The 72,089-nt window shown below is 36.6% G+C and overlaps 2 protein-coding genes across 2 annotated transcripts; both read left to right on the top strand.

Moving 5' to 3' along the window:
• Nucleotides 1-42,068: 42,068 nt before the first annotated feature.
• Nucleotides 42,069-43,316, top strand: LOC145660830 (uncharacterized). The gene has a single exon (XM_081726250.1). It carries the CDS (start codon nucleotides 42,069-42,071, stop codon nucleotides 43,314-43,316), a length of 1,248 nt encoding a protein of 415 aa, XP_081582376.1.
• A 2,235-nt stretch (nucleotides 43,317-45,551) lies between these two features.
• Nucleotides 45,552-68,467, top strand: LOC145660829 (uncharacterized). Its single transcript, XM_081726249.1, has 3 exons — nucleotides 45,552-45,599; nucleotides 61,163-61,279; nucleotides 67,973-68,467. The coding sequence occupies exons 1-3, from the start codon at nucleotides 45,552-45,554 to the stop codon at nucleotides 68,465-68,467; spliced, it is 660 nt and encodes a 219-aa protein (XP_081582375.1).
• The last annotated feature ends 3,622 nt before the right edge of the window (nucleotides 68,468-72,089 follow it).

Genomic DNA, 72,089 nt, shown 5'->3' with positions numbered 1-72,089 from the left:
GAATAAGTTAATGCTGTTCCGTCACCATCGAATGTCGAGGTCGTTTCCTTCACATTTTTTGTGCATGATTCGTGTTGTTTTGCGCGTCAATGGAAGCGGGTCAAAATGAGCCTAGAAAGTGGGATGAAAATGTGTTTTTCTGCCATGTTTATAGGTCCTCTTTGAGCCACCTCCGGTGGTGCACAAAATGTGATTAAAAGTGCAAGAAAGGTGCAAAACAAGCACTAAAGGATGCGAAAGAAACGACCTGGAAATTTGATAGTAGCGCAAGAGTGGGTCATTTTCGTGCCATCTTGGAGGCCCATTTTGAATCTCTTCCAGTGACGCACGAAACGTTGAAATAGGCGCAAAAAACGACACAAACAAGCATTAAACGATGTGAAATTAACGACTTCGAAATTCGATAGTGGCGGAACATTGGGTCATTTAACTCCCACTTTGAAGACGCGTTTAACTCACTTCCGGTGACGCACAAGACGAGGAAATAGGCGCAGAAAACCTAAAAAAATGGACACTAAACGATGAGAAAGAAACGACCTAGAAATTCGATAGTGGTGGAACACTGGATGCTTTACATCAAACTTTGGAGACCTATTTTCACCCACTTCCGGTGACGCACAAAACGTGGAAATACAAACACAAAAACGGCACAAAACAGGCACTAAATGATGTGAAAGAAAGACTTCAGAATTTGATAGTGGCGGAACAGTGGGTAATTTTCGCCTCATTTTGGAGGCCCATATTTACCCTCCTCCGGTGACTAACAAAACGTTGACATACGCGCACAAAACAGTGCAAAACAGGTGCTAAACGATGTTAAAATAACAATCTCGAAATTCGATAGTGGCGGAACAGTGGTTTTGTTGCTCAATCTTGGAGCCCATTTTGACCCACTTCCGGTGGCGCACAAAACGGCACGAAACAGGCACTAGGCGATGCGAAAGAATTGACCTTAATATTCGATAATGGTGGAACAGTGGGCCATTTGCATCACGCCTTGGAGGACCATTTTGACCCACTTCCTGTGACGTACGAAACGTAGAAATAGACGCACAAAACCGCACAAAACAGGCACTATGAAATCTGAAGGAAACAACCTCGAAACTCATTGGTGCCGGAGCAGCATTAACTTGTTCTACCATATTTGTAGGCCCGTTTTGACCCACTTCTGGTGACGCATAAAACGAGGGAGTAGGCGCACAAAACAGCACAAAGCACCCACAAAACAACAAAAAAATTCACCTTGAGATTCGTTGGTGGCGGAACAGTGGGTCATTTTCGTCCCTCCTTGGAAGCCCATCTTGACCCACTTCCGATGACTCACAAAACGTGGAAATAGGCGAACAAAATGGCACAAAACAATGTGAAAGAAACGACCTCGAAATTCGTTTGTGCCGGAAAAGCCTTAACTTGTTACGCCATATTTGTAGGTCCATTTTGGCCCACTTGCGGTGCGGTGAGAGTAGGCGTACAAAACGGCAAAAAAAAAAAAAAACGCACAAAACGATGCAAAAGAAATCATGTCGAAATTCGTTGATGACTTAACAAGTTAATGATGCCGGTGCTCACGGTATTTGACGATGTCTTGTTATAAAAATCTATCGTTATCTCGCTATCGAGACGAGACGAGATGCACTAAAAATACCTCTCGAGATGCACTCCTGTCGTGAGCACCATTAAAAGTATTCCACAGTACTGCTTACATTTCTCATGGCTTTCGCTTTCCAGTATAATGAGATCATTATTTCAAAACGAGTTAAAACTAGCTGAACGAGGGAGCTATTTATCAAACTCTGCTCGACACGAAACTCGACTTCAATTTAGGAAGCTAAAAATAAACAGAACGTTTCCTAGCATTTTTTAAAATCTCTTTTATGGGGGGGGGGGGGATTGTCTACATATTAGAAATTGGTAGTGGGTTAATTTGTAAAAATAATCAAAAACGATCGATATTAATTGGGAAATTAGTGGTTGTAACACTGATTATGTGTTCACTAATCACACATAACGAATACCATGAGTATGTCACCTACATAAAATATAATTACATTTGCTTAATAGTATTTTAGTTCATTATTTATTTATTTTAGGTAAAAATTCAATTCTCTTTAATTATTTATTTCTCTTCATTTTGTTCGTGGGGTCCTTGACTCGATCCAAGCTCGTATGAAGTAAACTTTATGGTGGACAAACAACGTGTAAGTGGATTTTCTCGGGGTTTTCCCGTTTCGTCCCACGTTCTTCATTCCACCATTACCTTCTTTTCTCATCATCATCTCCTTTAGCTCAGCTGACAAAACCGTGGAACGTAAAACGTAAAGATTCCGTTTCATTTCATTTCCATTTCATTCGTAGACTTTCATTACATTAAATGACGTAATTATTTCCATTTTATTTATTTATTTATTTATTTATTTCACATCGTTTACTTAGATGTAATAATTATAGATTTCGTAGGTTTGCTTTATTTATGTAATGATATCTTGTAGGTAGAATCATAATGAACCGAGAATTCAGCCCTTCACCTACTTTATTATAAAATACAAAATAATATTTGTGCTTTAACAAAGTCTCTATTATGACTAAGGTTGAAGAATATATCGTTTCGTACGGGAACCCCTTCACTCAAGACAGCCACCGGGCCGTCTTATGGTGACCCCAAGTTATGGTGCTATGAAACGTCATCTCAAAGCAGCCTTGCGAGGTTAGATTGTGTTGAGGAATCCCCTTGGCTTCATAGCAGCCTCCAGCGATGTTAGGATAGGTATAGCCCCTTAGTCCAAAGCAACTTCCAGAGCCGAGGTGAGTTGGCGATCACTGGTCAACAGATACCTTCCTACGTCTGTGGTTCCTCTTTTATGGGCTCTCTTCGGGTGGTTCGTCTTCTTTCGATTCCCTTCGTCTTCTTCCTGTTCGGTGTATCGTCTGCTTATATATAAACGTTACTACGTGTCGTTCATGAACATGTGCTCATGTTGTGGTGTGAGGATCCTTACAATATATACAAACGCTCATGGCTTAATTCCTTGCAAATCCTTTGTGAATCAAAATCTAAGTTACTAGGTGTTTAAGTAGATATTTTGTCTTGCACAAAAATATGTAACGTGAAGCTGTAAACTAGCTGTTTTTATTTATAACAGTGCCTATTATTTAAACTTTAAAGATAGCATTATACCCTGACTCAGCAAAATTCATGGGATACCCACTTAATATCAGGTCAGGCCCTCTTTGGCCCTGTGCAGCGCAACGATACACGTCCATATGCAGTTCACATCACGCAGTCTGCAGAGCGGCAGTCAATTGTGGCATGTTCATGTTGTGGATCCAATGCCCGGAGCCTGAGTTCAAGGGCATCACAGATATGTTCAATAGGATGGGGAGAAAGAAAACCTTTTTGGAATTTCAATTGGCCGGTTTGCGGAAAAGTTGGCTCGTGTTAGTAGTAGTCTACACAGAAAATTAGGATTTTTTTGGTCAACTCCTTCCTTTGCCTCATCGGACTTCAATATCTTTTCAGCTGGTGCTATGCAACCCGCACGACTCTACGAAGTTAATTGTGCTGCACAGCTGTAACATTCTTTTTCACACTGAAGCACTCTGAGGCTGAATATAAAACCTAAGTGATATGCAATATTGTTCCTATGTGGTTAAAAATTATAATCAATTAGACGAAAAATTGTATTTTTATGTTTCAATTCATGTTCTTCGTATACAGCGTGAAAAATATGTTGTCAACCTTACATTGCAGCTCTTTTTTACGTATATCATGAACAATTTCTTTTAGACTTGTTTATATTATAAAGAAAATTTTAACCAAGTAATCTGATATCAAGTAATATTGAAATGGGCTGTGCTATAATAGAATATATATTACCTACAAAGTTGTACATGATGATAAAAATGCGTAAAGCATTGTTTTATAGTAAGTCGGAAACATTATAGTTTTATACGCTGTCCAGCGGCCTGTGTGTTTAGGGGCTGGCCTGACCTGACAAAATGGTGTTAAAAGATTTGAGTAATGGTCAGCAATACCTTTTGGACATTTGTCGAGCCGTTTCAGAAGGTTTATGTCCGCTAGACCTTCTGAAGGAAAAGCCTGGACCAATTGTCATGTCCCGATGGTTGATGACATCTCGCATTCTCCAATTATATATTTGCACCGAAGATCTCGAAGAAGCATTTCGTTGCTTTGCACAGTATGTCAGCAAAGTATTTACACAAGTTTGGTTTGAAATAAAGCGAATTTCTTCTCTCCCACACCAACAGGACCCGCCACTCGCTAGCGGTGGAGAGGATGATAAAACTAGTTTCAGAAGCGTCAGCGTTAGTGTGTGGAGCGGATCGAAGGGTAGGCTTTATTATGGCAAAATTAGAGTCTCGAAGAAAAATGCAAAAATTGACCTCCCAGCAGGAGTATCAAATGTAAATGAGCAAAAAAGAAAAAAACGGAATCAAGTGGGTGGGTGGGTTGAACTCAATTTGCAGCCACCTCCTCGTGGTAGATTCTGGGGAGTTTCGGAGTGTATGTGCCAAAACGAGTTAAGAGTACAAACGAAGGTTTATCAACAATTTTTCATGACCTACGTATATTAATAATGTGTTATGAAAGAATCAATACAATTTCTTCGTCTAATTGATTATAATTTTTAACCACATAGGAATAATATTGCATCTCACTTTTATCTTGCGTTTTATATTCAGCCTCAGAATGCTTCAATGTGATAAAGAACCAAAGGTTGTAGCTGTGCAGCACAATTTTCTTCGTAGTGTCGTGCGGGTTGCATAGTTGCAACTATGAAATATTCAAATCCGATGAGGCAAAGGAAGGAGATGGCCTAAGAATCCAAATTTTCTGTGTAGACTACCACTAACACGAGGCAACTTTTCCCCAACCCGGCCAATCAAAATTCAAAATAAAAATAGCTGTGGATAATAATTTTTCTTCGTAGGTCGTCCGTGCTTCATAGCCGCAGCTATAAAAATATTCAAGTCCGAAAAGCCAAAGGAAGGGATTGACCAAAAAAAAAATTCTGTGTGTTGTCAACCACTAACACGAGGAAACGTTTTCACAACCCGGCCAATAGAAATTTCAAAAGACTTTTTTTCGGCTCACCCTAATGCTCAATGAGGTTCATATTAGGACTTCTAGGTGGACAGTTGAATCGTTAGATCTCACCTGCATGCTCTTCGAACTAGTCACGGACCATAATGGCTCGATGTGGCCCCGCATTGTCATGTTGAAAGACCGCAATTTCGTCAGGACGATGTCGACCGGTTAGTATGTCTTCCAGGGGGCTAGGGGTCAATGTGTGTGACAGGGGGACCATTACAAACCAGGAAAATGCACCCCACGCCATGACTGATATCTCACAGGCCTGGACTACGTCCTCTTGGCATGTGGGATCCATCGCTTCATGTGGTCTGCGACACACAAGGTGCCTCCCATCGGCATGGTGTAGTTTATAACGTGACTCGTCGGACCATATGACATTACGCCACTGTTGCAGTGTCCATCCATGATGATTGGTGCAAATGCACGCCTGATTGTCCGATGACGTTGGATTACCAGTGGCAGACGTGTAGGGCGACGGTTCCAATACCCGAGGACAATCATGTTCCTTCGGATTATCCGCTGGGAGTAGAGATGCAAGGGCTCGGAAAAAAACAGGCTTTTTTGGAAAAAACTCGGTTTTTTCTTCTTTGCTTTTTTGCTTCGGAAATTTTGGGCTTTTTTCAAAATACTGCTTTAAATTGATAAAACAGACTTTGTGTCGCTTCTCTATAACACAAAAAATCATTTAATTAGTGGTTGATGCTGATAATATAAAAAATCGACAATAAACTATGAATTTCGAAAAAATATTTCAAACAATTTTTCTTCAACATATTTACATTATGAATTCCTTAGGATTAACCAATGTATATAATAAGAATTTTTTAACCTCCTATATACAAAAGTAAGCAGAGTTGGCAAGAACCATGGTTGTTTTTGAAAATGCCAAAAACCCGTTTTTTGGGGGATGTTTAAACCAGGCTTTTTTGGTTTAAACCAGGCTTTTTTGACTTAGATTTTTTGCTGTATGTATTTATATTACATATTCACAGAAATAGCCTAAGTTTGTTTCACCTTGATGTTATTATGCATCAGCGGGGTTATGCCGGAAGAACTCCCATAAGCTTAAAGAAGTGCGGTCAGTAAATTTCTTAAGTTGAGAATCTCCCGCACTAGCCATTGGGAAAATCCCGTCATTACTTGAAATGTAAGACAATAACGGGAAAATCCTGTTATTGCTTTGCATGTAAAATTTAAAGGTCAACGTACCATAATCAGTACGCTAAAACTGAGGTATTAAATTACAAATTTAGTACCGGTACGTAGATATCATTGAAAGTCCAATCCAAGCTAATGTTGGAAGCTACGTAGGCAATCGATAAATTTTGCCAATTTCTATCAATATATTTAAGCAATATTGGCTTCTTTATAAAACAACACGCATTTAGGCATGTAGAAATATACAATTTGGTTTGTTTCGTATATTTAGGCTTAACATTCTTACGAAATACCGAGGTTATCAAGGAGAAGACTTTCGCTTAAACTGACATCCGAACCGCTACTTGGGTTACGCATGAAAGGTTTGTGGTTCGACCGAGAATTGAACATGGGACACCTTGATTAAAAGGTGAAAGGGAAATAAAACTATTGTAGGTGGTTTGATATCTGGAAACGTTACCATGAAGTTCACACGATTCGCATTTTTCATTCTTTTTATTTTTGTGGTTTAAACCAGTTATTAAAAAAAAAGTTGGTGTAAACCAGCCAACCCTAAAAGTAAACACTTCTTTTTAAAGAATATACAAATAACTAGCAAAATAGTATTAGTATTTTTACTTCAAAATATTCCATACCCTCTTTTTGAAACAAAATAAAATTAAAATAAAACATAAGAGTAAGAGTAAAATTAAATAATACTTAGAATTATATGATACACTTAAAGGCTGCACATCTAGAGCTTTTGGTTCTGTATATTCTTGAAATTCTACAGTTAAGTTTTATAGAACCACCATCACAGTTTACCCAATCCTCAAGATTTCTGAATTTTTAACAAGAGGGATTCAACCCCCCCCCCCCAAAAAAAAACGACTACGGAATATATTTAAGTTAAGCTAAATACAACTGCACAACAAACATGACTGAGTGATTAGCTTTTGCGCTTCTATCGGGAAGTCCGGGATTCAACCAGCATTCGACCATTCTGACAAAGCTTTTCTTCATTCCATCTGTGAATGTAGAAATAGTGCGTGTACTGTGAGTTGGGCGACTTCCTTTTTTATTGTTTTTAAATCGTTATTATTACTAATTACCAGCAGTGACGGTTTTGCGAAGGTTAGGGGGCGGTCTTTCGGACTGAAGCCCGTTCCCCAAAGTTACGGAATGTCTGCAACAAACGAAATATCTATTATTTATTCCTTTACTCATAAACTTTAAGCTCCCGTCAAATAAAAATTACGAATGTTTAAAAAAACTAAACATTAGTAAGAAACCCTTCCCAAAATACTTTTCTAAATCCGCCACTGATTCTCAGTATAAAATGATTTTTAAAGTTGTATCCGGAATCTTATTGCTAAACATATAAACGAAACGAAATATTAGTTATGCCTGTACTCATAAACTTCAAGCACTTCCCAAATAAAATTAGGACTTTTTAGGAAACGAAACAATCAGAAAAACCCTCCTAAAGTACTTTTCTAAATCCGCTACTGATTATTTGTATAAATTGGTATTCAAGGTTGTGTCCGGAAAATTATTGCTAAATCACTTCACAGCTACAGTATAACAGAAATGTGGAAGTACGGTTTGACGGATATATTGAAAAACGTACGCTTTGACGGATAAATAGAAAAACGGGCAAGTTTAACTTTTGCGCTAGAAGCTAGAGTACTAAAAGCTCTTAGAAATCAAACACGGATGACAAACTAGAGAAGAAAAAAGATGTCGATAACTCAAAAGTTAAAATAAAGTTAAATAGCCTCTAAAATTACCCTCAAATACTACATTCTTCATGTTAGCTTTAATTCGTAAAACATGTGATCCATCCATCTTGATGGTGAATTTCAGAGCGAAGTATCACATTCAGGTCATGAAATTCTTATCTAACTATAGAATATACTATAAGAAAGCTATTTAGATAGAAAAATCATGAAGTTGAAAAAAGCCAAAATTTCCAAAATTCTCGTTTTTTTTTCAAAAAGCCGGCTTTTTATGTGAAAAAAACCATCGATTCAAAAAAGCCGGCTTTTTTGCATCTCTAACTGGGAGACGTTTCTAGCACGACCAGTGTTGAATAGGGCCGTGATTTGTTGCACAGTTGCTCTCCAGTCTCTGTTGATCATTCGTTCCAAGTGTCGCCTGTCTCGGTCATTGGCGGCCTCTGGATCCCGTACGGTGTCTGTTGTGGACTGTGACATCTTCATTTATTAATTCTCGGCACTCCCTTGACACTGTGGAACGTGGGTCGATTCCTGCACCACATCCGAAATCGACTGTCCCATGCGTCTGGCACCCACCACCATGCTACATTCGAATGCCATTAACTCAGGATGACATTGCATTTTACTGGATCACTCATACGGCTAGTTCCCACAACGTCTTACACGCAACTGAAGCCATCGCCGGGCCCTACAGGTGGCGTTGAGTACACGTGGTGTCCATCCGCGAATCAGTGATGTGCTATCCTATGAGTTTTGCTCAGTCAGTGTATAAGCTATTATTAATTTGTGGTGCTTCTGACTTATCAGATGCTATGATGACTTGCAGACGCTGTCATTGGCGCAAATACAAATTGTTACCAACATATATTTGAGTTTGAATATTAACTGAGCAGCGAACGAGTGCGGGCAGCCGATTTTGGAACTTAAATACGAACAACAGTGTTTCTAACCGGATTACTTGTAATTAATCTATCACAGTTATTTTTCTCATGTTCGTATTAAACCATTTCATGTATATGTTCAAGTTAAGACAAACACAGTTTCAAAAGTTACGGAAGTTATTTGCAGAACATTTTAAGGGACTGCGAAAAAAGTACATAGTCCTTCTATATTAATTTGGCAATAACTTGCGAATACACTAACCTCAGTGTTGTACAAAGAAATACTAAGAACTTCGTAGCATTCGAATGTAAAGAATTCCCACTTCTCCTATTAACAAAGCTTCGAAGTTAATCTTTGTGAATCAAAGTTATACTTTCACAACTGCGCTTTCATTGTTTAAAGTAAGTTCTGTTGAGTAGTTTTGAGATATAACGTCTTCGAAATTGCGACCAAGTTGAACCATGTGATCTCCGATCGATTGTCTCAGCAGTGTTTTGAGTGACAAAATTCTTTTTCATTGAGATGATTTTCGGATGTTTCTTCACCGCCGCACTATAGACCGCCTTCGAAGGGGACTTGGATCCGCCCCTAATTGAGATGGTAGATAAAGATAACTTTCTCTGTTGTCTAACCTGTCATTATTTAGCATGGTTTGGTAATTTTAAAAATCCAATATTTCTGCAATATTTTGAAAACTTTATTTAAATGGAATATACTGCTCATTGGGGGCCGTAGGGGAGCGATTGAAGTTAAAAGTGGGGTGCATGATAACTGAATGTTCCTTATAACTTCAGTGAAATTCAGAAGAAAATGAATTACGTTTAAAAAAAGAAATACAAAATACATTTTCAGGGTAACTCTTACAGACATTATGTTATTATAAAGTTAATGCTACTTCTGAAACTGATTATTGTTTCGTTCTTCTCAAACTTGATACTTTGAACAACTTAAGTTTGTCTTCCACTGTTATGTCATTGCTCAAAGATACTGGTGCTGAAACAATTGGCCAGAAATCACGCGGCCGCTTCTTACATGAATTTATGAAGACGAAGATTAGTGCCAGTGTTAGGTACCTAAGTTCAGTATTAACAAAACAAAAACCTACCTCTTGCAACCATACGTAGCGCATTTTAATATTTAGACATGAAAAAGATGCAGCTGTTTAAAGATGATGGCCTTTGTCTTTGAGTTTCATATGTGGATAACAATACAGGGCTTTTCAGATAGAGAAGGGAAGAAGCAAAATTTATTAAGCAAGACCGTACATCTGATATGTTTGAACAATATGCAACTTGTGCTTACGGACTAAACTCAGTCCTCTGAAGTCAATCGATAAATGATTATGTTTTACAGACAGAAATAACAATAGGCTCCGAAGTTTCAAAATTATATTGTGTATGAAACCAGATAGTAAAATTAATTCTTTATCACTTGGGACCTAGAGTCTGGAAGAAATTCAAGGGGAATTCTGTACTCACAAATAAAAGTTCTGAATTTAAGATGTGTTGAAGTAATGATACGCTTACATTATCCATACGCTGATGTTTCATCAATACTTTTATTTTACACTTACCAAAAGGCTGGATTACGATAGAAAGATGCACTGCAATCAGATTTTACATGCCAATCCCGAAAGGCAAGCTATCCAATCCCATAGCCGTTTAAAAAGTATAGAAGAAAATTTTCTGTTTACCTTGTTTTTCCCCAAAGGGTTCACATTCATCCAAAAATGTAATGAAATTTCTTTAGTTTAACGTCCCATGATTATGTTCTTTATGCTCGAGGAGCTAGATCATCAATGAAAGTGAAGGATTGTAAAATTAATATTTCGGCTCACACTGGGATTCAACCCAGAACCACATACAACAAAGACACATGCACCAGCCATTAGACAAACGGAAATGACTTCGACGGTTCTCGAGTGTAAACGTATCGGAATTCTTTCTTGGCTCAAAACTCTTGAAAATAATTTATTTATCAACAGATAAACGTACATTTAAAACAAACAAGCATCGCGAACCTTAACTTGATTTCAAACTACAGTTACAAGGTATTGCGCAACTCTTTAAGCTGTCAACTCTTGTTTAAACTTTTAGTCATTGACATCTCATTCCTGCGTTTTACAGGTTGCACATGTTTTATAATGAAATCGAATAAAACGTAATCATTTTTTTATACAATCTGCTTAATACAGGGTAGAAACTCACATGCGTGCTATGTTGTTCTTAAATTGTTAATTTCCATGCATATGTCATTATCCACAATACATCTGCATTACTGCAGGAATAACTATTCCTGTATTCAATGACAACTATATAATTTATTGCGTTTCTTATTAAGCGAAACAGATTAGGTTACTTATAACATGTAAACTGCAAATTTTGAAAATCGTTGGATACTCTGCAGAGTGACACTCTGCGCTCCCCTGTCTCGCCGCGCTTACCAAGAAACTGATAAAAACACAACAGCAGCTCCCTCCGAGAGAAAACGCACTAATATCCTCGTCAGGTAATAACCATAATTTTGTTTTCGTTTGAAATTTTAGTTAATTTAAAGTGCAGTACATTTTGGAGCTAAATTTGTTACAAGAAATCATCCCATGAGTATGTTGATTCAGAACTTCATTCTTACAGTATGTAATAGCTTCCCAAATTTTCAATTTAAAATTTAAATTAAACTTGTGTATATCATTTAAATACAGACAGCAATATTTTATAGCAATATTTTCTGGATTATTTCTAGCAGAATTCGTGTTCTAATACATTAGAATAACGATTATTAATAACGTTTTTAGAAAGCTTCCTCCAAAGGACAACAACAATAAAGAAGAGAGTCTCCAAATACAGGGATTTCGTTGTTTGAAAAGAAAAAACAGAATTTCGAAATACAAAATTTTTGTTGTTTTTCTGTTTTAGAATTATTTCAAAATCTTTACGGTTGATAAAATGCTAAATAGTCTTACATGTATTATGGACCGAATTGAGATAGGATGACAAAGTGCAAAATTATTTGCATTAAAGGTTATATTGCTTAAGTCGATACAACTTATAAAATCTAGATGGAGGTAAGACTCTAAAGAAGAACATGTTAATTATTCTGCTTTCATTAATGTTTGTGAATTAATGACTTTGTGTTTAACAAGCTTATTCTTCAGGAAACTTATATAGGCTCATATTTTTCTGCGTACCAAAAGAAAATATTTCACAATTCATCTGATAACATTAATAGCAAACTGTAGTAAGAATTATGTTTTGTTGTTTTTACCTCTCTGTTATCTTGCAGTTATCTTCAATAATGAGTAATGCATAATATGCTAAAGAATACATATTGTATATCAGTCTTCAATACATATTTTCGTTATTAGAGTTCGTGAATAAGACATAACTAACTATATCATTACCAAATGGAAAATATCATTTCTCAGGTGTCTTTTGCTTATTTCCGATGTTACCTATTTATATAAGTTATTCATGAAATATGTTTGCGAAGAAGTTTCACAGTTGTTCTGCAAATACATCAGCGTTCAATTATGCTCGTCGGTTTGAGGTAAGTATGATTATTTGATAAATGTATGTAATTATACGAATTGTTTTGTATTTTGTTTCCATCTTATCATACATACGTCTCTAATTACGAGTCATATGGAAAATACACAAAACAGTGTCCGTTACTTATTTTTCCAACTTGTCTTCACATTCGAATTAATTTGGTGAAGTACTGATGTTCTAAGAAATTGTTTTCTCTTCGTACATACGGTTCTTATATACAGCAAAAATGGTGTGAGTACAGAAGTGAAGGGTTTTCTTGTTCTGCTCTACTATTTTGCGATATTTAGACATTTCTAACTATACAATAAAAACTCTCGTATCGGTAATTTGCATATTTATGAGTCTTCATATATCCGGAATTCAATCATACACTACTATAACTCTCGAGCACAAAATTACATTTAGTTTCAATAGATGTAACTAGACAATGATGTGGGCATATACAAAATAAAATGGATCAAGTGCTGCTTTTCTGACACATGATACCTACCCCGCGGAGAATACATATTGGGTCGCGGAGAACTTTGCATTTGAATTACTTTTACTCGAATGGCGGAGGAACACTTCGTGAATGTACTTTGTCAGATCTACCCAACTATTTGCTATAGTAAACATTCAGTGCTTAGTATGCATCCCTTGGTAGTCATATCTGACGTTTTGTTGCCAAGGGTTCGACGTCTCTTTACCAAGGGTTCGACGTCCGATAATTTCATATTAATTAAAGTTAATCTAAATTGCTAGGAAATATAAAATGTTAAGCGGTAAACCCATTATGTTTTCTTAAATCACATGCCATCATTCGGCGCGTTCAATGTATAAAGGGATACAGTTCAATTTTTGTTCATTTTGACATACTTTGTCTTGAAGATCTCTATCTGGTGCTGGTTTCGGCGCTCAGAAGATTCAAGTCCAGACATTGTAAATACAATTTATGGGCATATATGTGAAAAAAACACAGGGAACTTTTCCATTTATTTAAGGGCAAAATACAGTGAAATTTGTAATCAGACTTGATTACCTTGTGCCCTGTTTTCCATATGTTAATAAAAGTAGTATGTTATACAATATTATAAAGCGTACCATATATATATACACCATACATATACACCATATACCACACACACACACACACACACACACACATATATATATATATATATATATATATATATATATATATATAGACGTGGCGTAAACAAAAACATCTAAAAACACTTCATAGAGGACACGTAAGTTTGGCTCCACACTGTACAACGTGTGTTCGGTTGCCGATCGTTTTTGGTTTTCAATATGTCATGTGGACCTTCCTCTTCTAACTCGTTCACCTGTGAGTTTCGTGGTGTGAAAGGGGTGCGGTAAAATGGGCAACCTGACAGACTTCCAAAGAGGCATAATCGTTGGTGTCCGTCCGGTTGGAGCTTCAGTTGCAACAGTGGCGAACATTGTGAAGGTATCGAAAGGCACTGTGTCCAATGTCACGAGGAAATACACAATTCATGGGCAAACGACGTCTGCAAAACACAACAATGGTCGAAAGACAATTGTGTCAGATAGAGACCGGAGGGCATTAAAACGGATTGTAGCACCTAGAAAGAAGACCACTGCAATGAAAATTACGTCTGAACTCAATTCCGGCCTACAGAACCCGGTTTCATCAAAAACAGTGCGACGGGAACTTCATAAAATGAAAATTCATGGCAGGGCTTCTATCGCCAAACCCCTGGTCACAGCCGTAAATGCGAAGAGGTGTATCCAGTGGTGCAAGGACCACAAATCGTGGACTCATGAGCAGTAGAAATACGTAATGTGATCCGATGAATCGACCTTCACCTTGTTTCCAACAACCGGTCGTGTTTACGTATGGAGAACACCGTCGCAGGCCTATGATACAGACTGTCTGCTCCCAGCTGTAAAACATGGGGGTGGTTCTATTAAGTATGGGTGGTGACATCGTGGTTTTCTGCAGGTCCCGTCATAGCCTTGCATGGAATGATGAATGCTAAGGCGTATGAAGCCATTTTGGGGGACCAGGTTCCACCTATGGCCCAAATATTGTTCCCTGATGGTGATGGCATCTACCAAAATGATTTGGCACCCTCTCACGCTGCACAAACGGTGAAATCATTATTTGAGGAACATGACCAGGTGCTATCACACCTCCCCTGTGTCCCACAATCGCCAGATTTGAACATCATTGAGCCATTGTGGTCTGAGTTAGAAAGGCGTGTTCGGTCTCATTACCCTCCACTAGCATCCTTTAAGGAACTGGAGCATGTTTCGGAGGAACAATGGTACAAAATTCCACACACCATCATTCACGAGCTGTATACGTCCATTCCACGTCGGATCCAAAAGAAGGCCCCACACCATACTAGGTATGATTTTCACAGTTTTGTAAACGTTTTAGATTTTTTGTCTAACCCTTGTATATATATATATATATATATATATATATATATATATATATATATATATATATATATATATATATATATAGGGTGGATCAAAATAAGTGTTACAAGCCAATATCTTGCGCACTGTACATAATATAATAAAATGTTAAGAGTCAATGTACAATAAAGAGGGGCCTAAAATGAGTCAAACACGAGGTTCCCCTCGCCCCCATTTTGAAAGGGGGCGTGCCTAAAATTTTCAAATGGGAACATAGGTCGAGTGATACCTCGTTCGAAAAAGCTTGGAAAATTCAACAATTTTTGATATGGGCCACTGTTTTCAAGATGACCCCAAAAAATTGTCCTTACCAGAAAAAAATCCAGTACTTATAGATCAGAAACCGCTGAGTAGAAAATTGTGAAACAAAAAATGAAAAAGGTAAACGTCATAGGCAAGGTGGAATGATATTGTTGCGGTGTCCCCAGGGCCCCCGTCATGTGGTGCCGGGACTAACTTGAAACTTTAAAATGGGAATAGAGGCTGAGTGACACCTTGTTTGAATGACCGTGTAAAGCCAAACAGCTTAGTACAAAATTTGTTTCGATTTCGGGCAAGACTGCTTCAAAATGGCCGCCGAAAATGATTCCATACTCAGATACTAAGCGCAGTGTTCAAATTGGGTGTTAAACGCCAATATCAAGCGAACTATGCATCAAATAAGAAAAGTGTTAAAAATCAATGTGCAATACAGACGGCCTAAAATATGGATTAAACACGAGGTTCCTCCGCCCCCTTATTGGAGGATGGGTGTACGTGGAATTTTCCCATGTTTTTTACATATTTTTTGTGAAAAAAACAATGAACAATAGAAAATACAACTGTTTTTCGATTCGGATTGGTTTGGGTTAACAGCTTGAAGATAAAATCTTTACGTTTAGTGTCCAACGATTATGCCTGTTAGGTTGAGGAAGACTATGATTGAAGCAAGTGAATTATGATGGCCGAAATGGTGGAATGAGAAATTGTGAGTGTCCCGAGAAAACCCACGAACACAATGTTGTCCGTCAGAAGCTTACTTGCCTTGGGAACGAAGCAGGCACCTCACCCATCAGATAGTTCAGTAGGCGGGGTCTCAGTTTCGATTCTCGGAGGGAGAGCCTTTGAAATATTATATGTCCTCGGTGTATCTTTTTTCTGTCCCTGTCGTTCAAGGTTACTGGAAATACCTGTAAAACCAGAATAATCAAATATAATAGAGATAAGTTACGGAGATACTTTTGGTCTTTTTTAAAATGTAAACTTGAATTCTCTTGGACTAAAGCATTTTATCATGACCGAAATCAGTGTTTCATCGTTAATAAAATATTGGAATTGTAAACGTTTGCAATTTGCTACATAGACGAGTGTTTCTTGACACTTAATTAAAAGAGCGGTCTTAGAGTAGTGGTTTGAGCATTCGTTTCGTGAGTTAGGAGTCCGCGGTTCGAGTCCCTCCGAGGATACTCAGAAAAAATTATAATTTAGAATGTAGATATTTCTTATGTATAATAATATGAAAAATAGTCAATTTCTCTCGTTCTTACAAGTTACCGTTGAAAAGACTTCCTCCACAGGGAAAGACTAATAACATATCACAGTCTACAATCTCGATTCCTACTGTCTGAAAACTTCGCGTGTTTCGCAAACAATTCATGAATACAAACGGGTCATCCTTCAGGTCTAGTATGAGTCATAAATTTGTATGAAACTTCATTGTGGTATTTTTACTAAGTTCTTCCACTCTTACTAGAAATAATAATAATAATATTTTCGTAAGACATTTTCAACAATTTCCATATTTTCGTTCAACAAAAATTGGTAAATAGGAAGTATTTTTTTATTATTTGTTTGTATATTTTGTTAATAATATACATAATCCAATATCTTTTACCCAAACAAAGGGTGTTACTATGTATCGTTATGAGACAAATTCCACTTAGTTTCTGTTAAGGCATCCGAAGGTTCGATTTTCATATTGTCCAGTAGCTGACACCTTTTCGCCATGTTTTCTTTTCAAAGTATCTCTTATAAGGCAATTCATCCTTATGAAGAGGATCAAAAAAATTTCTTGTATTTTTCTTAACTTATGCTTATTTGCAGTGGAATAGGACGTAATATTGAGGTCTGAAATATAGAGTAATAATAATAATAATAATAATAATAATAATAATAATAATAATAATAATAATAATAATAATAATATAGAAGACAAATTTTGTATGAGGACACATTGTATTAAAAACGGTCAAATCGCCTGTAGCGTTAGGCTGAAGATACAAAATAGCCGGGATTGGAGAAAAGTGTCAGGACCATCAGGACATACCCTCGGCATAAGCCCCTACAACTAGCTAAATGTTAAAACTGAAAATTTCGAGACAAATTTCATGTAGAAAGTAGGGATACAGAACTCACAAGAGCCGTAAGTAAATTTGTTTTTAAGTAATGGTTATGCCGAGTAAGCTATAGAAGACGTCAATGATGAGAATGAAAGAAATATTGGAAAAAGTGGGAGGAAGCGGAACACGGAAAAAACCTACACTCAGGGTGTTTGTTCAGCACAATGTCCACTAGGCGGGAGCTGGGTGGAATAGAGTGAACCACTAAATTAACAACACTTCAGTGATAATAATAATAATAATAATAATAATAATAATAATAATAATAATAATAATAGTAATAATAATAATAATAATAATGGTATTAAAAATTTCAAAGTTGCCCCAAAATTTGGCAAAACTTACTTAAACGTAGGGATTTCGGACAAGGGGTTCCGTACCTTGAACACACACCTCTGCAACTACTCACATTTTAGTCAAACGTTTTCCACTTTCATGTAGAAAGTATTCTACTGTATTTTTAAAGGAAAATAACTGTAATAAAAATAACTGAATATCATTCAACAGTAAGGCATATAATAAACTAATTCTAGGATATGCAGAGGTAATTATAAAAGCTTTGCTACAAAAAATACCTACACAGACCATAATTCTATGAGCTCTGAAATACAAACTAACAAAAGGCCTATGAGATTCAGTCTACAGAGCAATTGTTACTTAAAGAATGGACATATACTATTTCGAGAATCCAGACAAGACGAGAAATGTTTATGATACTTTTCGTCTCGTCTCAATTCTCATCTCCAAAGGAAGACGATAATTTGAGTTAGCCTTGTATCGTCTCGAATGTAAAATATTAATTCTAATTTTTTTGTTTGTTTTAGAAACGAGATGAAAAATTCCTCTTCTCGTGGGCAACATTAAACAAAACCAAAATATTCTTGCCAAATATCACGTTTCTGCTTGTAATGGTATGACCTGAGCGATAATTAGCTCCTAGCTTTTAATCTTCTACGAGATAATAATAATTATTATTATTAGTTTATTATTATTACTATTATTATTTATGAAGATTTTATAGTTCAACTATTGAAACATACGGGTCTTCAAATATCTGAATATATTAAAACGTGTGTCATCGCCGATCAATCGCCATCAAAAATGCTAAAGTAAAAAAATGAGTGATGCGAATTCGACAATGAACCTCCTGATTACTTTTCCAGCGCCTTGACCACTGAACCAAGATCACCACGCGGTAAACGTTTCGTCTTAAGTCTCGTTACTTTAGGTTTCTTTACCTCCCCTTGCAAAGTTGTATGTTATATTTCTTCGTTTCAGAACATCTTTCGTATTTCTTTTATGATGATATAAGTAATAATCGGCAAATTTTATATTAATAACTCGAGTTGTTCTTAAACCTTTGGTTCAAAAGTTTGTTTCTTCTCCACACGAAACCACAGATATGACTGATTTAATTCTTACTCTGCATTATATATATATATATATATATATATATATATATATATATATATATACAGTGGCGGATCGAAGGCATGATCAAGGGTTTGCCTAAACCGTAGTTTGCGGCTTTATCCAGTGTAAAGTAAGATTGAAGCCCATTTATCCAGTGTATACCTGAGCGTTAAGGGGGGACTATCCCCCTATAGCGCCCTTGGATCAACCTCTCTCTCTCTCTCTCTCTATATATATATATATATATATATATATATGTAGATAGGTATGTTGGTGCACCAGTAAGCTCCCACGGTACAGATTAATTCATTCTTGATTTTAATCTACAGAACAAATGCCTTTTATGAAAGCAAGGGGACTGATACCCATAGATGGCTAAATGCCGTAAGTAAAATTTAGACTTCAAATGAAACTAGGGTATCTCGCAGAGAATGGCTGATTCAACAACACTTTAATAATAGCGGGTGTAATGGCTTATTTAAGAAGGCACTTAATGCGGACTGTGTAACAAGGGGATAGCGTGTGTGGCTGTCATTCTAAAGGTCCTGAGTTCGAGTCTCAGCATAGACTGAGATTCATTTTTTTTTCAAGGAATTAAATACTATAAATGATGTTCGTGTTTGATACTGAAAGAAATGTATCCTATGAAGGGAGAAAAAAGACAGATACAGGGAGCGGGGGGAAAGACGGATACTGTTTATCCTTAAGTGTTAAAAATTAATTTATTCCCATGTCTTTTGCTCTTTCCTTTCCCTCTTTTCTTCTTCTCGCATTTTGTTTAGCTTTACATACTTTTCGGTCTCTGCATGAAGCGTATTATTCTTTTCGTTTTCTTTCCATTAATTCCTATCTCTTTAAACTTAATGTGAATGGATTTTCTGCAGATTTATCTTGTGGTTGTTTCTCTAAATGATGCTCTCAGATAGTAATACTTTTTCCTCCGAATGGAGGAATATCCTGGCATGTTATGTTTTCGGGCACGTATTTGCTGTCATGTTGGTTGTCCAACTATCAGACATCGAGTGAAACTATTCTGCTACTGGAAAAAGCTATCATTTCTTATATATCCAACCTCCACTTTCTAATGTTCGTGGCTGTACAGCAGCCAGAAAAGTAATTCCCCTCCTAAGCGTTCTAATTCCATTACTTCGGGTCCAGGTCTTTTGCAGTTGTGAAAACGCCCAGATAGACGGAACCTAACCTACACGGAACTTCTCTCGGCGCTGACATCAGTTGGTAGCACTGAGTCAAGTCTTTATGCAAGTAAAATTGTGAGTAGATGACACACGATACATTTCTCCATTTTGAGATCAATCTCTCTGGTTCAGAGCGTGTTGTCCAATGAAGATCATATGTTAATCTCAATATTGCAATGTATGTAATGTATTATTTCATTATACACTGTATATTCAAAGAAATAAAAACACCGATCACACATGAATCAGAAAATGCTTGAAAGTAGATGAAAATATCAAATCTAGAACAACTGCTGGAAATAAGTTCGTAAATGATTGCCTCCATTGAGACATCTTCTCCAATTCTCCTCATTCCAACATCTTTTGCTTTCTGGAGGAGAGAAGATCTTGCTTGTCACACTGAGTATCCATTGAAATTGAAATTGAAACAGAAACACTTGAAAAAGTTTCAGCCTTTCCTGGATTCGAACCCTAGTCCACCAAATAGAAATTCAGTGTGCTAACCACTTTTTTTATTATTGTACTCAAGAATCAATTACATTGAAGTAGTTATGCCTTTGTCACAAGAAAACAAAACGTAGTTACCGAAACAATGAGTTGCCTATAAAATTTGCAAATTGCTTATTACGTACATCCTTTGCTAATTTTGAGTATTCGTTTTGTAAATACTGTACATAGAAGGCTCCCCCTGCTTCCAAGTTAGAATTAAAAATATATTTGACGGTCGTTCCTATATACCAATTGACACTACGTTGTTTACTAACGGGATAAAAACGATAATCCTGCCTTAAAATCATGCTAATGTGTATATTATATTCCGAGCTACGAGTAAGAATGGCTAAAAAGTGACGTAACTGAGACCAGATTTTTGACATGTCGTGATTCTATGAATCAACGTATCTATATTATTACATCTATTGCAAAGAGCTTCAGGACTAAAACCATATTTGTGTCTCTTTTCTTTAGTATCAATAACGTCATGGACAATCAAAAACCAGACAGATTTTCTGGCCACACTCAAGGTCGAGTCATTGATATTGGCCCAAATATTGGACCAATTACACAAGCAATCATCTAACACAATTTTAGGTGGGACATATAATCTATTCATTTTAAAAACATACAGCTTTTTATCACTTACAATTCTAAAATCAAAAAGCTCAGACAGATATATATAATCACACAAAACAGTTTCCAACTACTTACAGCTTTGAGGGAGGTCAGCCAGACACAGGGGTAGACTCCTGTTTATTCGTGCTAATACGTAATTGAGCAGTTGTGTTACACTATTAGCTTCGTCTGTGTACAAGGTCATTGAGCGAGGAACATACAAACTGGCAGCTTTTTCTTTCACATTGAACAGACTTGATTCCACCTTGAGAATATAAACAACACATTACATCATATTTAACACGAAAGACCTGATGTTTCCATAGAAACCAACCACATAAACTTTGAATTTGTTTCCCTATGAGTTGAGGCATAGGTAATACATTTGCCAAATACCAGATTTTGCTTAAGAGATAAACATTTATAAATTTAGCTCTAGAATATAAACATAGATTTCTAGATTGATTTACATAACCTGAATGACGCAGTGTGTTTACAATATTCTTATAGTTATGATCAATAGTGTGTATTATGTTTGAATAAAAGGTAATTCCTAAAATTTTGATACTGTCGTCCCGAGGGACGGTATCTACATCATTAAAATCAATACTATTGTTTATGTTTAACATATGTGATTTACAAACATTTAATCTAGCTCCAGATGCTACCTCATATTCACGAACACATTCCATCATGAGAGAATAATCTAGTTTAGAAGAGACAAAAACTGTTACATCATCTGCATAACTAGCCACCTTTATAGCAGGGGTAATAATATTTAGACCAGTTAGGCGCTCATCCATAGCATATAACAGGGGCGCAAGGCTAATAGCAAAACTCAACATTGAAAGGGATTACCTTGTCTTATTGAACGTTTGATGGGAATGTTGTTGGATAGGTGACCGTTAACATTTAACTTCGTATGAGCGTCTTTATAAAAATATTTCATCCATGTAACAAATTGTTAATTAAAACCGAATTTTAGGAAAACAGACCATAAGTACGAGTGTTCAATATTATCAAAGGCATTTTTAAAATCTAAATTTATCAGAGCCGCTTTAAGAGCGCAATCAGTACAAATAGTAATACTATCTCTAATAGTTAATAAAAGGTGATAGATGGTTTTCTTTTTAACAGCCACATATTGCAATTTTTGTAATAACTTATCCATGTAGTCCATGAGTCGGTTTTAAATACATCTACTAAAAATTTTGATCTCTGTATTAAGAAGGCATATAGGTCTATAATGGCTAACATGAGATGGTTGAGCAGTTTTAGGGATAAATACCCTGATGGCTGAATTAGGGCGCTTGATAGTCTCTGAAGCAAAGAACCATTCATTTAGAATCAATGTTAGTGTATCGCACAATATATCCCAAAATTTAACATATAAACGGCCAGGGATAGAGTCGGGGCCAGGAGATTTTCCTTTTTTTGCATCATTCACAGCTCTTTGTACTTCATTTTTAGTAAACGGAGCACATAAAATTTGATTGTCTTCATCATTTATCACTGCAGGCACACTGTCAAGTAATTTATTGTCGCAGCCGGTAGCAGCATCGATCCCAAATAACTGGTGGTAATAATCATACAGGGTGTTACGAATATTGTTCTGAGTAGTTTGAATAGAGCCTTAAGCATCTGTGAGCGACGTGATAAGTTTCCTCCACGTTTGCCTTCTGTTAACGCATGTGTAAGAGAGCATTGTTCTTCTTCCGGAAACCCTGGAACTTTACTAAGTAACTTGATCCCTTCCATTTTCTGTTTATGGAATTGTAATAATTTGGCTTTGTATTTACGTACAGAGATAAGGGCTGAGCGATTCGTCATCGCTTCAATTTGTGCCTCTAATAGACATCTGTAATAGAAATTATAAAGTTTTCGCTTATCAGCATAAATTTCAGAGGAATACCACCTACAAAAGCTTCGGATTTTGTCCTTACAGTATTAATCCCACCACTCAATATATGTTTTAAACCACTTCTTTTGTTAAAGCCAATAAGCCCACTTTTGAGAAAAGAGCTGACAAAATGACTCAGCATTTAGCAGACTTTCATTCGTGTGATAATATCCCCGTCCCCGAGCAATCGTCTGGTCATAATTTCCATTATTAAACAGAGATGATCAGTGAAACATGTGGGATATCGGTATACAGAAACAACCTGGGATTTGAAGTTAGCATTTACATAAATCCTGTCTATCCTTGAGCTCGAAGTTTTTGTAATAAATTTGTCCCCCTGTAAATCTGAGTGTTTGAAGTCCCACACATCTGCCAAAGACAAATTCTTTACCAATTCCTTTAAGGTAGGGCAATAATTGTAAGTTGGTTCTGTTGTGTGAGTTATACTTGACGCCGCCAAATATAACATTATTTGGGCCACTAAAAATGGCGCTACCTCATTTGCATAAAAATTATTCCGTTCTTTTCTATTATGACTTCCACTGGGCGCATAAACATTGATTAGAGTTATATCATTAACCTGACCTTTTATAATTCTACCATTAGGATGTAATTCTACATTTGAAAACGGGAGGCCTTCTTTAACCAAAATTGCAGTACCAAGGCTATTATATGTACAATTATTATATACAATATATGATGGATGTACGTTTACAATCTTTGGACCAACTTCTTGGAGAAAAGCTGCATCTATTTCAGATTTAAGTAGAAAGTCATTTAGAGCTTCAATTTTTACTGGCGATTGTATTCCGTTTATATTTATAGTTGCTAGTTTTAAGATAGTACATATAAATATTGTAATAGGAAGTTGTCTAATGTTAGCAACACACTTCATAATACCACACCACTGTTTGTCTGCAAGCACTGTATTTCTGAATGTTTAGGTAGGAGTAGAAACTGTTGGTGACTCACCTGAAGTAGGAACTGCGGTATCAGGTAGATATTCCGTACTCACTAATTTCAGACGACCGGGTGATCCTCGGTGATACTTCTAAGGGCCCCTGATCCGTCTTCTTAGGTTGTTTTACTTGAGCTATAGCCGTTCCTGCTTTCTTCCGTTTCTTGTCTTGGGAGGCTTCCTGGGAATTTCCGGCATCAGATCCTTTTTTCCCACTAGGACAACGCACAGGGGAGAATAGATTATCTTTTTCCTTGGACTGAACTGGGAAAGTGGGACTGACAGAGGAAACTTCCGATACACTATAGATGCACTCTAGATTCTGATCACCATCAACAACACTAGTGGAGGAGGAAGCACTGTCTATCAAAAGCTTCTTTGCATCTTGTTCAATGACAACTTGATGTCCCCGTGGAAGATCTGACTCAGCCAGTGAAGAAGTACCATGTAAAGCTGGAGGGGATGCAGAGGAAGTTCTGTCCTAACTATCACTAATATCCTTGGGAGATACGTTTTCCGAAATTGCTCCGGAACATGGTCGGTTAGGAACACTGTTGTTAGGCACTATCGGAGTATTGGTTATAGAACGGCCCTGCATCACAGGGATAGTAAGCTTAGTCATTAACTTGGGAAAGTCAACATCTGACGTTAAAGTAGGCAAATTAGCCGGTTTAACCACATTAATTTCTTGGGGTGGCGAAACCCGAGAGCGTTCCTTATCACTTTCAGTATTGTCTATGGTTGTTGTTGAAACAAAGGCCCGTTTTTGACGCTGAAAACATTGATCTTGTAAGTGATCTCGAGATTGGCAGTAATAACAAGTACGGTCATGACCGAAATAAGTTACTAGGAACTTCTGGTTACGAATATCCAGGAAGGACGGTATAGGTTTAAACAAATACATAGTCACGATCTTTCTTCCAGATCTAACTTTATAAATATGAGCATCGTCATAAATTTCGTCTTTTATACGTTTACACTCTCCATAGATAGACAAGGCACGCGTGACATTATTATCACTATATTCCGTGGGAATAGCATGTATTCGCACATAGGTTAAAGGCCGATCAGCTAATCCTAATGTCACTGGGTATGTTCCACTATCATCTTGAAATTTAACACTATCACCATGATCTCTTAACAATTTGTCACACAACAAGTCAGACAATAACTTAATATACACACATTTACGATAAATATCCAACTCAATACTTAGTATTTGTTCTTCCTTTAACTTAAACGTATTTTGAATAAACTCATGGATTTTTATTGTGGATGGACGGTTAGGAATCGCACGAAATCCTAATTTTAATGTATTGACACGTTTGATAGACATTTTATAATTCTAAATAAACTCACTAGTCACCACTAATTGAAATATATTAGAATCAAGTCAGCGTAAATTCCAAGCAAACATAAAGTACACTGGGCGCATTCAATGCCTCTCGCACGATACGACACTGGACGGACAACCAGCGAAAGACGTGTTACCTCTTGGGCAGCTAACACACGAGTATCGACCACTCACCTACCGCGCCATTTAAACCTCTACGGAAACTAATACCTAGTTAAAATCGTTTCATAGAAAAATACAAGCAAGATACTCAAATACAACAAAAACAAACAAATATAAACAAAATACAAAAATAAACAAGAAAATATAAGCAACTTGTGTGTCTTAATGACTTACTCGAGATTTCCTTGTTTAACTCAAAAACAAGTTATATAGACGTTCCTCAATGAGGAAAATATCACGAAACGTTCTTCAAGTTGAGACTACGCCATCGGCAGAGCAGTATCTTGTGGGGGAGGAGAGGCAACTATCCCCACCGTTCGAGGGGGCCCATTTTGAAACAAAATTTTCTTATTCCAAATACGATACGAAAATGAAATTAGAAATGAAGCATTAAATAGGGTCATTACATTGCATAAAGGAAACAGCACACAAAAAGTAAATAGAACAAAAATGACTCGTGGACCCATTTCAATAAAGAATGCCTACTATTAAGGGCTCTAGAAATAAAGTTTATTCGTATGGCTTTGAGATTTATCAATATTGTCCCCTTAATAATTTTCTCACGTATGGAGTGGACCCAGAGTGTAACTAACGGAACAGCAGACCTTGCCGTGCGGGAGGGCCATAAGATTAAGAGAAAATTGGAAAGAGAGACCCAAGAATTAGACAAACAACTTTCTCTAGGGGACTCAAATAAGCTTATTAATGCTTGCACCCACAGAAAAAAATCTAAGTTATGGCGCTGATCATCGGTTGCAAGGATGGTCCCGATTTACATTAGATTTCGTCTTTACCCTAACTTCTAATTTCCAAAGAAGAGAAGACGACAGAAATTATTTTCACATTCTTTGAATTGTATCAACACGTGTAGAAATAAACAGTTCTATGTTTATGTTCCATAACTACTAGTTTATTTTTTATGTTCATATGAGGAATTTGTGGCAAATTGAGCCGGCACATTAGCCGAGTGATCTCGGGCGTTCGGCTGCTGATCATGAGGCGCAATCCACTAGGGGTTCGAATTCCTCTGAAGAGCAAGGTCGGAATTTTAACTGTCATCAGTATTTCTGTGTTCATGACACTGTAGTGTTTGAAATACGTCGAAAGGATATGAGGTGCCAGTGGCGAACAATGCTCCGGTTAGGGCGATTTGTTTAAAAACAATTGTGAAAGCAGGAAACTTCCATTGCAGCTACTTGGATAAAATCCCATCGTGGCAATTATTTATTTTTCTGAACGGGAAGATAATGTTTATGTAATTGGTATTGTAAATGTTATTCCTTTATTTTATTATTATTATTATTATTATTATTATTATTATTATTATTATTATTATTATTATTATTATTATTATTATTATTATTATTATTATTATTAATATTATTATTACAGAAGGAAAGAAAAAGAACAGAGTTGAAGGTATTCATAGGAACAGAAAATATATACAATATGTCAGATGTTTCTTAGGTTTACACATGAACGCAATAATATTATTACGTTTATGGATTTACAGATAGAATTATCACTTTATGACAACAAGAAATGGAAAATAAATATTTATTAGCTGATAACAGTAATGCATTTTGTTTCGCCCTTCTTCTAGGTAGAAAGGTGAAGTGACATCTTAAATAGGACCATTCCCGTGACTAGCGTTGTAAGTTCGATCACTATTTGCAATTTTTGCACAGGTAGAAACAATTCCTTGGAACTCATTTTTGGCCCATACTACAGCAGTTAGGACGTGTTCAGCCCTTATGCATTCATCAATTCTTGTCCAAACATCTAACGTTTCCAGACAATACGAATGAAGTTGATACGGATGACGTAATTTTGTGTTGTTGGCATTTCACCTCTGAAGGAAGTCGTTTCAACTCTTAGACCCAGAGAAATTGAATATTTTTCATGTCAGTATACATCAGAAGTATCACTTTTGTAGTTTATAAAAAATTCCCTAACTGCCACAGCCGGAGTCCAACTCGCGTTCCCAACATTATGAAACTAACGCTTAACCAACTACTCTAAGACATCACTGTTCTGGGAGAAGGATAAAATGGACCTACAGTGAATTCAGTAATTACACACTTTTACGATTCCAGTGTAATAATGCTGAATCTTTCTGATTTCAGTCATGATAAAATAGTAAAGTATTATCCAGAAAGAATAGTCCAGATAATTCAACTTTAAATTGACTACTCATATGTACAGAGGCGCTGCCGTATGCTGTCGCCTCGGGCCCTGATTTTTCACGGCACGGCATTGGACAGATACTTATACCGATTGGAATCTGGTGTTTCAGGGCACTGGATTATTATTTTTAAGGTAATTAATTTAACGAACCTTCCTCAGTATCTTGTTTCCTATTTTGACGCGTGTTACTCACTTTTACAGTTTTCCCACTAACTCTTTAAGAACAGGGAGAAAACACAGAAACATGGAGGACAGTAAAAATCACAAACACTATTGTCGCGTTCTTCCCTTTCCTGAAGTAAAACAATAAAATATGGTGATCATGCAATTTTTGGTCTTCCATCTTCTATGTGGTGTCAAATCCAGAGTTGGAGTGGGTCAGTGGGTCAAATGGATCGAGTTTTCTGAGTAAGTCAGTGGATCGTGGGTCAACAGCATGTGACCCACTGCGACCCACTACCCACCATGACCCACAACTTACTATGCCCCACTCTGATCCTTCGACCCACTCTGCTTCTTCTCTGCACAGCATCTTCTGAACAACATATTTTTTCACCCTCGACCCTAGCTATAGTAACTAAAAACACGTTTCTGATTGGTTGCAGCTTGCTTTTGTCCAAACCAACGTATATATTGTGTATTACAGTAGGAATAAAAGAACATTGTCACTTTGTTGAAATTGAAGAAGAAGAAAATTGAAGAAGCAGTTGAGGTTTAATTTATATCGTGGCACTCAGGGGGGAACAAAACGAGCCCTTCGGGGCTTCTAACCCGCTCCTCCTCCTACTACTACTACTAATACTACTACTACTTATACTGTGGATTCGTATAGCAAAACTGCACACGTGATGTAATAATTTTTTGAGTATTTTGTTCATCTTATTTTAATAAAAAAAAGTGTTTTGAAAATTTTAACAATAAAATATTAAAAAAACTTTCCTTGACCCGGGTTTGAACCCACACCGAAAGCAATTATAATTACTAGCGCTTTGCGCTAGTACTTTCGGCCACGAAGACCGCTAGTAACAGACACTTCATTTTTGCTATATTTGTGCTACGTGGTGAGAAACTGATAACTCCAAGATACCAGAACCGCGTATTTTGCTCCTATGAGTAAGGTCGAGCGTGACTTAAAAATATGCTTCTGAACACTGGTCAATTTGTCTACGTTTTACTTCCAAGGCCTCCATTTCCCTTTTCATTTGTTTCTGTTTACTTACCTGAGATGAGTGTCTCGAAGTAAAAAAAGAACTTGAGGCATTTTTGGATATGGATATTTTTAATTGTAATAATATCAAAAGGACGTATACTACTAGTTGGCTTTCGAGACACACAGCCTGTGAGTTTTAGAGGAGCTAACTACTGGAAACAATACGTTTTTGAATCACTTAATATATAAATTATTATATAAAAAGTGAATGTAGCTATGTGTTCATTATAATAATATCCTAAGGGATAGTGGGAGATAGTGGGAGAATATTTGCAAAAAAAAATGAATCTCACAAGCCGTTAAATTTACGAAGCTGAAATTCAGTATATTAACTCTCTCTTTGAAAATGAAAAAAAACGCCTCCTAGCATTTTTTAACATTCTCCCTTATGGGGAGGGGTACACTTTCCACATGTAGTAAATAGATAGTGGGTTAGTTTGTAAAAATAACCGAAAACAATCGGCCAAGTTGGATTCCTGGCGAGAGCTCATGTGGTTCGGATTTACGTTAATCCGTAATTCATGCCGCCGGTAGTTGGACCACCGATTGGCAACTAGCGACATCTCGCCAAAAATTGGCACTCCGCGGCGACGATTCGCGGTGGCCCTTCTTCCGTTTTGAAAATTATACCACTAGCGGCCCACCAGTGGCAGAGACACGACAAAACGCCAATGAACCATAAACTTACTCCATCAAAATATATTAAATCGTCTATATGTCTAAAAAGTACCCCGGAAGTGGCTCGAACAACCAACCTTATGATTACTGGGCGGGTGTTCTTCCGACTTCGCTACGGAGACGATGAAGGAAACGTCAGTTGTAAAGGGATAGATCGTTGAGATCTTTTTAATTTGGTCAATGAGAGTGCTCCTTTAACCGTGTATATGAGACGATAACTGGATAAGATAAATCACTATGTAATTTCATAACAAAATGACGCGTGTCTATTTACTTTATTTCATAATTCTCCCATTCACACTTTCTAATAATCGACAACAGCTGCCATCTAAATTCACACAATTATCGCACTTACCTCAAGATTTTTCATTTCATGATGTTGAGGTAGAGGTTATTCCTGCCCCCCGGAGCTCACTTTAGGAATAATTCGTCAGGAAAAAATAATATATAATAATAATAACCGCATGCACATGACTGGCGATAGTTCCTGTTGGTCCCTTCGCAATTCTCCGCGACAAATCGAAGGAGTGCTGACCAAAACGAAGTCGTCGCTGCTACGCGATGGTAACTTCAACATCCCGACTTAAGATATCTGTTTCAGCTCGACGAAACCATGCCGGCAGTGGGACACTAGCGGCAATCCTTCGACTCGTCTCTATATTGACGATCGACGTTTACCTGCAAGTGGGCCACTAGGTGTTGGCGACGTTTACGGCATGAAATAGGTCCAGGTCTAATATAGCCTCGCTGCTGACAGGGACGTAAAACTCAACTCAACTCAACAAAAGTACAGTGCTTCACATCATATATCTATATATGCTTACCACGCGCTTTATAATAATTGCTGAAGTTTGTTTATTATATGGAGCGCTTAGATCACAGGGCAATCAACCCATCAAGTTGTGAGGAAAACAGACATAAATGTGTGATGTAAGCTTATGTATGTTGGTCTATTTCCCTTGATTTGGGACTTTCACTTTCATCCGTCTTTCCACAGAAAGGTATCGATAATTCAACAAGGAAATAATTAGACCATGATAATTTAATTGAAATTCATTGTAATTTTGCCCCTGACAAACACTTTACCATTTTATATCGTAAATGTCAGATCCATCGTTATTTAACAAAGAGGTGCTTGAGCAATTCACCGTAGAAATTCAAACTCGGACTAGTTAGAATTTGACAAACTGGTTTTATTACAAGTGTAAACTCTTTAGAGAAGAGGCCGTGGATCATGTGTCAGAGTTGATGACGATGTGTTTTGGTGCGTCAGTGGTTCATGGTGGGTCTTGGAGGGGAAATGGGTCAGAGTGGGCCAAGGTGGGTGTTGGATCATGGGTCAGAGTAGGTCACGGTAGGTGGTAGGTCAGTAGGTCGTGGGTAAAATTTTGATTGACCCACGCCATCTCTGATTAAATCAGTAAAGACTAACCAAACAAAGAGCAATATTAATACACAAAACGCTCAACATCTTAGCTATTCATGACATAACTATTATATGATCCGAATAACACTAGTATATCTACAAATCATCATTTGTCATATCTTATCGATATACGTCATGACTTATCCGACAATCTGATACTTTAAATGTTGTGAATATGCAAAGTTCATTGATCTCATCACTTATTCACTTAAGGAATAACAGAATTACAAAATCAACTATGTAAACAATACCTTCCAATTAACAATACAATGATTGCCATAACGCAGAGCCGCAACTTGTGGGAGGCAGGGGACACTGCCCCCCCTAGGCAAGCTCCCTGCCGTTCGAATGGGCCTATTTTAAGACAAAATTTTCTTACTCCATATACGATACGAACATGAAATTATAAGTGAAGCATAAAACAGGTTCACTACATTACATAAACAGAACAGCACACAAAAGGTAAATAAAACAAAAATGAGTCGTGGGCACATTTCAGTAAAAAATTTTCTACTATTTGGGGTCCTAGAAATAATATATATTTCCACATTATTGTCAGATTTGACAATATTGTCCCCTTAATTAATTTGTCATGTATGAAACGTGCCCAGAGGCGTAACTAACGATCTCGCAGACCTTGCTGCGCGTAAATGCCCACAGGCTCCGGGAGCCCATAAAGAATAAGAGAAGGTAGAAAGACGGGGCCCAAGAATTAGGAAAACGACTTTTTCTAGGGAGCGCAAATACGAATATTAATGCTTGCCCCCTCCCCCAAAAAATCTAAGTTACAGCGCTACCAAGACGGGACTCGAAGACGTGTCTCTGCCATACGAGTTTCATAATTTGCCAGATTATCACAAATTCGTCATACAAAGATAAATCAATAAAGTAGAAGTTACGGAAGATAGGGGGAAACAGGGGGGACTCAAGTTAAAAATGGAGATTATTGTAACAGAGCATTCCGAATTCCGTCTAGGTCTATGCTGATCCTATGGACTACAAATGACGATCAGATAGACTCTCAAGTAGAACTTAAGAAATACCAATAATCACCAATAATATGAGCCCAGCAACATAGACTCCCTTGACACTTGCTAAAGAAATTTTCAATTTCGCGGCAACACTAATCCATTTCCTGGGAGGATGTCTTCACTGCCGAAAGAGATCTCGTTCCTATTCCTAACGGCATTAAACGAAGACATGAAAAAGGATAAAAAAAGACAAGAAGTACCGAATTTTTTAAAAATATCCTTTTACTCGAGATTTCTTCAGTTTGTTACTAAAATACTTACTAACAAATCCTCATTTTATTGTCCTAACAAACCAATATGGTTACGTTGTCAGTAAAATAGTTTTGATTGATCGAGGCTCTTGTGGGTAACCACAATATTTCATGTCACGCCCCCTCCTTACAAAATCCTCGCTAAACGAACCAAATATTTTACCAGCAAAATAGTTTAAAATGACCCAGCGCTTGGTGTGATAACCTCAATATTTCGTCACGGACCCCCGCTATTACGAAATCCTGGCTACCTGTCTGTCTGCCGACTTGTACTTTCGCGGATTCCAAGAATTTCAGATATCCTCTGATCTTATTGGCCGATACAGAAGGACATCAAGAGTCATGACCAACATATAGCGGCAAGTAAAGGCCAACTGCTGTCGACCCTCGTACCTGCGCGATAGCCCTCCCTGCTGGTCAAGTGGCTAGCACGTGCGCCTATGGTGTACGGGGTCCCGGGTTCGATGCCTGGTGGGAGAGCCTTTGTGATTTTAACCGTCCTCGATATTTCTGTGTTCGTGTCCCTGTCGCTCTAGGTAATTGGAGAAAAGCAAGTTAAAAATGAGTGAAGCAAGTAAAATTCGATATAAGTAGTTTAAGTAAGTTACTGGAACACGTTCGGTGAGTCGGTTGACTTTTGTTTTGTTTTGTTTTTTTTTTAAAAAAAAGCGCACTAACGCAACATGCTAGTAATGAAAATCGTTTTTGGCGTGGGTTCAAAACTTGCCCTAGGATTTTTTACTTTTCTAAATTTTTATAACAGTTTTTTTTTTCATTAAAATAGGATTGAAAATTATGCTCAAAAAAGTGATTTACCGATTATTTTTTTTAAAATTTCATAATTTTTTCATTAAAATATGCTTGCAGTTTTACTACACGGATCCATAGTAAAGTAATAATAATAATAATAATAATAATAACAATAGTAGTAGAAACGGGTTAGAAGCCCCGCAGGGGTTGGTTAGGTCCTGTTCTCTTGCTCAAATTTTTCTATACATTTTACATGACCAACTTCAAACTGCTGGCTAGGGTAGCGCGCGAATACTGAAACTCTTGGGATCGGAGTAAATACTGCCGGCTTTTCTTCTTCTTTGGAAATTAGAAATTACGATGTGGAAGAATAGTAGTAATGTAAATCGGGAGCAGTAAAAAACGATGAGTTAGCCTCAACTTGAAGAACGTTTCGTGATATGTTCCTCATTGACGAAGGCCTATATAACTTGTTTTTGAGTTAAAGAAAGAAATTTCGAGTACGTCATTATGACACTCATAAATAGTCCTCTCAAACGGGTCGGGTCAGTCGGGTCAGCTCGGGTCGGGTTGTCGGGTCTGGTCAGTCGGGTTGAGTCAGTCGGTTCAGTTCACTTTGGTCAACTGAGTCTAGGTTGAGCTTAAACTCGGCTGGAGTCGAAAGCTGCTGTTTTCCACTAGGTGCCTAATTAAAAATAGTAATTTTCAATTGATTTTATAGAAATCATAAATCTATTTTGAACACTTGCAGCTAGTGTTTTTATGGTAAATGCTTATTTTTGTACTTGTGTGTATTTTGATTTTTTAATGTGGAAGATCGATTTTACCAATCGACTGTAATATTAATATCTACGCCAATATGGAGTCTGTATATAGAACAAAACTAGAAGTTGTTTAGGCAAGGTCAAAAGAAAGATTGGATAAGGACGACCAAGCCCAAGCAGGGCCGCGGTAGCTCAGTGGTAGAGAATTTATCTTTGGTGCATGGTGTCCATGGTTCGATCCCAGCTTGTGCTAAGTGGGCTTTGTGGTGGAGAATCGCCGTGTAGTGGGTTTCCTCCCACTTTCTTCATTCCACCATTTCGTTCATTTCTCATGGTCACCATATCCCTTAGCCTCAGTGCAGAATTGAGGGACCTTAAACTGAATATTTCATTTTATTTCACCAAGCCCAAGAACATCGATACAAGAACAAGATAAAGATTTTATATGCAAGACGAAGTGCATAGTAATCTTGCTCTTGGCCTTGTTTTGTTGATCACCAAGTAGCGATGAGCATATTGTCTTGCTTTCCGTATAGTATGAAAGACCATAATCAAAATCACACTTGGTCTTCATTTGTACCGATGAGGTGAGCATTCTTGGTTCCTGTATAGCATGAAAGATCACCAAGACTACGAAATGCAGGACCAAGACTTGACTGTGCAAGACAAAGAACAAGACGCAGTATTGATGACCAAGACCCAGGGTGCGAATTGTTTGAATTTCATTTGTTGGGCTGAAAGTGATGAAATAAAATTAGTACTTTATAATTAATTATAATACTGTATTTTTAAAATTTAAATTACAAAATTCATATTATGTATTTTCTTACTTGCAACTATAATACTGTAAAATACATTTTAATTACCGAGAAAGAAAAGTCAAAACGGCGCGGGTCCCGGAATCATAAGAACCTATTTTCGAATGAAAGTTGAAGGGTTGAAAAAACCACAGATGTGCTCCCGTTTCCTCAACCCTTATAATTGCAGTTAAACGATTTCCTTCGTCTCCGCCAAGAGACTCTTGCTACTGCCTTTCGAGAAGACCCCCTGACGTTCGAGCAGGTAAGAACACTGACCTTGAAGAAAAATTTCGTCACACAGAACTAAAGCAAGAAAGAAAATGAATTTCTCACACGTCGGACACGGGTATCAGTTATAAAAAGAAATAACCAAACCTCAAAAGTCCCAAATATTCATTAAGATGCATATACAAATCCCCCGCTTGATCTAGCTAGTGGTTAACGTGTAAGACTTCGGCACACGTTGTCCGAGTTTAATTCCCAATGGGAGTGCATTTTGGCGTTCACACAGTGTCGTGACCATTGTGCTCTCAAACGGGTCGGGTCTGGTCAATCGGGTCAGGCTACTTGGGTCGGGTCAACCGGGTCAGCTCGGGTCGGGTTGTCGGGTCTGTTCAGTCGGTTCAGTTCACTTTGGTCAACTGAGTTTAGGCTGAGCTTAAACTCGGCTGGAGTCGAAAGCTGCTGTTTTGTACTTGTATAGCAATTTTCAATTGATTTTATAAAAATCATAAATCTATTTTGAACACTTGCAGCTAGTGTTTTAATGATAAATGCTTATTTTTGTACTTCTGTGTACATTAATATTTAAATGTGGAAGATCGATTTTACCAATCGACTGTAATATTAATATCTACGCCAATATGGAGACTGGATTTAGAACAAAACTAGAAGTTGTTTAAACAAGGTCAAAACAAAGATTGGATAAGGACGACCAAGCCTAAGCGGGTCCGCGGTAGCTCAGTGGTAGAGAATTTATCTCTGGTGCATGGTGTCCATGGTTCGATCCCAGCTTGTGCTAAGTGGGCTTTGTAATGGAGAAACGCCGTGTAGTGGGTTTTCTCGGGGTTCTCCTGTTTCCTTCCACTTTCTTCATTCTACCATTTCATTCATTTCTCATTTTGGCGTTCACCCAGTGTCGTGACCATAGTGCTCTCAAACGGGTCGGGTCGGGTCAACTCGGGTCGTGTCAGTCGGGTCAGGCTACTTGGGTCGGGTTGTCGGGTCGGGTCACTCGGGTCGGGTTATTCGGGTCGGGTTGTCGGGTCGGGTCACTCGGGTCGGGTCAGTCAATTCGGGTTACGGGTCGGTCTTCAACTCCACTCGACTCGTTGAGAGCACTACGTCAGAAGGAACGTCTTCTTATACGACCATTAGTATTTTGTAGTCTTACATGCAACGAATTTAACTAGCTAAAAGTTTAGATAAAAGATGAAGTGACGCGGTAGGTAAGTGTTTAGCGTATTGAACTTCTGTTCGGTGGACCCGGGTTTGAATCCCGATCAGGTTGAAACTTTTTCAAATGTTCCAATTTCAGTATACAGTCAGTGTGACCATAAAGATCTTCTCTCCTCCAGAAAGAAAATGATGTTGGAATTTGGAGAATTGGAGACGGTTTCTCAATGGCGGCAATCATTTACAAACTTATTTCCAGCAGTTGTTCTAGATTTAATATTTTCAGCTACTTTCAAGCATTTCCTGATAAATGCGTGGTCAGTATTTTTATTTCTCTCAATATACACTATGTAATGAAAAAATACATTATATACCTAGCAATATTGAGATTAATATATGGTGTTCTTTGGAAAACACGATCCGAACCATAGAGATTCATCTTAGAATGCGAACTGTTTCGTTAGTCACTTACTTTACATTTTTACCTGCATAAACACCTGGATCAGGGCTACCAACTGCTGTCAGTGCCGAGAAAAATTATGTGTAAATTGGGTTGCATCTGTCTAGGCGTTCTCACAACCGCAAATTATCTGGACCCCAAGTAATGGAATTATAGCGGTTACGGGGGGAATTACTTTTGTGGCTGGCTGTACATTGAATGGGAGCCAATATTTAAGCTTGACAGTCTAACGTAAGGTAAGCATAGATATTTGTAAATGTAAGTAAATCAACTATTTCGTATTTTGTTTTTTATCCTATTTTACACTTGCCGTTAATTACGAGTCACAGGGAATACCCAACCCTTATCTGTCAATTTTGCCCCCAAATTATCTTAACTTTCAATCCATTACAGTTACTGATCTACTAGAAAGTCGACTTCTTTTCAAAATCATGGCTCATTGGGCCAACGTTGTCTACTACAAAAACCAGTAATGCAATTACAGAAGTAAGTTTAGAATATCCAGGATATTTTCTTGATTTCAGAGCTTCACTTTTCTGTTGACGTTATTTAGAAAATATGATTACTAATGCCATCATCCAATACTTTTATATGTCAAAATACAATTAAGTTTTCTTCCTAAGGTACATAGGTACGTCATTCTACTTGAAAGTCATCATTTTGATAGGATACTCCTAGGTTTATAATATTACTGGACATAAGCTATTGAAACACATTATCTCTGTTCGTGTTACTGCACTGTGTTACAATGGTTTTCTTTCCTGGAAGTTGTTCACTGATTGTAGTAGAATCTCGTACTCTGATCTTAAAACCAAAGGTCGTTCATTTATATCAGCCTCCATTTTCACAAAATTAGAGGAAGAAGGGAAATTTTAATAATAAATTTCCCTTCTCGAGTTGGCAACACTTTCTCCTGTGTATTTGCAACGTTGTGCAAAAGTCTTTATCAGTGGAATTTTGGTTTATGCTTTTCATTCCTTAACTGTGATTTTGTTGCACATGGAAGGACTGGAAGGTTATGCGCTGGATATATACAGCTCTTATTGTTGACAACTGAACTTGTTGGACAAACATAAAAGTATATTGCTGAATATTACTTAGATTTTTTTCTCCTAAAATGTACTTGTGTGAGTGTTGTGTGCATTGAGTCATGCCAAGAAATTGCTTGACAGCCTAACAGATTCTGTTACATATGTGGGAGAGTGATTGTTAAACCCAATATTACCCAGATAACATCGCTTGTGAAAAAAGCTTATGAATTCTACTTTGAGTACAAAATCGAGGATTAGGATAAAAAAAATGGGCTTCACATGTGAGTTGTAAATCTTGTGCAGTGAATCTTTGAGGGTGGTTGAATGAAACACTCAAAGCAATGCCATTTGCCGTGCCAATGGTGTGGGATGAGCCGAAAGGCCACACGTCAGACTGTTTTGTTTAACAAACGTAATTGGAAGAAATCTCAAAAACCAATAAGTCAATCACATACCCAAATTTACCTTCCGCTGTTCGACCTCTTCTACGCAACAAAGAGTTACCTGAGCGTATTCCATCGAGAAAATGGTCGTTGGATGATTCTGATGAATGTGCTACTTTAATAGATTGTGATTCCGAAATTGAAGAAGAGGAAGGTCGTATCTATACTGATAAATCGTCGGAGCCACAATAATATCTTGCCGTCGGGATTAATATCTCAAAGTAAATTAAATGATCTTGTTAGGGACTTGCACTTGTCCAAGTCCCAAGTTGAACTACTAGCTTCGAGACTACAAGAGTGGAAGCTTTTTCGTGGATGTGATCTAGTGATGTTTTTCGACTCTCATGAAGTTTTGGTGTTCTGTACAGATGTTTGCAAACTCATGTCTGCATTGAACGTCAATTACAATATGAATGATTGGCGGTTATTCATTGATTCTTCCAAATTTAGTTTAAAAGTCGTGTTATTACACAATGGAAATAGCCACCCTGTTATTCCGGTTGCTTATGCTGTAGGTATGAAAGAAACGTACGGAAATATAAAGTTTTTACTTGAAAAACTTGTGTACGCGGAACATCCATGGCACATTTGTGGTGATTTTAAAATTTTTGACCTGCTTTTGAGAATGCATTCGGGGTATACGAAATGCTGTTGTTTTTTGTGCAAATGGGACAGCAGGGCAATAGATCAACACTACAATGTGAAACAATGGCCTGCAAGGAAGCTTTTGACTTCCGGACAGAAAAGTATTAATTACAAACCTCTTGTCGAAGTGCAAAAAGTGTACTTACCGCCATTACACATAAAGTTAGGATTAATGAAGATTTTCGTCAAGGCTCTAGATAAGGTCGTGGTGGCTTCCGTTACCTGAAGGCACTATTTCACCACATCACAGATCAAAACTTAGTGAAGGGATGTTCGTTGGACCAGAAATAAGAAAAGTGATGAAAGATCCACAATTCGACGAAACCCTGAGCGAAAACGAGAGAAGAGTGTGGGTTGCGCAGAAGAATGTGGTAAATTCTTTTCTGGGAAATAGAAAATCTGAACAATATCCCCAAATTGTTGAAGAACTGATACTGAGTTTTCAAGAAATGGGTTAAAACATGTCTTTGAAACTTCATTTCCTCCGCAGTCACTTGGACTTCTTTCTCAAGAACTTAGGTGTAGTATCAGATAAACATAGTGAAAGATTTAATCAAACAATTCGTGTGCTGGAAGAAAGATACTCCGGGAAATGTGAAGAGAGTGGGGGGCTCTATGCTAGCTAAATATTGTTGGACCGTGCAAAGAGAACATGAGGATGAGTACAAAAAGAAAGGTCGACAAGAACGTTTATCAGTTTGTAAAGCAAAAGACTGTTTTCTTATTTTGTTTTAGTAACAGAGAATATGAAAGTGCGTACAAAAGTTCATACCGATAAGAACATTTTGTGAAGCAGTACAGTATTCTTATTTTATTTCACTTCTATATATTTCACTAATTTGGTTTCAATACGTATTTTATGTGCACTTTATGATAATGTTTATATTTACATTTAGGCCTTTCATTCATTGTAATGTAACTATGATATACGTGTATAAATCTACTCTACCAATTGTCCATTTTTAAAAATCTCAGGTGCATGGACGCCCCTAGGACCTTTCCCAAGGTACCAAACCCCTGAAAAGTAGGCAATTTTGTCAAAAAAAATCATTCAAAGTGTAGATACAATTGCATAAAACCAGTTTTTCTAGACGACAATCTAGGGAGAAACTTCCCTCTTAAGGCACTCACGGTCAGGCATTAGTAGGAATTTGTATCTGCATGTATCTGCAAGGTGTCGTTTAAATTTCATACGGCTCCTTCAAAATTTAGACGGTCTATACGAGCTCTGTAATGCCCAAATCATATTATGTACTAAAACTTTAATCAGCTATTTCTCAGAATTGGAGGCTGATACGGAAATTCCAGTTACATCACTCCAGTTACAGCGTGAAAAGATCTATAGTATTCAGTCATTCTTTTCCAGGAAAGAGAAAAAAAGTTGAAAATTTGTTGCACAGTGTTATCTGTAGTGAATTAGGAAATCAAAGATAGCAACGAAACAAATACAGATAGATATAATTGAACACCATTAGTCTTTGTTTCAATATGAATGACATTTAATTGAAGATGTAGGAAATTAACTACAGTAAAAAGATCTTCCCTCTTGTATAAAATACCTGTTGTTTGATATTACCTAACTAGAAGTCAATAATATCGTGTGAAGATTTCCATTTATACAACATTTTATAATTCCAAAATCTCTCTTGGTCATTGAGTTTCATTTGTCATCGTTCCTTGTAAGTTTAATTGAATTAATTAATGGACGTCAATAAATCACCAAAAGTATCATTTAACAATATTTTCGCGGAAACACAAGATGAAGTCAGACATATTAGCTCCTGATATTAGTATATGCAAACTTATAGTTCCACTCCAGGTATATACAGTATATATGTGTATATGTGGTACGTAATTTCTTGCCAACGACTGGCCGAATCTGAACTTACTATGGTAGACACATAGTCAAAGGAATAAATATCACTATATTTTGTAGTAGTGCTCACCTAGGCGAGTGTCGGCTAGGTTTTTCATTTGTGCGGTACTTTATTTCTTGGTAACAACTGGCCAGATCTGAACCAAATTTCGTTGGTAACTAGCCTATTTTTTTAAAATATAAATATCTCATTTATAACGTATCCCAAACATGGTTAGGGGTATCAAAATCTAGAAGGCTCAGGTAGATAAGTCATGTAGCCTGAATGAAAGAAAGTAGGAACGCTTTTAAAATTTTAACTGGAAATCCAATCAAGAAACGATCATTAGGAAGACCTAGGCGCAGATGGGAGAATAATGTTAAGATGGATCTCGCAGATATAGGAACACAAAGTAGAAACTGAATCCAATTGGTTAAGGATAGGAGTCGTTAAAGAGCTTTTATGAACGCGGAATTGAATCTCTGGCTTCAAATACCATTGAATTAGCTGGTTATTAGTTAAATCATGTCAATGTGTGACTACATTTGCTATAAACATGCAAGAAATCTAAACCATTAATGAGTATTTACTTTTTGAAATCGTTACAGTTGAAGGAGTCGTCAATGAACGTATATAAGCTTCAGTAACTTCGGTTGTAAATAAGCATAAACCATATATCCCATACCCGGTGGAAGAGCATTACAACACAAAAAATAGAAATTTTGGGTTAATCGCCCGAAAGAGAATAGAGAGAGAGAGAGAGAAGCAAGATCTACCTGGTGATATTTTCGCAGAAACGTAACTAAAAAACTAAACCCTAGATGGCAGCAATGTGAGTATTCAAGCGGCGATTTTGATACAATAGCAAACTTTAAAACTCATATTTCTTTAAATGTGTATTTTTGGCTTATAACGGCCTTTCACCGGGTATGGGATTTGTGTTTCTTTTTCACTTTAATTATACACAGTTTGGAATATGCTATTGTTGCTGATGGCGTTTATGTTTAATTTTAAGGTAATTTTATATCATATTGTTAGCTACCTATATATTTTCCTACATACAACATATGTTTCAGAGACTAATATTTTCATATTCTTTTTATATAGATAGTTGGTCATAAAATGGGTATGAAGAAACTCTTTCTCCTTGAAGTTCTTCTGATTATTACGAACCAGGATACAATGACGAATTCACTTCCAAAACTAGATCTTATGAATAGGAATATAAACAATTGCATTGCTTTTATAGTAAAGACATATTTCCGAAATTCAAAATTGTTAGTGTTAGTCGATGAGATCTCAAATAACACATTTCAAGATGCATTTGATGAAGATAATGGAATGTCTCATCTAAAAGTATATATAGCGACACTAAATCAGCATTCACTCCGGAAACTGGCAATGTTTATGATGCTACAGTATAAAGGTGTTGCAGACTATATATTCTTCATCAGGAACACATCCACCTTCATACGAACCATGCAAACATCGTACAACTTCTGGTATTGGAATCCTCCAAGGAAGTGTATTATAGTCAGGTATGACATCAAATACACTTTAGAAGATATTCAAATTGTATTCAGTATACTATTGCAACTTCATTTCACAGATTCGATAATAGTTATTCCATTTAAGGATCACAATGTTGGACGTTCTGTAACTGCGAATGAGCAAAAACTAGTATCTGTATTCACGTATAATCCTTTTTCCTCATACTGCAGAACAATATCTTCTCTTATTATCTTAAACATATGGAACGAAACAAAATTCCTCTATCCACATGACCTGTTTCCAGACAAAATGAACAATTTGAATATGTGTCCAGTTAGGTTTTCATCGTCTTTAAACCCACAAATGTTTCTTGGTCAGGAAGATAATGGACAAATTATTTATGCTGGCCTTATTGCAGAAATTATTAAGATTCTACAGTCAAAAATGAAATTTTCGTGCATAATGAATGATATATTTACAGCAGAACGAGATGCTGGATTTATTTTCCCTAATAATACTATTACTGGAGATTTAGGGGAGTTACTATCAGGAAAAACAGACGCAGTATTCAAGTATTTACGACCAATTGCTTTAGTAAGTAGATATTTCGATCTAATCTTGTCAAGGGATTATTACTCTCTTGCCTGGGTTTCTCCTTTGCCTTCTGAATACCCTCGATGGATGAATTTGATTTTTCCGTTGCAACCTGTGCTTTGGATCACTGTGATAGTAACTTTTAGTGTAGTGGCTTTATCCATGAATTCAATAAATGCTCTACACGTAGGCGATGAAAGCCTGAATTATATTAATCCATCGTTATATATACTTTCTCTCCTTTTAGGAATATCTGTGCCTATCGTTCCATCTAAATTGGCTATTAGATTATTTTTTGTCGTATGGGTGTTGATGTCATTAGTAATAAACACAGGTTACCAAGCGTCTTTCTTCGGGTTTCTAACCAAACCCAAAATATACCCTTTTATTGAAAGCACCGAAGATGTAGTAAATTCTGGGCTATGTTTTGGTGGTTATTCCACTATTCGTGATATTTTTAGTTATAGCAGTCTTAATGAACTTAAGAGATTACATGAAAAGTGGATAATTGATAACAATTTTACTCATGCGTTTGAAAGAGCGGTGAAGAGAAGAGATTTTGTATTTCCCATAAATATTGTGGAAGAGAAATATTTTTCTCATGTATACGTAGATCGATTTGGGAAACCACTGTTTCACACTGGTTCTCAAAAGATATTCTCTAGTCCTTTAGCCTTTTACTTGAGGAAAGGTTCAATGTTTACCCGTCCCTTCCAGCGTATTATTGCTTTGTGTTTTGAAGCTGGCTTATTTCTTATGTGGAGAGACATTTCTTCTCATTATTTACACAAAAATATATTGCAAAGAGTGGAACTTAAGTACTTTGAGGAAGGTGTAAATAAACCTATTACTCTGGACAGCTTGATCGGTGCGTTTTGTTTACTAGGGATTGGCCTTATATGTGGATTTATAACTTTCGTATTAGAGTTAGTTATTAAGTGTTGTAGAAAAATTGAGAGTTGAAAAAATAATTAGAAGACTGTCCAACGGAAATCGAGTCGTGTGAGCTAGACAGCTTGAAGAAGGAGGCTGAACTTTATTGTTATAATAGATTAAATATTGAATATTTTAATCGTTCTTGAGAATTGAATTCAATATTTCATAATCTAAATGAAAACGTTCAAAACTCTTTAAATTCGAAACGAGTAGCTTTATTACACAAATTTTATGGATGTCGAGCTTTGTATTATTGTTATATAAGATTAAAATTGAGGGAATTCTGTAATAAAATACCACAAAAAGAGCGAGTGACATATTGGACTATTATACGGGGCTAAGCAGTCAGCGCTTTAGTTGTTAAATGGATAACATTTCTGTGTTTAAAGTGACGTTGTGAGAGTGTGAATTGTTTATAAATGAAAACGTGAGATATGATTAATAATTATACGTATCGCTATATGAATCAAATTTCAGAGAATGCTTATGTGTGCCTAATATTAGTGTACATGGTGTTCAATATGAGTAGGTCGTACTTTTCCTCAACATGAACACACTGTTTAGATCATATCCAATTTTTGTTGCTATTAAGTATCAGTGAAGAAAAGTGTTATAATAAATTGATATAATATTCCTTTGCATGTGAATCAATGTTTATAATATTTTGGTTTGAAATATCTTTATATATTTTGGTGAATGAATACGTAAGTGAAGCAAATACCAATAATATTTTATATTTCGATGTTGAACAATATGATTAATTTACTGAAATATTGGATTATCGTGAGAACATTTACTACCGAAGACAATTTTCCCTTAGTATATATTCACAAAATGATTCTAACAAATCATAAGTACAAAGGACTATATTGAGTAACAAAGAGCGTTTGATATTGCTCGTAACAAAAAATTAATATCTGTATTACGCAGCACCAGTTGATATATATATATATATATATATGCTTTGAAACTTGATGCTTTGCTTGGACCCGTGATTAGTAATATAGACCGATGAAATTTGTCAAAATATAGACATCGCCGCATATAATATACATACATATACGATGGCATGTAAAAAATATTATCCGTGCTAGTTTGCTATCGTCTACTTCAAATGAAGTGAAATGAAATCTTTGAGTTTAACGTCCCACGATTATGTTCTTTAGGCTAAGCGAGACGGGTGATTGTAATCACGTTACAAAACTTCCATCATTTCATTGAAAATAATTGTGCAGTAGGAAGCTCTATTCTATGTATTGGGGACTTCAATCTCTCGGAAATAAACAACTCTATGTTTGATTTCACTTATTCCTCAACTAAGTGCAAAAGCCTCCTCAATTTCATGTCACTATATAATTTAACTATGCATAATAACATACAAAACAGCAATTACCGTACACTAGATCTAATACTCAAATACAGGCAAAATTGAAGTAAACCGTGAATACTTCCACTAATCCCTATAGACAATCACCATCTCCCTTAGCCATCACGCTTTCAGTTAAATGTTTTCCAAAACAAAGAGTGAACAATAGATCATCTCGTTTTAATTTCAAGAAAGTAGATTATAATAAACTGTATCTAGAACTTTCAAAAGTAAAATGGAATTGCCTTTAATATTTAAATGGCGTAAATAAAGCTGAAAACTGTTTTATAAATTAATTGATCACCCATTTGAACAATGCATTCCAACTAAAAAGAATCACAATAATAAAATCTTTCTCGTCTGGTATAACTTAGAAACAGTTCGAAAAATTAAGGAGAAATGGTACCATTAGAAAAGATGGAAGACTGCAATAGATAATAATTCATATTAACGCAAGAAATTCTGTAATTTAAGGAGGGAGTTGGAGTCCAAAATTGCGGCAGCATATGAAGTTCTTGTACTTGACTCCGAGAATTGCAAAGCAGATGATCCAACAAACTTTTGGAATTTTATCGAATATAAAACAAGACCTTTGACGAGTGGTCCCCTAATGCTTAATGGCGAAAGTCTACAGTGCAACAGGGATATTGCAGAGGCTTTTTACATTATTTTAAGTCTGTTTACAATTATAAACCTAAACGTTGAAGCTCTAATGTCGTACGAATCTACAAGTATATCACTCGACACTTTCCAAATTACCGAAATAACAATGCTTAAATCCAAAATGCCATAAAAGGTTCAAATCGCTGACAGTATGTGGCTCTGATGGTATCCCACACTAAATAATAAAGGGATCTATTGATATTATAAAACATCCTATTCATATTCTTATAAACATGTCCGTAAAATATAATGTTTATCCAGATATGTGGAAAGAAGGTGTGGTATGTCCTATTACAAAATATAACAACACTAAAAATATAGAAAGTTTCAGACCAATTGCTATTCTATCTTCATTCTTCAAAATTTATGAAATATATAATATGCAATCGCTTACTTAATCACATTAGTTCTAGAATCTCTGTAAACCAACACGGATTTCTCAAGAATTGATCCACCACAACTAATTTGGCGATTATAACAAACTACATAGCATCAGGACTTGACAAAGGAGGGCAGGTGGATGTAATCTATACAGATTTTAAAAGGCGTTCGATTTAGTTAACCATGACATTTTACTTGAAAAAACAGGTCTTATGAATGTCTTTAAACAAGCACTAGTGCTTTTCATATCATAGTTACGTGATTGTAAACAACCTGTAGCTTACAAAGGCCATATTTCCAACAATTTCAATGCTTCATCGGGAGTTCGGCAAGGATCAGACCTTGGACCTTTGTTATTTCTCATAACTATTAATTACTTAACCAAGCACGTTACGAAAGTACATGCTTTACTCTTTGCAGATGACTTAAAATTATATGCTCAAATTAAATCACTAGAAGACTATAAACCTCCAGGCAGATTTGGAAAATGTAAAATACTGGTGCCACGTGAATAAATTTAGTCTAAACATAAATAAATGCAAAACCATCGCATTTACTAGAAAATAAAAATATATAAATAATGACTATAATATTGATGGGGTAAATCTTTGTAGGCCGGAAACTATTAAGGACCTTCGTGTGACCTTAATATTCGAAAAAAATGTGGTTCATTCCTACATTAAATTCGGACACTATACAGTTAGAAAATGCATGCTTGCATCTTCGGCTCAACGGTATTTCTCTAACGGGTATGCGGTAGTCATTTAAGTCAATGAGAGAATGGAATCGAGTATGTCAAGAAACACAACTATCTCTTTCCACCTATTGTAACATGATAGGTTTTTGGATCTGAGTCTACGGAAACCAACGAAAGTGCGCTCTTACTGTTAGAAGAACGTATAGGAAACGTCCAGTCCACAAAGATAAGTTGAAACCGCTTGAATGTGAAATAACACTGAAAAACGAAAATAAATTTTCAGCGGATATCTGAGTATCCAACACGCGTTCTAAGACAATCCCAGCGTGTTGATTTCAAATATGAAAGCCCTATATCTCTATCACCCAAAGTTTTTGAGATATAGGGATATCATCATCTATAAATTTTTAATATTTTATCAATGCAAATAACTCACAAACTTTAGTTTTACTAGAACACTAATTGCTACCTGCAGCGCGTAAAAACGTGGCCTTACCTAAATAAATATTGTAAATACGTCGCATGTAACATAAATATATTGTAACGTTCTTTTAAAGGCATAATACACATAAAATATACAAATATACACATATATTATAAAATACATACATTCTGAATGCCTTTTTTAGTTTATGGTTTGAATTGCTTAGCTTTAGACTTGCGCTTGTGATGAGCATTTGGCATCTCCCGCTGAAGTGTCCAACAGTAGTCAACTAGAATCGCTGCACTCCATCGACCCTGGTAGTGTGACTCCATCACAGAGATGTCCTGATGGAATCGTTCTCCAAGTTTATCGCTGACTGAACCTACGTTCTCGGGGAAAAAGTCAAGGTGTGAGTCGAGGAGATGAATTTTGAGAGACGCGTTGCAACCAAGCAGTTTATACGCACTAATTCCCTTCTGCACAACATTCACATAGTCATCTTATTTATAATGTCTAAGGAAATTTACTACTACTAACTTCAATGCCACCCATGCATCTCTTTCAGTATCACTTAGCAAGTCTTGAAAGTTGCTGTCAGCCATGATCTTTCTAATTTGTGGACCTATGAACAAACCTTCTTTCACTTTCGCCTAACTTAACTCCGGAAACTTGCTGCACAGGTACTGAGAAACATCTGGTTCGGTGTCTAGTGCCTTCACGAAATTTTTCCATGAGCCCCAGTTTTATGTGGAGCGGTGGCATGATAACTTTGTCACGCTCAACCAACGGAGCACGAAGGATGTTTTTGCTTCTTGGCTGCATTCTATCTCTGATCGGCCAATTCTTCTTTATATAATTATGTTTCCTATCTCTGCTATTCCACTCGCAGAAGAAGCAGCAGTACTTGGTGAACCCTGTCTGCATTCCCATTAGAATAGTGATTACTTTTAAATTCCCACAGATTCGCCAATTGTACTCAGTATAGCGTATTTTTTCAAGAATAGCGACATGGTTTCATATGTCTCTTTTAAGTCTGCAGAATATCCAACAGGCACTGACGCATACCTATTTCCATTATGTAACAACACTGCCTTCAAACTTGTCTTCGAAGAGTCTATGAATAGTCGCCATTCTTCAGTTTTGTGTTCCACCCCTAGACTTGACATAAGACCCTTAACGTCCGTACAGTAGCAAATATTGTTACTCACTGTAAAGAACTTCTTGAGTTCCTTTTGTATATGCCTAAAGCGATAAGTCACTGTATCCGGTGCAAGCAAACCATATTCTTTAAGACGTGAACCGAGCAGTTCACCTTGACCTTTTGTTAGTGCCAGGTCCCGTACAGGGTCTCGAAGTTCACCATTATTTATTAAATGAATAGCTTCCTCAGGTTGGTAGTCAGAGTATGAACCGTTACTAGAAGATGAAAGAGAATTTTCCTCTCACATTTCTTCTTCAGCTGTGTATTCTTCAGGTGGTATTGGTATTGGAAGAGTGAGAGGGTCATGTAGAACTGGTCTGGATATTTTACAGATACACGAGTTTTGTAGGAGAATCCAGCGACGTTTGCCAAACAAAAATAACAGTCCGTGATGTGGTCTTTTGACTCACGCCACATCTTAGGAACTCCGAATGCCAGATGGTTATTCTTCTTTGCTTTCTTTATCCAGCCGTGCAAGTTGCATGCACAGGACAAACAGATGTACTGTGGTGCTCATGACTTTCCACCATCCACCTTGGAATCAAAGTATAGTTCATATGCTTTCTTCAGAAATGGTGTATAAATCTTCCGATGAGATTTGTCCATGAAATAGCCGCACACGTAGCAAAATAAATCTGGTGAATTTGTGCAACCTCTGGACGCCATAATATCAACTATCACTGAAAATGAAAAGAAACAAATGAAATTATAGTAACGCGATCATGACAGTATTTTTCAATGAATACAAAAAATATACACAAGGAAATGTTTGATTGAAATTCAGCCTAAATAAGAAACAAAGTTTAGAAAGAATAGTTTTGAAGCTGTTTGGTTGACTGACTGCATAAAACACCGTAGGTGTTAGCATTTTTCACAAATCCTACTTTTTCATTAATTAAACGTGATTATTCAACTTATATAACTAAAAATTATGTGAAATGTTATGAAATATAGTAAAATATGCCTATACTGTACCCGTATTCCACGAATGCAAAGGTCGGTTTCCAGCCTAAGTAAAAATACTTTAAAAAGTATAAATTTGAAGCCGGATTGCTCTGTCTGCACAACTCATCCCGAATTTCTCACAAACCGAAATTTCCTGCGGTTAAAAATGGTCACCTGTTAGCTTGTTTACCACCAAAAGGAACGTAAAATGTTCTTAAATATAGAAAGACATTTATGTACCGTACATATATAGAAGTATGAGCTGTGCCCATATTCCAACTAAAAAACGCAATGCAAATAATTCCAACCTATATATATATAAGAATAAATTTGACGCTGGATGGCTCTGCCTGCACAATTCAACCCATGTAAAAACATTTTTAGAAACCTAGATTTTCTGCAATTAAAAATTACCACCTGCGTGGCTTGTATACTCACGTTATCCAACAACAAAACGAATGTAAACTGTTCTAAAATATAGCAACACACTTTGATACTATTAATGTATAGGAAGTATGAAACTCAGCTCTTATTCCATCTAAAAGCATGATTTAACACAGGATGACAACATTGCGTAAGAAAAATATTTGCTGGTCTTCCTTTTCATCTAAGTATAGCATAAATTGTGTTTTTAAATTCTTGCAACTTTCTCCCATGTTTCACACCATCCACATAATTTTAAATGCTTTACGTATGCGTTAATGAAATGTCTCAATACAGCTAGTGAGAAAACTATATTTCTTTACAACATACAATACAGAAAACATACAAATTTAGTGCTTTGTTACCAGCGCTTGGTTGTTTCTTTTGTGATGAATTGGCAACAATGTAAAACTTGGGTGAAAAAGTTTCACTCAATTCTTACAAAGAATAATGACAAATTTCCGCTGAAGAAGAAGCAAACACAATGACGTTATAGAGACAGTTGTTTTTCTGCTATACAGCCAGTGGCGAAGCTAAGGGAGGACCAAGGGGGGCCAGGCCCCCTTGTTCAAATTCTTGGCCCCCCCTAGCGGCCGCCCTACACAGTGATATTGCTATAGGTCGACAAACGGTGAGTGGGTCGTTGCTACAAATGAAACTACTACCAAAACGTCTCTCGACAACAGAATTACCAACTGCAGAATATCGTATGTTGCAATAGTCTGAGTTCCGAATAAAATATCTTTACCCGTTTTTGCTTGTAGTTCAGCAAGATCTAATTCACTGAAATCTGTGGGGTGCTTATGCATTGACCTCACTACTTGAACATTCCTTTTAACCTCTGTCCCTTATCTAGTTATCTCCTTTGTTTTGGACAAAGAACCAGAAAGAAAAACCAAATCAGTCTGCATTCTCATTCGCTTCAATGTTGAAAGTCATAAAAATATGAGATGCTTACTTTAAAATAACATACACTGCAGAAAAACATTACACTTGCATTGGTCGAAAGAAGTTTTCGTAAATTACTTATTTTAATTTGTGTATTATGACGACATAGAACAAATTCATAGCATCCATTAAATAATTTGGCATTATTGTTATTTTCAAAGCATCTTAATATAGAGCATCAAAGCATCTTGTTTAATTAACAATAAAAGAAGAGAGCAGAAGTTTTTATTACTTGTGAAATAATCATTCTCTCTTGTTCGCATACTGATCGTTTGAGAAAAATTAGATGCTGAATACTACGAACAAGTACTATTTGCTACCGATACTGGTTCCCCCTTCTAGCCTTGTCTTTAGTATATCTACTTTCCTAACGCTCTTGGCCATTAGCAATTCTGTAGAATCCTTCTGGTACAGTGTTAACAAGCGATACTAGCGGCCTCCAGGTAAACAGAGTCAGCGCTTGATGGACCGATACTACTAACTAAAGCCTGGGGAAATGTAATAAAATTCAGTGATTCTTTGTAAATAAATCGTTCAGAAGTATTTTACTTTAAAAATTTCAACTGTAGTTTAATCCCTGAAATGCTACTTCATATAGAAATTCAAAAATTTATCACTGAGCCAGTGTTGCAATCTCCTGATTACTAAGCATCAGGTAAGATACCGAGATGATACAACTTGGTCGCGGCAGTAATGTTATTTTGTGTAAAAGTGGTAGTTACTCCCGTGGCCAGGTTGTGTCATCCCGTTATCTTATCATATATTTAGTAATCAGAGATATATCAGAACTTTGGGGAACTGATCTATAAAGACCCCATTCAGTGAGTTCAGTCACTAAATACCAAATTTTATCGCAGATTTATATATGTTCTTCGTCAAAATATGGTTAACCATCTCCGAGAAAATTACATTGTGGGAATTATGCAGAACAGTAAATCAGTGGTGACGTGAATTTTGAACAGGATATAAGCTTCCTACTTAATGCTGTGCATTCATATCCAATCTCAAAACTAACAATATTAATTTAGCATCGACTACAGGATAGTAACGTTAAGTTACTTCAACTACATTTGAATTTATTTTAAGACTTTGAAACATCCGAGGCTCAGAAAATAGAAATGATGGAAATGAGTCAATTGGGCCATAAACATTTCGCTAGTGAACTAAGAAAGAATCTTGGTAAACTCCTAAGTCGAAATATTTGCCCACGAGGGATCATCGATCACATTATCTTCCGAATCGGAAGTCATTGTCCTACCGCTGATCATACTTTTGTTTTTGTATTCATAAGCAGTTTTATTAACTACCTAAGTAAACTACATACTTTTTTGTAATGTAAACTGTTTCAAACTGGTATTGATTAATGCTTCTATGTGTTACAGCTGTCAAGCACACAAGTGAAATTAGCTATTTTAACAAGACAAAATATAGACAACTTGCTGTTTTTGAAATTTATAAATCTTCCACCTTTTCTGAAATAATACTGTTCGTTCTACCGTTTAACACAACAAAAAATAATTTGCTTTGTCACGTAATAATACTTGTTTATTAAAAGTTTTAGAAAGGTAACGAAAGTGTATAGTTTATACAAGTGTTTGAAGGTTATATTAAATGTTTTTCTTTGTTGTGAGAGTAAGGAAAATCATTACAATAAACAGAGTAAGTTCAGTTTACTTTTAATGGAGTTTCCACTAGTCTGTTTGTGAGAACTTAACATAGCGGTATGCATATCAGCTTGATTCGAAAGTACAGCTAAAGTTCTGGTAGCTCTGCCTTCGTATGTAATGAGCAAATTCCTAAAATAACTAGCATCATGATATAAGTGCAAATTTCAACGAGGCACTTTGTTCCCTAAATCAATCAGCCACACCTATTTTAAACGCCGTGATTAAGTAACTACTTATATTAGAATGGAAATCAATTGTATAAATGTGCCCTAGTTGTTTGAGGTAGTAAATTCTTATATTTTAGCTGTTTTGAAAATAGTAAAATCATGAACAAAGATGGAAACATTTATCTTGAACACACACACACGCAATATATATATATATATATATATATATATATATATATATATATATATATATATATATATATATATATATATAATCTATGTGAATCAAGTTTTTCATTCATTGGAGATGGCCCCCTCAACATTTTGTTGGGCCCTACGTTGTCCCCCCCCTGAAAATATTCTAGCTACGCTACTGTATACAGCTTCAGATTTTGTTTTAACTTTCATGCACTGGCAGTGAAATAAGAAGGAACATATTTTAGTGGTACGTGCCTTTACGACATCTGTAGTATTCAATTTTCACGGGATCCAACTTCACTGCTAGTTAAGTTCGTCGCCAGGACCGTGACTATTGTTGTCACCACAGTAGTTTAAATTTCCGTAGTTCCACTTCAAGTTGTTACACAAAGAGATAAAATAAATACTGGCGTTTGTTTTTTGTTAAATCACCAATGTTGCTTGATACACGGATAAAGGTCTGCTATCCACAGGGTGCGAATTAAAGAGTATTTTACAAGGGGGATAAAGTGTAAGTCCCAGAAAATCTACATGGGGAAATTGAAGACACTTTGGAAGACACCCAGTTCCACAGAGCGGGATTTGCCCTATTCCTGTGGTAATTCGGATACTGGATATCCGTTGTTAACATGAATACGAATTCACAATATGTGCCCTATAGGTTCATATTAAGAACTATTTTCGGAGAAAACATTTATTCAACTTGCCTCTGCTTTATTCAGCGCATAAGCACACATACTATTTCTGCACAGCTAGTTGGAATTTGAAAATGGGTGTAGCGTGAAATATAAAAGTTGGGCGATATCTTAAAGGCCTGAGGTGATAGAGCAAAACGGTTTTCAGATTTGAATTCCGTATGACAAATTGCATTAGAAAAAGTAAATGTCATGTCAGATATCCAGAGCTTGTTTTTCAGTGTAATTAACGTACGAAATATGGTAAAGTCCACCAAGACCACATATACAAGACATCAAATGGAGGAGTCACTTTCTTCACTCTACCGAATAATTGTTTTGCAAATGATTCATTAACTTTTATGAATGTGTTAATGTCGTGCTTTTTTTTTTCTTTTTCAGGAGCCAATGTCCCGTCTTCATACAAATCGAACATACAGTGCAGTTCAAATTCATACATTGTGTTATTAAATGTGTTTTGACTAGACAAAGTAATTGTTATTCTCTCTTGTCTTGGCCTAGCTTCAATATCCTAGTTTTGAGTATACTGAGCACTAGTTGTAATTCAACTAATACAGAACCAAGACATGACTGTAAACTTTCTATTTTATGCTCTCCCGTACAAACTCTCTTATATTGAACGCACTTAAGTTACTTCTTCCTAATGCTATACTGCTTTCACAAATAGCAGTATATTTTGAAGCAATAGGACATTAAGTTTCAATTCATTTAATTGTCTATCTTTTTAAGTATCAAATAATCCACTAGTTTCTGCTAAAAAGAGTACTACGCAACTGAACAAAGTAAAATTATCTAAAAAAAAAAAAAAAAACATTTCCATTTTCAATCATACATCCAACTTATCAAGATAAGTTGATGTTTGAAGACCACATCATCATCACATTGATGATGACAATCTGATATTTAACAATATGTATCATCTGATAATCTATCTAATGTTTTCAATAATTTAATACTATGTTTGTTATTAAATACACCGTCAATTAATAATTAACTCATTTTCGTCCCAAGTCTCTTTTGTCCAAAATGAAGTAGAAAATAAGGGCAATGTCATGCAACATAAGTTTGAAACGTGAACAGGTAACTTACAAAAAGTTACAATTAAGCTAGCTGAATTGTTTATATACCGTTTCCTGTCTGGTTCACACAAGAGTTGAAATCTCGACAATTATTCCTGAATAAGACAAAGAACAATACAATGTGGATAATCCTCAAACAGGGAGAACTTTTTTTTTTTTTTTTTTTTTGTTAATTGTTAATATAAGCCAACACCGGAATCGGGTACGACGTGTTTACAACGTTCTGCCAGCCTTCTCCAATCCAATCCCATCTTAAAGTTAACAGTTGAGTATACATGTCTTTATTATTATTATTATTCAAAGATATATTTTACACTAGAGGATAACGATTGAAAAATATCGTTTTAAGAATAAAACTAAAAACAGAGAGAACAGATGCATTAGGTGTCATTATTAAAGTTTTTTGAAAAGAAAGAAAAGAAAAACTTCGGCAATAGAGGAAGAGTGGAAGAAAATGTAAAACTTGATATTAATCAGTTAATATGAAGAATTCTAATGTGGTAAGTTTATGTGGTGCAGAATATGGTTTTAAAAAAAACATTGCAGTGTTTTCTCTCTATGGCGCTCAAATTGCAGGTTCGTTAGACCATAAAATTTGTTAGATACTTAATATGGGTTTGGAAAATATACTATCTATATACTAAAATGCCAAGTTTATGTGGTCAAGAAAAGTTATATATTTGTGTACGTGTATATGCTTATGGTCAATTCCTGTGACAATCATATATCTCGGAAACCACAAACTCTATGAAGATGCCGTTTTCACTGATCGATTGCAAATTTTGTGTAGATTGTTCAGTTCTAATTGAGCATTTAATAACAATGTTGGTTATTTCTTTATTACATTTTTAGGGGTACACTGGAAATTTTCAAATTTTGAAAAGTAAAGCATCATATCCTATGGATTATACATTCCAACACCTCACATTTGTATATGGGGTTAGTATATCTTTCCGGCGTTTCTTTCATGGGCAAATAATAATGAAAACCGAAGGATAATCATTTCTCAAGTCTAAGATGAATCTTTATTGTATGGGGTGTTTTGCCCAATGAACACTATATATCACTGACATTATACTTAATTGTGTCTTTAATGTATTTGCTTATTGCATGCATGAAGAAAAAAGCACAGATCATACATAAATAAGAAACTCAAACCGAAAGTAGGCTCAAATCTTGTAAAACTGTGCGAGATATTGAAACAATCTTCCTTTTATGATACCCCTTACCGATTTTTATCAATACGTCCTTCATTTGTTTCTGTAAAGGGACATGTACAGGTGTTGTGAAGAATGACAAGGAGATTCGTCCTCATATGTAAATGATGCGCTGTGTAGAGAGCGCAGGTTCAGCTAATATTATTATAAAGAAATAAAATAAGATTTGGAATTATGTCTAAGATTGCGTTGTTTCTATGAAACACTAAACAATCCTTAAATCTCTAATAAATAATTTAATGTATGTATTAGAAGTACTCACAAATAAGTTTTTTTCTAATATTACTTATCCCTAACTGTATTTGTCCTTCTCTAACGGTGACACCTATCACTTAAAAAGAAAACGCTAAAATTTTGTTAAAATAAGATTATCGTTTACCGTTAAAACTATTTCAACTTCTCTATTTCTTGATTTAAAGTCTAGGTTTCAACTTTATTCATTTTATATTTACTACTCAGTTTAAAGTCAACGAACTGTACATATTTCAAACATAAAATTAGGAATTTAAAAAAAAGAACTTGAAAATCAAATGAAAAGAAATCTTTGAGTTTTACGTACCACGATTATGCCGGTTAGGCTAAAGGAGACGGTGATGAGTAATGAATGAAATGGTGGAATGAAGAAAGTGGGAGGAAACGAGAGAACCCCAAGGAAACCCACGCACACGGTGTTTATCCACCACAAAGTTTACTTGGCGGGGGCTGGGATCGAACCCGGGTCCCTAAGCACCAGAGATGAACGCTCTACCACTGAGCCACTGCGGAAAAAATAACTTGAATGAGTGAACAATAATAATTTGTATACTTTCAATTATGTCAATGAAGAAACATGTAAATATTTGGCTTCACATGAAATGTGAATGTATAAACATAGTCTACACTGACAACAGTGCCGTACGCAGAATTTAATCAAACGGAGTTCAAGCATTCAATTTCATAACCTTTCAGGGCACGTGTAATCAGAAGCAACTCGTGAGGGAAGTTACACCGGTAAAAATTAAAATTTTCTCACTCTCGAAGGAAACTTTCCTAGTATTTTAATATTGTTGTATACAGGAATGAATACATTAGATAACTCTTATTTCGATAGTTTCAAGCGGTATAACTTTAATTTTAACCACTTAACTCCCCTCACAAGCCGTCTCTGCACGTATATATATATATATATATATATATATATATATATATATATATATATATATATATATGCTTTCTAGTTCGGTGAATAGAAATAGAAATAGCTATATTTGAAATGTCATCACATTGCTTTTTGGAGGTTGGGTCAGTTTCAGAATGAAATCTACAGCTCCATAGTGTATAAAGCCGGCCATGAATCAGACTACCGGCAGATATCTTTATAGACAAAATAAAGATATTGATTGCAGTAATCACATATTGCATTTCTCATTACAAGACGGAAAACTACCCAACCAGCACATCACGTTGTTCTAGAGTGTTATACAACCGTGCTCAAGAGATGTGTAATCATTGTTGTACAGCGATTAGTTGACAATGATAATTAGTTACAATAAATACCATACGTCTCCTCAGTGCGCTACAATAATTCTTAATGCAATGATGGTGACAAATAATATCTAAAGTATTTATAGAACAGACTCGCCTCTTTTAAATGTTGGAAGTGTTGTCTTTCCCGATAATAATGATGTAAGAATGCTATGTTACTGGTGATAACCGACTCCTTAAATGCTTCCTTCTTCGACCCGGTTGATATGATACTAGCGATGTGGAGAATATTAAAGACGCTCCCAATACAAATGTGTAAGGTGTCACTATGCTTTCGTACTCTTATCCACCAACTCATGAACAGTTACAAAAGCTGTGTTTGTGACTATACTTTCTGATGTTCCAGGCCCATTTTGGTTCACTGTTGTAACTCTGCCTTTTTTGAACTTGTTAAAACATCAAAACACAAGAAACAGTGACACTATATGTTTTTTTTTTTTTTTGTTTATGTATTTTGTTACCTCTATTCAGTGACGTATTTACGATTTTGTTTCGGGGGGGACTTTGCTAACTTTCGGGGAGGCTTTGCCTGAAAATGTGAACATTCTGCAATATATTTCATATGCTTTACTATAGTAAGTAAGATTTCGGGGGGGATTAAGCCCGGAACCCCCCCTAAATACGCCACTGCCTCTATTACTTCTGGCTCCCCTAAAGCACGATATAAATAAAGGATCATTATGAACAATTCAGTATATATACAGTAGTCCTTTCTACAGGTAATATATATCAAATTCCACCCTTCTTAAATATCGCACTTGCACAAGCTAACATTCATACGGGACCTTCCCAGAAGCAATCAGTCTCAATATTTCTTGAAGAGCTTCTTCTTAATTTGCTCCTTGGGATGCAACACTGCTAAACAGATTTATATTTCCATAGCAATTCATATGCACTGTGTACGAAGTATTTTCGGCAGCAAAGGAAGATTATTACTTAAAATTAAAAGCTTTTTTATATATTACAATCAAATATGGTAACGAAAAGCAAAACTAGCTGCCGGATATGAAGCGTAAAATGCTATTTTTATGACTGAGTATTAGGACGTAAAATTTGTACGTATCAGTTATTAACTATTATTACACTTCAGCCTCTTCCAACCTCACCCTCACTTTCTGGATTAATTTGGGCTTCAATGATGTCAGGAGTACCACTATTTATGTCAGCTACCCGTAAAACTTCGAATTTGACATTAATATCGGTCGTTTTCAATTTCTTTTTTGCATGACATTTCCTTTTCTTCCCTCTACTCCTTAACTTGGACTTAAATCCTATGGGAAGTTTCACTATTCATCTCAATTGATCCCAACCACCATGAATTGAACACTAATAAATACCTAGGTCTTCTGCTTAACTATTACTACATATCATCCTCCCTCACTCATTCGCCCCGTTTGCGAAAATGTGCTTAAAGGCCAGGGTCGACCGACTCATACATTATTAGCGGTATCAAAATCAGCACAGTTAGTCGTCTAGTACGAAAAACTGAAATCTTTGAGTTTTACGTTCCACGGTTATGCCCGTTAGCCTAAAGGAGACGGTGATTATGAGAAATGAATGGAATGGTGGAATGAAGAAAGTGGGAGGAAACGGGAGAACCTCGAGAAAATCCACGCACACAGTGTTTGTCCACCACAAAGTTTACTTGGCGGGGGCTGGGATCAAACCCGGGACCCCAAGCACCAGAGGTGAACGCTCTACCACTGAGCCACCGCAGCCCCTCGTCTAGTACGAATTAGCTGTCAAACATCATTAGGGGAGAACGAGAGCTAGTTGCAACACTTCTATAATTTTCAACTTTACGTATTGTAAAAATCATATTATGCATCCGTGATATTGTTCTGTCACGGGCATGCGTGCAATACAGGTATATTCAATAAATTATTATACAGGGTTTTTCAAAATAACACCGACAACGTTTGGGAGGTGATTCCTGACACCTAAATAAGACGAAAAGTATAGACCAACCTGGGTGCATAAATGCTTAGTTTCGCAGTTATAGACTGCCGAAAACATGAAAAATGAACTTTAAAGGTCCATAGCTCCAAAACTATAGGACCTACCGTAGTCGGGTCAAGACATTACTTAGGATCTAATATGTGCTCTATCGAAAGATACATGTTCCAGAATCCTAAGGTACTCACGCAACAATTTTTGTATTAGTGTGTGCTTCTACCATTGACTCATTGCCATTTGTACATTAACTCCCGTAAAACTTACACTTATATTTCTAAACTAGGTGTGAACCTACTTTCAACCTTCGGAAATAACCCTATCTTTGGAGGGTTGTAACCCAAGAAGAGTGTGGAAGAAAAGGGGGTAAAATCTATTTCATGATGTAAGTATAAACAAATGTGATTTTCCTGCACAGACCACGTATTAATTACTGTTAGACATATACAAAACATAGTACATAGTTTCTTCCGGAAATTCCACTTATCACAGCTTCGAATTACTTTTACAGTTCAATTTATGTTTCCACTACCAAAACATAAAATGAAAACCCATGTTCTTCTATTTCTTCTCAAACAAAAAAAAAAAGAAGTTATGTTTGAGATCGATGTAATAAGACCTACATTTTCTTTTGAGACTTCCCAATCACTCGCTTTGCATTACTTAAAACCAGTGAAGAATAAAGAGGGGGGGGGAATCTATATCACTTCGGATTTTTAAAAAATATTCCATGATATCTTCCGTGGAACTTACCACAAGCAATACTGCTTACAGTTGAAACTGAAGATTCACTTTATTTCATTCCCCTGGAGTGGAATATAACCGAAGGAATACATGCGATGATTGACAAAATAGTTGGCACTGGGAAAATAGGCCGACATAGAATGGAAATCAAGATCGGAAAGTCAAAAGTCATGAGAATATCCCCACAAAAAGCGCCATTAGGGTTCAGAGTAGAATAAAAATAATTTGAAAAGATCAATATTTTCAAGTATCTGGGAAATATATTGACGAGAGACGCTCACTGTACAAAAGAGATTAGGGCAAGAATTGCCACAGCGAACGAAGCATTCAACAACAACAACAACAACAAAAAAGAAATCACTCTTAACTAGCATTCTCAATATTGGACTAAAAAAGAATTTGGTCAAGTGCTATATATGGAGCATTGGACTGTATGGTTCAGACACGAAACAATAACTTCTTTAGCACTACGGAAGTTATAGAAGAAATATTTAGAGAGCTTTGAAATGTGGTGTTGGTGGAAAATGGAGAAGACAAAATGGACAGAGAGAGCAACAAACGTCGATGTTTCAAAACGGATAGGAGAGAGAAGGACACTTCTAGCCAACATCCTTCGTAGAAAGGCCAGTTGGATTGGACACAACTTGCGAAGAAATTGTCTTCTTCATACCGCCATAGAAAGAAGAATGGAAGGGAAGGGAGGAATAAGAAGAAGAAGAATCGATGATTTGAGAAATAGAAGAAAATATTGAGAGTTAAAAGAGGAAGCTGAAGATCGAGAAGAATGGAAGGAACATTTCCAGGGTCAAATTTAAAATTTAGAAAAAAAAAAAAAACAGTAGTCCCAAGACTTGCGGAAGATCAGTATAATAATAATAATAATCTTCGTTAAAAAATATTCGATCTGGTGTATTTTTACCTGGGGATTCTCAATCATCTTTACTGTTTGAGGTTGAAATTTGAAAATGAATTTGGGGTTGAATCCTTTCCCCCAATTTAAATTTAAATATTTTCCGTGGAAATTTAGTAAACTACTCCAATCATCATAAATTATAATGCAATGCATCAGAAGTTACATACAAGGACACACACACACACACACTATATATATATATATATATATATATATATATATATATATATATATATATATATATATATATATATATATATATATATATATATATTTTCTTGTTTTCTACGTGCATGATACAAAATTTATGCTCTGTACCTTTTGCACCTTTGTTTCCATTGACTTATTTCAAGTACGAAACGTGACTGAAAAGAAATATAAAATCTTGTAAAACGTTCATTGAAATCAACATTAGTTCACACAAACGTCCTTACTTTAGCTTTTAAAGTACTAATATTTCTTTGTTTTAAATATAATAACCTATTTATTCATTAGGAAACATAATTTTATTTGCAAAATCAGCAGATTAACATTTATGTGAATATTAATAATCACGACATGCGTACACATATCAAAGCTAAGCCAATAATAAAATAGTTATATAGAGTAAAATATGAAATGAAAATTAAATGTACATGTAATATTATAAATTTAGATATGCTTATTAGACGGAAGAGAAAGCACGATTTTGGTGCTATAAAAAGGCCTACGAAACACATTTTCTTCAGCAGTTAGCTATTGTTAGCAGCAACAGTAACAACTACTATTCGAAAATGAAGGTTCTGGTAAGTAATAACAAATCGATTCCAAATTTATATTGCTAATTCTCTTGTGTTTTCCACTTAATATATATTAATAATTCTCTGATGTTCTTATTAAATTGTATTAGTCAGTAATCGGACTTTTTTCTGAGTTCTTCTATGATTAGCTTTTATAATCGTTCAAACTTCCCGGGGACGACTTTGGCAGCAACTCGGCGCATGTTCAAATCACACGGGAGGATTACCTACACTGTTTCGTATGGCACACCAACAATTGCAGCAGTGCTGTGGACTGTTCTCCGACAATCGTCATGCATAGGTTGTCGAATGGTTTCGACTTTTCGAGTTTTGTGTTTGATGAAGCTCGCTCGGATCTCATGTCTTGTAATAATGTTCTTTAGCTGTTGAAGCGCACGTGCCACTCAAAACACCACGAACGACTCATTGGAACATTACCGTACGCTTACTAATTCATTTTAAGCGTCTTACTGGCAAATTTATCCAGTTTCAAGTAAAATTTCACGTTCGCTCATTGTTTTAACGTGCTGTCCATGATGAAATCAGAGACGTGATAACGCCATGGTCAGAATATTATCAGTTGCACAGCTCCTGATGTACACAGGACGATGTTTCTTGGTATACGGACTTATGAAGGTCGGAAATATTTGCGCCTGTGCATGCAGCCTTACGCTGCCATCTGTTCGCGTGTTACAAAACTAGCCTCGAAACTTTTTGATAGCAACCCGTACACGATGCATAAGTATAATAACCTTACAGAATGGCTATGCCCTATCGTCTGTTTGTGGATAGGTACCAGAACTAGTAGTAAGATAAATCAAGGAGCAGTTTTGTTTTAAAATCGATTCAGCGTCGCAAGAATAGATTCCAATTTCCATCTTTATCTTTCTACTAAAACGAGAACTGGTAAAAATTAACTACTTTCGGTTTCAATATTGATTACCACAGATCAGAAACAGTAAGAAAAGCGAGAAATGCTTTTCTGATACACATTGGTCGTCCTAAGAATAGCTTCTTCTCAAATTTTACTCTTTTATTCAAACCAAAGGATGGAAAACCTATTCTTCCCAGTTTGAACATCTAACACAATAGGGGAGACCAGGGCTATTTGAGTATAGTAAGGGAAAACTCAAAATTTCCAAAAAATGACGCACTTTAGAGTTTAGATAATTAGACCATAATCAACATACATTATTATCGTAAAACATATTAAAGAATAAAGAACCTGTTAAATCATGGAAATTCAGGAAACGAATTTAAAATAAAAATGGCAGAATTCGAGATTACCAAAAATCACGAGACTATTTGGGTTTCTCAGGGGGCTATTTGGATATTTCACTGTATCAACATTGTTTACATTAAGCACATTAGTATTCATATATATTATTAAATTATACCCTTTTCTATATAACTTGTAAAAACACAAGTCAAAAGGAAAAGAAAATAAGTAGAGCAAATCTTTAAGAAAGGATGTTAAGAATAAGTTAAAAATAACCTCCTTCAGCGTCCAAATAATACAAGGCTATTTATTTTCTTATCTGTTACATAATACCGTACACGTACAGGTTCGTCTGCGAGTAGTTTGACTTATCCGTTTTCAAATAAACATTTGTAAAAGCAAAGAAAAAAAGGCAACTCTGACAAAATAACATAAAAAGAAACGTCGTATCGTTTTCTATTCTACATTTTCTGCATTAATTTTCAGTAAATAAAAATAACACACATTAATAATGAAAACTTTAGCTCAAATTTAACTTTTAAAATAAAAACTGAACTGACAATAACATCTGTGTTTAAAATCACGTTTAACTAGTAGTCCTATACATTAAAATCAAATGTATTGTAAGAGAAAAACCAAACCTTGTGCTAGAGAAACCTAAGAGAATTATAATTATTTTTTATACGAACATCAGAGAAATCACTGTTTCTCAAACTTCTGAAATACGAGACAATGAAAGTAATCGAGAAATGTGAAACTGAGAGACACTTGCCACATACAAACTGTTTTCTTCCTTAAGCTCCAACACATATCTCATGGTACCATTGTTTACAACATTGGCAGCGAATCCACTTCACTTTACCGACTGATTTTTTAGAGTAATATTTCACATTGCAGAATCAGCATGGTACATTGTCCTCGGATTTATTCTGATCACTATCATTATCACGTGCAGCATACGTAACACTTGAGGTCATAGGTCTGTTTAGTATTGTCTTCTTAAAGCTTTTTGTTTTCGAGCCAGTTTTGCCAAATCCCTTCACTGATAACTTCCGTTTCATACGAAGTTGTTGCACATTTTCGGAAGAAGTGAGTAGGCGAGTAGTTCGCTTCTTTTTCGTGGAGATACTTTTGACATTTTTTGTAGGAGTGCGAAGAATTTGAAAGAACGTCGATGTTGAGCATGATGGTGTTGCTGATGGACGCTCTTCAGATTCTGATGCTGAAGTTGAAGAGGGAATCTCTGCTGTTGTTTTAACTCCTGCAGTTGAACTTAAACTTGTATCTTTCGGTGAGGTGAGAGTTGTACAAGTGATATCGGTTCTTTTGCTTGCAAATTCAGTAGTGTTGAATAAACTGGCGGGAAGAAACTTATCTTCAGGAATGGCATCTGGGTTGTATGGATATATGCCTGTACAACTGAATCCCTGTATAGCATATGATGGAATTGCTGCTCTATCCCATGTATTCTTAAATATCTTTCCAAAACTGGCTTTCGTAATTCGATTATCACCTGAACTTCCGGGCTCTGATGGACTGATGTTATAAAAGTACTTCGTACCTTCTTGATGATAAAAAGTCTTCATAGGTTTAAATAGTGCTCTATCTAGAGGCTGTAATACATGAGTGCTATGAGGCGGCAAGCACAAAAGTTCAATGTCATGTTGCTCACAAAATTCCAGAGCTTGTAGCGAACAATGAGAAATATGCCCATCCAAAATTAATAAACATTTTCCCTCAACCCTGTTTGTTGGAAAAAATTCGAGCCACCTAACAAACAGTTCTTCATTAACGTAGCCACTATCTGATAAGGAAACATGAGAACCAGTGATTGTTTATGAATTCTTCTCTCATGCGCTGACCTTTAAAAATAACAAATGGTGGGATGTATTGTCCAACTGTGTTGCAAGCAACTATTACGGTGACATTCTCGCCTCTTTCGACGTCAGTGAGAGCAACCACCTCTTTTTTCCCCTTCTTGGCAATGACCTTGCTTGGGTTGTTGTTAAGAGGAAAACCTGTTTCATCCACGTTGTATATACGTTGTGGCATTGTGTTGACACCAATCGTCGAAGAAACAGATTTCAACAGTTGAAAAAAGGCACTCACTGCTTCCTTATTAACGCCCTCAGCACGGGCTCTTGAAAGTCCCTCAGGCTTTCGTAATGATAAGTTCGGATGTCTTTTCATGAAACTTGAAAACTAAATCCTCACCAGCTAATCCTTTGTTTTTCCAAGGATGCGGAATTTGATTTATCGTTACATATCGATGCACAGCTTTTCGAATCGTTTCAGGGGTGCAACCTAGTCCCTTTTCCGCAAGAGTCATAATTCGCAACACCAACTCTTCCTCCTGTTCGTTTGTCAGTACTGTGGGGTGTCCTATGACTTTCGGTTTTGCATTTTGAACTATTTCGTTATTATCATCCAAAGTTAGTCTCAAGCTTTCGATCTGCACTTTTCTTCGCAAAGTTTCAAAAGGAACATTGCAGAGCTGTGAAGCTCCACTCAAACTCAAATCACCTTTTGTTACACTTTTCACTGCCTTTTCCATGTCTTCATTATTCCACTTGTTGTATTTATGTTTTGGTTTGTATGTCCGTACCATTTAAAAAGAAAATAAAGTGTTTTGTTTTACATACATGACCATATAGGAGGCTGAATCATAATACAAAATTAAGATTCATAAATTAAATATATTCACATCAGTTTACACCTGACTCAAATAGCCCCATTTCTTTCGACTCAAATAACCCCATTTTGCTAAAGCTTACGTAGGAACGTATTACTTTCACACGAAACAGAGGAGAGCACCAAAACTTGCGGTTATAACATGTGGACGTTCGGTTTTACGCGTACGGTAATAACTTTACAAATGTTTGCATTTACACAGATTCAGCGCCTTATGTCATAGAAACACAATTTTATATCAGAGCAAAATATGAAGTATTGCAACTCGCCTTGCTCAGAATAGTCGCACATTCACAGCAAGTGATAAGAAACTTGAAGATCAAAGATATACACAACCTTCCCTTAGCCAACGAACTCACAACTGAACGTAGGTTCAGCGTACTGGTGCGCATATTAAATGCGCAGTGACCTTTTTTCTTAAGTTTGACCCAAATAGCCCCAATCTCCCCTAGTAGAGAAATATGATAGAGAACGAATAGCATTTTTCATATGGATTCAATACCGCAAGAACATAATCCGCTTCACACTATATTCCTCTGTTGCAGTCGTGAATAGCATAACCGATGTCACTTTCACTATCATTGCGGTCTCAATATTGATTTCCGTAGAGTTAAAATGGTAATAGAAAGTGACAAAGGCTTTTCGGTATGGATATAGGATCTAAAGAATACATTTCCCTTAAGGTCTTATTCTTCAAATGAAACCATCATCATCATCATCATAGGTATTCTGCCATTATTAACAGGTCACTTGCCGCAACTGAGTAGCTTCTATGCTGCAGAGTCTTCCGCTAACCTCTTTGTCTTTACGTACGACTTTTCTGTTTTGATATCGTCCATCAAGTATAGCCTCCTTCGCCCTCTCCCTCTCTTTCCTGCCACCATACCCTCTAGCATGTCCCTCATGATACAGTTCCTTCTTAGCTAATGTCCCAACCAGTTTCCCTTCTACTTCCCAGTAATATCTAAAGTTATTCTTTCCTCCTGCTCCATGTTATTCAGCGAATACGCTCTTTTATTCGATTTCAACTCTCAATTTTTGTCCACATCCACATTTTGAAAGCTTTCAGTCGCTTTTTTTTTTTAATGTTTGCTTAATATTTGCGCTTTTTCCTCATACAGTTCAATACTCCACACAAAGCATTTTATGAGTCTTTTTCTCAACTAGAACTAAAATCTAGGACTAATTCTGTTTACAATATTGATTCCTACATAGTCAAAATTGACATAGTTTCTTTAAATATTGATTCAACGTCCGAAGAACACATTCCATCTCTGATCTTGTAGCTTTTTGTAATTGGACGTTGTTGATTTATTACTTCCGATTTCCTTATTGAAATCCCAAAGGTTGGAGGTCAATCGTAGTTTCATACAGTGAAACGAAATTCATTTCTTGCATTCAATTAATGTGTACACTCTCATTCTTCTACGTTCTGAAGGAAAATCAACATCTTTCAATTTAACGACCCATGAGTATTGCTTTTAGCCTAGGGGTGACGAATAATTAAATCAAGTGAATGATGGTGGAATGATAATGTTGAAGGAAAATGGAGTACCCAGAGTATACTCACGGACATGATGTTGTTCACCAGAAACCTACTTGGCCGGGATTGAACCAGGGACCCTTCTCACGAAAGGCAGGCCCTCTATAACTGAGCCACCGTGTACCCCACGTTATGAAGGAGAACACCATATCTAGAAATTTGCAAGCGCATATCTGAATGATAAACGGCTCTAATAGATCGTGCCTGTAGGAATAGTATTCTGTTTCTGATAATAACAAGAAAAATGTGTTTAAAACATTTTCTGCATTGAGCTCCTTCGTGGCTCAGCGGTTAGCGTACGCCCCTTTGGCGTGGGAGACTCTTATTCGATTTCCGTCGGAAGCTTATGTGGTCTGAATTCAATGTTAATCAGTAGGTCCCGTCTCATATAGTCTTGCTGCTGAATGGGACGTTAAACTCAAAATCAACTCAACTTTCTGTATTGGTTGGACTTGACCCAGTCACCGTATTTCAAATTAACAATTGTTTACACTCTTCATAAAATGTTACAAATAATTCTAAGTTATTATTCACGTACGAGTTAATTTTACAAAATCTTTGACCAAGAAAGAATCGATATTTGTCGATAATATGTAGATATAAGTGTATCCTTAATCTTTACATGGAAATGACATTAATCTATTCATTACATTGAAATGACATCGAAGTGTTACTATAATAATACACATATTACTTACGTTTCCGAAATACTTATCTAAGGATATTTTGAAAATGCTTCCGTTATTAGTACAGAATATACACTATGCTTGTCTTTTAGCATATTAGTAATGTTTCAGTATTCAACTTAGTTAAGATTACACTTTCAAAAGAATATTGCTCCACTATCTATTAACTGGATTTGACAGTTTCTAACAGAAGAAAAATATAAAGGAAAAAGCCCTGACAGTTCTATTTCAGGCCCCCTCGGAGCCGCGTAATGAACAAACTAGTTCGAATCGTGACACATTGTGATGACATGCCACTGACAGCTCTAGTAACTGATCATGCTATCAACAAGTTACCATGGAGACTAGGCATTGTTGCCCATCGGCGCTATAAATTTGACATTTCAAGTCTGTTCTGAGAAATGTCCCTCCATCTTCTTGCAATAAATAAGGTTGGAATTGCAACGAACTGCAAACTTCATTCTGTACTCTAGAGACAAAATAGCACAAGTATAGCCTTTAACAACACACTTCACTTTTTGTTACATTTTATCTTTTTCAATTGGCAATTTTCTTTCCAGGCAATCGTCCTCGTCGCACTTTCCGTCGCTTCTGCCGTCGAGAAGAAGGAGAAGCGTGGAGTTGTTGGACTTGGTTACGCTGCCCTTGCTTCACCACTTACGACTGTCGGCTACGCTCGCTACGCTGCTGCCGCTCCAGCTATCGCAGCTGCTCCCGTAGCTGCTGTTGCTGCTGCTCCAGCTCTCGCTGCTGCACCAGCCATTGCTGCCGCTGCTCCATTAACAACTTATGCTTCCGCTTCCGCACTAGGCTCTTACGCTGCTGCTGCTCCAGTAGCTCGTCCTATTCTTGCTGCTGCTCCAGCCATCGCAGCCGCTCCAGCTCTTGCTGCTGGTCCAGTAGCTACTTATGCTGCTCCAGCTATAGCTGCTGCTCCCGTAGCTGCTGTTGCTGGCATTCCAGCACTTGCGGCCGCTGCTCCTGTTGCTGCTACATATGCTGCTGCTCCAGCTATCGCCGCTGCACCTCTTGCAGCCAAAGCTTACTTAGGCTAGATTTCTATATATTTTCTTCTGAAAATTTGAATAAATTTCGGCATAGCAACTCATTTTGTCATTTATTATTTCCTTTTCTGTCATGAAATATTTAATCCGATTCTGAGTTAAACTTAATCGCTGGTTGGAGAATAAGTTGTACTTCACTTTTTTCATTAAATTAGGTATTAATGTAGAAATTAAGCTACTAAATAATGCGTGTTAGAAACAGGACACCTTAATCGCTGGTTCGAGGATGAGAAGTTGTACTTCATTTACTTTTTCCATTAAATCAGGTGTTAATGTAGAAATTAAGCTACATAATTTCTACTGCTAGAAATATATATTGATATATCATATAGGATGTTCCTTACCAATTAAAATACTAATCACTGAATTTTTTTAAATGTTTATTGAAGTAAAAGATGAACTAGGTAGTAATTTGGAAATTTCTCAACCACGAAACGTTGCATTTTCCATATAATTAAATGATCTGGTTCACAAGAAGGCTATAATACTGCACGGCAGTCGAACTGACGTTTAGTGTAATCCAATGATTTGATGACGTGTGTAACGCATGTTAAGGTATTTCTAAATACTCAACCCGTTTTATCCGACAGAGACTATATACAGAATACCACCTACCACATTTAATACCGTTTGAAGACCGAAGTATTCTACAAAAAATACTTATGTAATTACAAAGTAATAGAATGCAATCATATTAATGTATTCAATATATTTCTAGGATTTACCCTGAAAACTTCAATCTAGCTGGAAGCAAGGGTGGATTTCTCCGTAACTTTGACGGGGTAGCATTCAGACGTGTGTTTGGTTGCAGACAAGGGTCTAAGAAGGCCTATATGAGGATTTTAAGACAAATTGAATTCAAATTATGCAGGGGCCGCGGTGGCTCAGTGGTAGAGCGTTTACCTCTGGTGCTTGGGGTCCCGGGTTCGATCCCAGACCCCGCCAAGTGAACTTTGTGGTGGACAAACACCGTGTGCGTGGGTTTTCTCGGGGTTCTCCCGTTTCCTCCCACTTTCTTCATTCCACCATTTCATTCATTACTCATCATCACCGTCTCCTTTAGCTTCACCGGCATAACCGTGGAACGTAAAACTTAAAGATTTCATTTCATTTTTTCAAATTATGAAAAAAAACTGTATATTCACAAAAAATACATATAGCAATTAAAATACCCACAAAAATACATATTCATAGAAATATGTGGGAGATCCACATAAGCATTAGGATGTCGGACCCCCAGCCCACCCAGGATCGGCGCCCCTGACTGGAAGAGAATTATTTCATCATAATATCTATGATTGTTAAATCGCAATTTGATTTTCTACCCTAAAACAAATGTGATATAATGATAATATGGACCAAAACGTTCTAATGGAATTATATATGGTATTTTATATTCAAGATGTTTCAAAATTTTAACTTCACTTAACAAACAATAGGAATTTACTCATAATAATGAACACAATGAATGCATATCTAAATAGAATGGAAATACAAATGTTATCTTATCAAATACCAGGTCATTAAATTAATACCACATTTAACTTAATACACTTGGCTTGCAAATACTTCCCGCCACCTCCACACAAACAAACTTTGCTTAAAGCCAAACGTTGATCATTTTCACAATACTCAATAATTTCGAGAAAACCACCATACTTATCACTTATGACCGAATGCAAATGCATCTTTCCTGGTTTATAATGGTTTAATTCACCCACGAAAGGTAAAACTTTGCTGAATGGATGATTAGTCAAAAAGTTGTGGCCGTTTTCTCTTCCTACAGTTAGAATAATAGTTCCAGTAATGGCCACACCTGGCGCTACTAGTCTAAATGGCATCAAATAAGATGACAACTTTATATATAGGGTGATTCAATAAGAACGTACCAGGCCTATTTCGCAGCTAATATTACACGTAAAGCGTTCAAACAAAAAATTGCATTACCAAATAGTATATGTAGAATGCAATAAAAATAGTAGGGAAAACAGTGGCGTATCGCGAATATCTCCAACGGGGGTCATCTGCAAAATTTGACATGGAAACAGGGGTTGGTAGTGCCTCCATTGAAACAAGCGCACAATGGGAGAAACGTCGAGAGGAAACACGTTGTCATATTTCTTCCTCGTTTGCAGCAACACCGTCGCATTACTAGGTGAAAGTCAGAAGGTGCGAGGGTGTCTCCAGTCACACCAGGCGAATGCTGGAACGGTACGTGCAAACCATGCCCTGGCAAACAACCGCCGACTCCTTTGCAGGATTAACTCGGAGCCTAAGCCAAGGGTGGCCCAGACCCACAATGACGTGGACGCGCGATATATCTTGTTTCCGTACGTACAATATGAAATATCTCCCAAATCCGGAAGCATATGTTGTGGGCTTGTTTGTTGTTGTTTCGAACAGCACACTCATTTATCGTTGAAAGTGATTGTGTGGTAGTGCTCTTGTAGATCCAGTAGCTAACACGCACATGACTTTGCTCAAGACATACTCTATGCGGCTTCGAACAGGCGATTGCTACCATCTCAGACAGAGGGCAGAAGGAGCGACGCTGTAGCCAAAACAGGTAACACAAGAGTGTAGAGTCCGAGAGTGATTAACCTCTGCAGTGAGTGAAAGTATCCGTGTACTGGAGAAGGTGTAGTGCATTGAATTCTACTACCCCTGTGTATTACAAGCTCGTGACGGGACGAATACGAAACTTCCACAAGCAGTGAAACCTCTTTGATTGTGTTGATGTTTGAGTTATTGTAGTAGGAAGTATCGGTAGTAAATAACATTCATGCGGTATACGAATTTGGAGCCTTTCCAAATGCTCATGGTTTTAGGGGAATGCCGGGAAAATTATAGGGCTGCAGCTTGTTTATACGCTGAACGCTATCCACAGCGACAAGTTATTTCCCACAATCTGCTGCGCAGATTAGCAGCACGATTGCGGCAGACACTCAACATGCGTGGACGCTATGCTGTCCGGAGAAGAGTCATACAAAATGAAGACGTTGCCATTGATGTACTTGCCGCTATTGCAGAAAATCCTCATATATCTTCGCGGCAGATCGCACGAGATCGTGGTATCAGTCAAGGTAGTGTCCTGCGAATATTCTATGGAAATCACATTTTTATCCGTACCACCTCTCTCTGCATCAAGAACTAAGTGATGCGGCCTGTAATTTACGACTTCTGTTCTGCAACTGGGTGGTCACTCGCGTGAGAGAACATCCGAATTTCATTCACTACATTTTATGGACTGACGAAACGACATTCTGCAGTGATGGCAACGTGAATCTCCACAATGCACATTACTGAGTAGCGGAGAACTCTCACTGGATGAGAGAAGTCAATCAGCAACACCGATGGTGCATTAATGTGTGGGGTGGCATTGTAGGGACTCAGGTCATTGGGCCATGGCTTTTTGCTGGTCATTTAACAGGTGCAATGTTTCGTGATTACTTGCGACACCATCTACAGCCGCTATTGGAAAACGTACCGCTACATATACGTCAGATCCTGTGGTCTTAATTAAATGGCTGTCCAGTCCATAATGCTGCAATGTGTAGGGAAGAGCTAAATGTTCTATTTCCTCAACGCTGGATCGGAAGAGGTTCCAATCCAC

The sequence above is a fragment of the Thermobia domestica genome, chromosome 9 (genome assembly GCF_964235325.1).
Source record: "Thermobia domestica chromosome 9, izTheDome1.hap1.1, whole genome shotgun sequence".
NCBI lineage: Eukaryota > Metazoa > Arthropoda > Insecta > Zygentoma > Lepismatidae > Thermobia > Thermobia domestica.
Note: the sequence above shows the minus strand (reverse complement) of the source record. Positions and strands in the feature narration are given on the sequence as shown.

Excerpts from the sequence above, each read along its gene's own strand:
- LOC145660830 (XM_081726250.1), top strand. The coding sequence starts at position 42,069 with ATGAACAATTTGAATATGTGTCCAGTTAGGTTTTCATCGTCTTTAAAC.
- LOC145660829 (XM_081726249.1), top strand. The coding sequence starts at position 45,552 with ATGTCCGTAAAATATAATGTTTATCCAGATATGTGGAAAGAAGGTGTG. Across the intron at positions 45,600-61,162 it reads ATATGTGGAAAGAAGGTGTG|ACGGAAGAGAAAGCACGATT; the intron begins GTATGTCCTATT and ends TATGCTTATTAG. Across the intron at positions 61,280-67,972 it reads ATTCGAAAATGAAGGTTCTG|GCAATCGTCCTCGTCGCACT; the intron begins GTAAGTAATAAC and ends TTTTCTTTCCAG.